The 72,089-nt window shown below is 31.5% G+C and overlaps 2 protein-coding genes and 3 long non-coding RNA genes across 7 annotated transcripts; all 5 read right to left on the bottom strand.

The window, feature by feature from the left end:
• Positions 1-14,219: 14,219 nt before the first annotated feature.
• On the bottom strand, positions 14,220-20,151 carry LOC136272460 (uncharacterized). Of its 2 annotated transcripts, XM_066074063.1 has the most exons (6): positions 19,487-20,151; positions 19,337-19,398; positions 19,039-19,176; positions 18,816-18,878; positions 18,212-18,310; positions 14,220-16,227 (listed from the first exon to the last, which is right to left on the bottom strand). In XM_066074063.1, the coding sequence occupies exons 1-6, from the start codon at positions 19,558-19,560 to the stop codon at positions 16,214-16,216; spliced, it is 450 nt and encodes a 149-aa protein (XP_065930135.1). In that variant the 5' UTR covers positions 19,561-20,151; the 3' UTR covers positions 14,220-16,213. The 2 variants fall into 2 exon arrangements, with proteins under 2 accessions (XP_065930135.1, XP_065930134.1); XM_066074062.1 differs by lacking the exon at positions 14,220-16,227 and having other exon boundaries at positions 16,668-18,310; positions 19,487-20,149.
• Positions 20,152-20,447: 296 nt separating this feature from the next.
• Positions 20,448-35,231, bottom strand: LOC136272435 (uncharacterized). Of its 2 annotated transcripts, none has more exons than XR_010710438.1 (3): positions 34,990-35,231; positions 34,576-34,713; positions 20,448-21,630 (listed from the first exon to the last, which is right to left on the bottom strand). It is a non-coding gene; the product is annotated as an uncharacterized lncRNA (long non-coding RNA). The 2 variants fall into 2 exon arrangements; XR_010710439.1 differs by lacking the exon at positions 34,990-35,231 and adding an exon at positions 34,842-34,925.
• Positions 35,232-39,547: 4,316 nt separating this feature from the next.
• LOC136272042 (multiple epidermal growth factor-like domains protein 11) lies at positions 39,548-42,206 on the bottom strand. The gene is made up of 5 exons (XM_066072787.1): positions 42,112-42,206; positions 41,963-42,027; positions 41,696-41,833; positions 41,360-41,431; positions 39,548-39,936 (listed from the first exon to the last, which is right to left on the bottom strand). The coding sequence occupies exons 1-5, from the start codon at positions 42,192-42,194 to the stop codon at positions 39,752-39,754; spliced, it is 543 nt and encodes a 180-aa protein (XP_065928859.1). The 5' UTR covers positions 42,195-42,206; the 3' UTR covers positions 39,548-39,751.
• A 6,684-nt stretch (positions 42,207-48,890) lies between these two features.
• LOC105323096 (uncharacterized) lies at positions 48,891-52,982 on the bottom strand. Its single transcript, XR_010710530.1, has 5 exons — positions 52,841-52,982; positions 52,690-52,745; positions 51,877-52,014; positions 51,648-51,707; positions 48,891-49,339 (listed from the first exon to the last, which is right to left on the bottom strand). It is a non-coding gene; the product is annotated as an uncharacterized lncRNA (long non-coding RNA).
• Positions 52,983-58,068: 5,086 nt separating this feature from the next.
• LOC136272318 (uncharacterized) lies at positions 58,069-58,890 on the bottom strand. The gene is made up of 3 exons (XR_010710300.1): positions 58,817-58,890; positions 58,444-58,584; positions 58,069-58,181 (listed from the first exon to the last, which is right to left on the bottom strand). It is a non-coding gene; the product is annotated as an uncharacterized lncRNA (long non-coding RNA).
• Between the last annotated feature and the right edge of the window lie 13,199 nt (positions 58,891-72,089).

The following is a 72,089-nucleotide window of genomic DNA, read 5'->3' as shown; positions in this document are numbered from 1 at the left end:
AGCACAGTACGTGTCTGTTTAAATGGAACGTCCGATTATGAATAAACACGCGAATTTGTATAGGAGGCTTTCACTGAAAAAATAAATAAATATTGGTTTGAATTGCTCATCGATAAAAAGACCAGCACCCCCTCCCCCCCCCCCCCCAAAAAAAAATACAATCCCCTCCACAAAAAGCGTGAATGTGGTTATACAGGCTATATATATATGCAAAACTTTTGAATCGAACAGCCTTATCTCGTCCCAATAGCAATTTATTTGTAGTGTGATTTCAAAACAAAATGTTATCACCAGTGTTAATTATTTTCTCTCATTTACATTCTGGTGAGGAAGAAATGGATCAGTAAATTCTTGAGATAAAACAAGGAAAGATAACCAACCCTAAGATAAATAAAAGCTTATCTTTTTACCAGAAACACATTGCATGTACATATATCTGATTGAAATACTTTGAAAGACTGAAAGAACATAGCACGAATTAAGGGGTTCAAGTAAATCCAAGATGATCGCGAGTGCAGTCTCTTCACTATTTACCTAACAATTCTTAACATGGCAAAAAAAAAAAATTATCTAATTTTTTTTTCTTTCTTGAAAATTTAATTATTGGAAACAAAAAGTACATTAACTTCAGTTCATCAGATACCGATACCTGCGGAGTAACGTGCAGGTAAAAAATATACTTAGTGATAGAAATTTGTCTGGAAAGAATATAAAGGTCTTTGTTTTCAATGTTTCTTATCACCCGACAGGTAAAACAAATATCCCATAGAAAAATGATAATTGCAAGAAAAGAGAGAAAATTTTTTCCCTACAAAAAATATTGAACTTCCTACCGGAAATTTTTTAATTCTTAAATTTCGAAAGGATAATTATAAACTAAATTGGTAATTACAATATAAACTAACAGTAATCATAAAATCATATGATGTTCGTATTACGATTTTTAAAAGTTTTCTTATCAATTGCGTGGTCACTTAAAATGATAATTCAATTATTATTTCTTCCTGCAAAATACCGAAGTAGCAATGAAAACTAAAAAAAAAAATTAATAAACATGCTATTATAGCGTTGTATCCAAGAGTTCAAATGTTATTCTTGTGTGGTAAATGCAATACTCTTGCTGTAACTGTTTAAGTGAGCACAACTCGTAATACCACAGAATGAAGCATGGCAGAGTCTGCTTTAAACAGGTGCCCGACTTTGAAATCTTGTTTCGTTTGACATCTTTACGATCGCATTGAAAACGAAAATGTGAAGTGCGTATTCGCCTTTGCATTTTGAGTACCTAATTTCATTTGGTTTTACATGAAAATCGTCGTAAAATTCTCATATATCTAGCGACAGACTTTAACTGTTCTGAAGTTTATGGTGTTGCTTATTCCAGAAGGGATTTTATGAGCAAAACAAAAATCTTCAAGAAATTCTTGTCCTACTCGAAGACAAGACGGAGAAACAATCAAATCTCTGATGTTTTCTTAAAATAACATGTATGTGTAATAAACAACACCAATCACTCAACATTACAAGCAATACCTATATTAAAAGAAAAATGTTTGTTATTTGCACAGTTTTATACACTATCTCATTATTAATTTGAATTGGCATCCTAAACTTAAAATGCAAAAGTTCAATCGGGAGGGGAAATAACCTATAAAAAATATATTTTATAGAAATTTTCATGCATGCCAAAAGATATAAATAGAACTTAACAACTATTAATACTCACAATATAATTCTCATCATTAAATAATGTATCATAGATTTTTAATATGGTTTCATTTACACATTATCACTAACTCACATTCAACTATTTTGATATTCCAAAATTCAAAAAGAAGAAAAGATTAATTTCAGGCCGAAAACAGTCCACCTAGAACAGAATCCCATAAAAATCAGTCCTCTATATGAAATTCCATTGTACGTGAACAGTCTCACTGGCATTAAATTGTCTGTCTATCACTTACTTTAGATATTTAAAAAAATACAATCAACGTCCATGCAAAGAAATAAGCATAAGATGTAAACCAAAGTATACAAAAGTATATACACTTCGCCTAAGTACCGGAAACAACATTAAAAAAATAACTAAATGACGATTCTCTTTGTAATAGATTTTTGTCTGGATTGCAGACAGGTCCTGCCATATTGGATGAAACTGTCGTCTCTTTTGATGCTATCGTGATAAAGTCATATACAATGTATGGAGAACTTCGCTTTTAAGGAGACGGGGTGGTCAACGAATTCACCATTAGATCTGCCTTGAAGGGTCATGGTCACGATTTTGGTCAAATTTTATTTTTCTGTTTTTATTATCTACAATGTTTTATGAAAGTATTCCTAATGATTAAATGAATCTTGAGAGTCAGTCGTAGAGATATGAGCAAGATACAGGGCTCACAACTCTTTGTCATGTAAACAAGGCTCATGCCCTGTTTTTGTTTACATAGGTTCAACTTACCAGTAAAACAATCTGTTTCAAACTGATCTGTATATCTTCTTATCCATTTTAAGCATAAATAAACATTTCCTAACGTTTAACACATTATTTTTGGTATAAAACTGGAATTTTCACTTCAACATTCAAAATGTAAACAAACGCTTTGTTTACATAGCGAAGAAATGTAAGCTCTGTAACTCGCTTATGATTCATCAAATGACACTCAAATTTTGGTCAACCAATACAAATGACTTACTAAAGCATTGTAAACATTAAAAACGGAAAAATAATTTTTGACCAAAATCGTGACCATGCCCCTTTAAGCTTTGTCCTATGATATTTTTGGCCATATATTATTATTAAGTAAAAGAAAAAATCCAAGTATTTCAGATATAACATTTCCGAATTTTACTATATATCTATACAGAACTCTTCATTTTTAGAAAATTAATACAGTCTAAAAATGGCCACGACCACTGAGCCTTTTCATTTTGTAAGGCTTTAAAAATAATTATGAGTGATATACATTTAAATTGAATATCAATTTATTTACAGGAACAGTGAAATATATATTGGATAAGAACTCAGATCTGCTTATATGCTTCTCTCATGTAAATTCGAATAACTCACACATACACCACACTTAAATAAATATCTGATAACTTGACAGTCTCCTATTAAAATATGAGTATTTGCAATATTGTCGTACTAAAATTATACTGAATATGATACTAAGCATTAGTCTTGTACCTTTGTACTTTTAACAAACCTATTGACTATCATATTGATACTATTTTCGTAAACTATAACCATTTGGCATTTGGTTGGTAAATCATTAAAATGGACTTTGTGAATCATTAAAAGAGATTGTGGCCAAGCTTTACTGTCATGTAGATGCAGTTGAGGCACTATGATATGTAATCTTAGATTTTAATTTTTCTGCGATTTCGCACTATATTAACTTTATTTGGATACGTGTTCTGTATACTTTTGTGCTAACCCCTCCCCCCAATTGGCCCGAAACCCCCCAACCCCCCAAATAAACACCCCTCCCCCAAAAAACTAGAAGCGTTTATATATATTATTAATCTTTTCAGAAGAAATATTTTGGTGATATCAAAGATAACAGATAATAATAAAAAAAAAAACAAGACCAAAAAAAAAAAAAAACAAGACAAAAAAACCCCCCAAAAAACAAACTGGACACATATGTAAAAACTACTCCAATATTCCATAATTTTGATTCAATTTACTGTTACTAAAAGTGTGATATATGAAAATTCTAACTTAATCTTTAAATATGCCGACTTGAATGGTGATCTTTGAATCAGCTAATCCAAAGGTTGAACGAGATCCGGTCATAGAGAAATCTCCAATATTCTACATGATGCAGTTTTCTGTTTCATACTTTTAATTGGTTTCATCTGATGTGGTCCATAAAATAAGGCTATCCCAGCGGATGAAACGGAAGCTTTTCATTATCAGGGACCCCATAAATCTGGTTGTCCACTGAAGTGGAAGAAGAAAAAGGAGAATCTTTAAGATATGTTATTTAATTTGTCAAGGGATTTTTAGTGAGAGAGAAGAGAGAGAGTGTGCATGCTTTCAAAGTTGCAGTGTTTTTTTTCCCAATTTGATCCTGGATATCATTTGATTTGCCAAGGGATTTTGACTGAAAGAGAGATGCAAGCGCGAGTGTGCTTTTAAACTTTTAAATTGTTTTAAATTTTAAAATCGATAGTTTTCAAAAAGTATCCCCAAGGTGTTTATTTGATTTACAATATGGGCTTCTGTCGCCATGTTGCTAAAGGAACAAAATATCAACCGTAATCAAAGAAGAAAAAAAACATCAGCTAATCCAAAACATGCGGATGAAAAATTCTATATGGGCGAAGCAATCATTGAATCTATAATGAAATCGCGAGATAACATCGGGCGTAAATACGACTCTTTTGCCTTTTTCTGGCAAATGTAATTTCCCCGTCTTACACTGCGCGGACTTCAAATTAACGAATCAGTAATTCTGTTTTGATAAAGACGACGAGATCGGCGACCGCAGGGCCAACAACTTAGTATTGGATTTGGGTTTGTTTTACTAGAAGACAAATGCATATACAACAAATATGCCACAGGAAAGTAACATATTAATTGATTTGCGTGTAAATTTATGGATGAAGATAGAAAATTCCATCGACGTTAACTTACAAGCAAATTCATTGGTAACATTGCGCTTTAAAAACTCATTCCAAATGGATTAAGAAAGCCAGCTAGCTGTAAAATGTTTATCAATACTTGTCATACTAAAACTTCGTTTGATATAGTCTTGGGTATTTTACTAACGGTTGTCTGAAAATAAGGGTGCGTATCGTTGTTTTTCAAAATGAATTCAACAGACCCCCACCCCACTTCCCAAACTATCTTGCATAGACTGTCAAAAGAAAAAAATAACTTTACCAACCCTAAAATTTTCAGTCCATTCGCTCCTGTCTTTAATTACATTTTCCCAGCTTAAATATATAATGCCAGCTCCCCCCAAATAAAAATTTTAAGTGGTCAGTTTTAATCTAATAGGTATTGTTTTTGAAAGAAGATGTTAATAGTGGAATCATCTAACCTCAAAAATGAAAACCAAAAATAAAATAAATTTTAAGATGTATATTATATTGTTGTATATCACTAGTAGAAAACCAATCCGTCAATGCAGCTCACAAAAAATGATTATCTATTTTCTTTACAAGATTATATACAAGAAGTCGTAAAAAGTCCTAGAAGAAAAAAAGTCACTGTCCTGATCAGAAATCAATCCAGTTTGTTCACGGCCCTACCACAGTCAGGGAAAGACGCAAATATGTGTAACACCAGTTTATCTCGAATTAAGAAGTGACCTTGGCGATTTAGAACATCCTTACCTTATTTGCACTAGCCTGTTTAATTGGCCAAAACCAATCTTAAGACTTGCTAATGACCACCATTAAAAAGATAAATCTCTTTTGAACGACGTTTTCATAGATCAAGGTGTTGCTTTTCATCAGAACACATCAATATGATGCGATTGTGATCGATAAAAACTATAAAAAGGATAGACAGGACGAAAAATAACTCAGAGTTAGGTCGAATTTTTTGATGATTGAAGATAGGTACTACGATCTGGTAATTGCATTTTGATCTGTATTGTGATAATGCAGCAGATTATCATGGTATAAAAATAAGTTTTATAATAAAATGTTAAAAATTGTTTAAGAAATCTGTTACCAACACGGTGTTTTCAGTTTTTTGCCTGAAACTGGTCCAGAAGGCAAGGGTTCGGGAATGTAAAAGAACGTGGTTTATGAATTAGTCATCAGATCTACCTTGGATTTATAGATACCAATTTTTAAATTTGTTAATAAACTATTATCCAGTTTTCAAAATATTTCAAATGTTTCAGCTTAAATAAGAATATTTTCCTATAACTTTAAAAAGAGCTCTTCGTATTAAGGAAAACTATACACCCCAAAAATGGCCATTGATCCTTTAAATACCAAGTTCAAGTGAAAAAAAATGAAGCCTTCCAATCAACAAGCTCGTCATAAACATAAATGAACCTCCCTATATATAGAATATAGACATTCTATGAAACTTTCTGCAGTTTATTGATTAAAGACTGCAAACAAATTATCTTGAGCAGATGCATTTTGAGAGTGCAACTAACAAATAAAAGAACTTTCCAGAGTTTGTAGAGTCTCTAAAGAAAACAATGATGACGAAAAATTAACAGTGTTTGAATTTGTCCCTAAAGATTAAAAAAAAATCAACAGAGGCACACTTGTCATTTACAGATGATACAAGAAAAGTTCAAGCTTGATAAGAAATTCATCATTCTAGAGAAAAAATATCGCATACGAAACTTTATCAAGCTTATTCATCTAAGATTAATATTCCATTGAGTAAAATACACTAAATCGTCCGAATTTTGATTGCAATGCAGTTGCTCTACTGCAAGAAAAATTCTTTATAATGCTTATATAATTAAATGGAATCAGCCAGGTGTTTTACGGCCATTATAAAAAAACCCAAACAGTTAAATGATTGCACAATAAATTTCACATATCACTCCCTAGCATTATGTTTGAGAATTGTCTATATAAAGTCAAATATTATTCAACAGGGTTGCTTTCGTCATAAACAAATGTTACAAAGAATGTTCAACATAATCAGAAATTCATTATCCAAGAGAAAAAAAAATAAAATACAAACTATCAAGATTTTTCATCTGAGATTCATGATCCTTCGACTGAAGTACATTTCGTCGTTAAACTTTTGTTTTCAAAGCCGTTGCTCTACTTCAGGAGAGGTTTTTATATTGCTTTAATGATCAAATGTAATCAGCCAGGTCTTTTAGAGTCACTGTTTAAGGACACCAGATGGTAAACAAACTAACGATCAAATCTGCCTTTAACTTTGATGTATGACATTTTTGACCATATAGTTACATGTAGTAAAAACCCCCCAAATATTTTAACTTTAAAATTTAATCATTTTTCTATAACTTTATATTTATACAGAGCTCTTCTTCCTAAGGAGATTGAATTAGTATAGAATGACCATGACCATTGAGTCCTCTTAAAAAGAAACCCTGTAATTACATATCTGCACAATAGATACATATGTTACGTATGTTGTGTTATCATTATAAATTACGACATACAAGTAAACGATTTCGATTTTAACCCTTTTGGAATAAGGAAGTCTTTTGTTTTTTCTTAGATGAATAGATTAGTAGGCGGTAAAAAAATAAAAGAAAAAAAGTTCCTTTGGAATTTTACCGACAGTGATCGGAGTAACATTGTAAATATCTGAATGAATCCTACGAGCCGATCTATTTTTGTAATTCTCTACGAAAATAGAAAACAAATTCGATATCTGTGTACATTGTCCAAATCAACCAAGCAGGCTTTCGTAATTCAGAAGCATAACTATTATACTTCAAATAATAGAACCATACATATAAAAGATATTACAGAATTCACAAACTGAGCTCGAGATTTCTGTATTTCAGAGGCATTCAAAGACTATTGGTATTCATTGGCAAATAATGACGAAAATAGAAAACAAATTCGATATCTGTGTACATTGTCCAAATCAACCAAGCAGGCTTTCGTAATTCAGAAGCATAACTATTATACTTCAAATAATAGAACCATACATATAAAAGATATTACAGAATTCACAAACTGAGATTTCTGTATTTCAGAGGCATTCAAAGACTATTGGTATTCATTGGCAAATAATGACAATTGATTTCGATTGCCTTTTAATTTCTAATAATATCTAAAGCCCTATAGTGGACCATGGTATCTTTGTCATAGAATCATCAGATTAGAACTGTACCTTTTATACATATTAATCAATTACTTGCATGTCAAGCAGAAGTCGGGAACACGAGAAGCTTTAAGTCTATGATCATTTGAATCCATCGATTACCCTTTCATCTTCCTTTGATAGAATTATGACAAGAAAGACGTGTAACCATGAAATTCATAAGTTTTGAGTTTTCGACGGATTGAAGAGGATTGGATGAGGTTTAAAGGCTGATACCGATTTCAATTAAGTTTTACTTGACATAACGTTCCAATTAAACTAAAACGATCAAGCTGGAAAATTCCACAAGGTTAAACAAGCGGTACACCGACTACCTTAATCATTTGACCAACAATGCCAAACATCACTGTATACTATATATGGCCTTACATGAGATGTCTAAGTGCAAAGATAGTCATGCATGACACATACATCCTATAAGTTACATGTAAAGAACAGACAAGTATTGCGAAGTAGGATTTTTTCCCACGTAATTTATCCTCAAAAGGTAAACCTTTATCTAAGTCCTTCTTACCTACAAGTTGTGTAAAGATGTAGATCCGTAATAACTCCTGCTTGTGAGGAATCACCATTTTTATCACTAATCCATCAACTATACTGCTGCATCTCCTAGATTCCTAGAACTTTTTCACCAACAGATTTCCTTTCCCCAATACAAGCATATTTTACAATGCTAAGCAGTAATACTGCATTGTAACCTTCGCTAACAATTTCGCTTGAAGATTTGTATGTAGGATTTGATATACACGTTGATTTAGTTTTACAAAAGATCGAAAAAATTACAACTGTTAACAAATGTTCAATTTTCTTCTTTTAGTAACAGACACAACATCTATATCTTTATCTTATCGGATTTCTATGAAATTACAGATTGATTTACTCTGCTCCCAAGGATCGACTCGGAAACCATAGAATTCAATAGAATTTCACCAAACGTGAAAGCTTGATGGTCAATACATAAAAAGAGACCAGGCATTTATTTTGTTCTTAATCAATATGATTTAATTTGTAGAAGTACAGAGCTGATTCATGATTCTCTATTGAACTTCTTCATAAATGAAATGAGACAGTCAGCAAAATTATTATGTATGTATCAATCGATAAAATTAATTTGGGCTTAAATCGCTAACAAACAGTAAAAAACACGAAAAGTCATTTGGAACCCAATTTTATAAGTGTAGGACATACAATTTTAGTGATTTGATGATTCTTCACAAAACGCTTTTTTACGTTAATGAGTGGAGTGGAGGTGGTCGCAATTTACAAAAACGTTTGATGCGGAGTGAATTATGACCGATATTCAAGTTAAGGAAAATTAAACCGGTAGGTATTATTAAAGATACGTCACAATCGCTATCATTTCTGTTCAAATATATTTGGATGTTTTGGTACACTTTACGTCCAAAGTATTTGAACGATACGTTTGAGTGTCGTTAGGATACGGCCTATCACATTCATGATTTAATTGGTAAATAAGATATAAATTGTAAAATTTTCTATTACGATTTCTTATTTCGTCTTCGTTTTCGTATATACATACTTCTAACACAATAATGCAAATTTTTAAGTTTATTAGGTACTGTAGAAGCAGAACTATTCGTTGAGGATTTAAGTTCGTTATTTTCGTTGGCAATATAAATCAACGAAATTAAATCCATGACGAATTTTTAACCCTGGTATTAATGAATACAAAAAGATTACGATATACGAAATTAAATGCCAACGAAATCTTGTTTGGTTTAAAAACAACGAAATTTTGACCCAACGAAAATATATGTTTCTACAGTAATACTTTTAAAATTAGTCTACGTAAGTAGTAAAGTCAATGTCAATTTCAGTAAATTAAATAAATAAGTAAATCTATTAATAAGTTAGAATACTCCCTTTATGAAATATATATGATGGTTATGAAAATTGTTGATTAAATTCTCATTAACTCAATTTTTTGAACAATTAAAGTTAACTAAATAGTTAGATGCATATGTATGCGGTAACAGGGGCTCGAAAAAGAGAGGGAAAAATCTAAACTGTACTCGTACCTTTTCGTCATCATTGAATTTTCAATTCCTACAGAAACAAAATAAAAAAATTGAAACATCTCCCACAATAACCTTATTTTAACAAGTTTACTTATTTTTGTTTCTCTTTGTGATACTCGTGGGCGTTCGTGCAATTCCATCGAACGAAATTTCTTTACACAAACATATTTTCACTGGGAGTTTGTTTTTTCATTCAGTTTATCTTTAAAAAGTCACTAGTAGTCATAATTGAATGTTCTTAAGCTTGAGAGTTGTTTGAAATCACCTTTAAGATTAAGTGAACTTAATCAAATAATTTACACTGAAAACACAAACTAGTTCTTCAATGTTAACAAGATGTACACAAAACAAAAAATAAATTACTGAGTGAACGATATTTGTCTGTTTTTTTACTTTCTAACAGATAAGTGAAGATTTCATTCTGCGCGTTTCTTGACTGTACCAATTTTTATACACCTACACATGAAAGTGTATTTGATTTTAGAAGTCTTTACTCCCTCATATCTTTTGAACAATAGTAGTAGGCAATGACACCGTTCTTCAATAAATATAAGCACAAAACACAAAAGATGAGCCGAGGTCAAAGTCTGAAGCTTTTTCATGTTAGCCTTCAAAATAATCAAACTGATACATGCTTGATAATTGACTTTAGTTGTCGTTTCTCGCTATGAGTTTCCGGAAATTGATAAATCAATAATCAAAATTTGCACAATGCAATGCACTTAATGATTTTTGTATCGATTTGACTTTTATAACCCTAGCTGGTGCAGGTGGCGACAAAGAACTGCTAGGCATTAATAAGCGTCTTGTTAACAACAACAAAAGATACTTAATCCTAAAAGGTTCCTGTTTAACAATAATGCAGAGTTTTTGGTTGTCTTTCGTTATCTTGTACAACTTAAGCACAGCTTTATTTACTGATTAACAATATTAATTAAATCAACACCCACGTGGTGATAAAACATGCCATTTACGAAAACCGACGGCAAAATGAAAACATATGTTTAGTATACTGTGGAATCATCATTGTTCTTGGAGAACCAATGTTCGTGGCTTTTGTGGGTAACTCTTGCCCAAGAATTTGCATCCCCACGAACGGATATACAAGCATTTGTTTACTATTTATTAAAATTATCCTGAACTTTCTACCAACGAAATTATGTCTCTACGAACCAGGAAAAATTTGGCTACCCAAGAACATTGACCCCTAATAATAAACATGATTCCACAGTAATAGAGATCTGATCAAAGAAAGTTATCATAATATATGAAAAACACATTTATATGTGAATTCAAGACAAACTAGTTAAACTCTTTTAACATGCATCAAATAAATTACTTTCAATATCTGTTTGTAACATGCTATCTTATTTGGTAAATCAGAAAAGTCTATTTTGTGCAAATCTTTCTGATAACGTCACAATCGCTCGCGCTGAAAACGGCATTGCGGGGAAATGTTGTAGATTTTATTTTTATTTTTTATGTAAATTTGTCTCAATTTCCGTTCTTGTTGATAAAGCATTGAATTATATGGAATAAAATCAATCTACAGATTTTATACGAGCATTAAGAGTTGTAAATGTGACATCTAATTTATTGAATTTTTTTTTAGGTATTCACACCTGAGTTTGCTTATGAACTCGTACAAGGCAGTTGATTATTTTTGTGTTTTTTTTTAAAATTACAGTCGTACACTCTTCCAACTCTGTTTTTATACTCGTATAAATTTTGTATCTATTGAATTTTTTGCGATGTATTAACATTCTCAAGTGTTTATGTCTGTAAAACACTGCGAATCGATTTTGTAAGATAGACACTGTACATGTAGTTCAATATAGTTATGTAGTTCATCAATGATTATTTTAATATATAATCGTAAAATTGATGACAACTATATAAATATAGGTAATAGGAAATCAATAATTTGATTAACCCGACCGTATTTGATCATCTCATAATACCCAAAGAATGATTCCTTATTTCTTTCGACATTGAGCTCAATGATACATAAATAAGTATATTAGACTGTAAGTATGCAATATAAAAGATGAATAAACAAATTATTCATAGCAGAATGCACCTCTTTGTTGCAGTCATTTTATAATTTATATATTTTTTTAGCTTTTAAACTGTTGAGAAAAAATTATACATTTATACATTTACGTGTATAAATTACAAGAATATTAATTTTGTTTATTTGTAAATCAGAAAAAAATATATTTGTTTGTTTTGATTTTAATTAAAAAAAACTCAACCAACAAGCAAACAAATAAATACACAGAAATTTACTGTGAACTTGTGGCATTCAGTTCATTAAACTCTCCATGAAAAATCTAGTAAATTGTAGAGCTATATCACTCGGTCAAATTTTGATCACCTTTGAGTTTGAAATCCATCACTAACATGATTAATGTGTATCCTGTGGAAGTATTTTTTATTGTCAGATGTATATGATTAAAAAACTTTAAGTGACTGCAGCCATCTTACTGATACATGTATCTGATCCTACTGGTTCCCCTGCCAAAACATCGTGTGAACATTTGAAACGTAAAATGATGATCTTGAGTTTATTAGCATTTTTTTTTTTAGAAAATATATGCATTTTAACATTGCTTTTAGTGATTTTTTAGTATTTTGCTGTGCTCAAAAACTAAAACTGGTCATCATATTATTAGAATTCATCGTCTGTTAAAGTACATTTCATGTTTATGAAAATTCATAATAAACACGGAATCACAAAGTTTACAATTTGATTAATTATAATTATTGTTGCATTTGTTACATGCTAGTTTACTATGCTAAATAAATCAGGATATTTTTTCTAATTCATTAGATATTCTTTAGATTTCTATCAATATCAGAATACTAATTCCTTCGAGAATATAAAGAAGGGTCCTTTCTCTTATGAACATGAAATGAAACACATAATACATGTATTTGCAATTTTCATTCAAAATATACAAAATAATCGGAAGATTAAAGGAAGTTTTTATATATTTTTGAAGTTTAATAAACATTTTTGAAGTTTCGTCTCACATTCTAAAGCTTGATTGATTTTCCTTTTTAATAAAAGGGAAGAAAATGAAATTACTAATGTAATCGCGCTTTTATCAAAACTCAAAGAAATTGAAAGCTATATAGTCATAAAATATACGGAATAATAGAGCTTGAAGGAAGGAATCTTAAAAAAAAAATCTGTATATTGATGCTCAGTATTTGCCACTTTTAAATGTACCTGATACTATAAACGGTAAGTATATTTTCTTCAATGAAAACTAACTATTAGTTTTTAAAAATCTATTTAATCTAACTTTAGATCAAGATGTAGTAAATGAAAGTAAATAATTTCTGAAATTAAGACACACTTCTTTCATGATGCCTCAGGAGTAACAGATGTATTGGGTCCGAATTTTAAGATTAACATGTACACAATGACAGGTCATGTTTGAAACTGTTTATTTCATTGAATTTAAAACAAAAGAACAAACGGAGGATTTTTAAAGATTTTTGACGAATGAAATTTATCTAAAACGCATTCAGTCTATCTAAAACCGGTATATAGAATGTTCTCAATCTGTTCTTTAAAGGGACTTGGACACGGTTTTAGATCAAAGTTTTATTTTTCATCTTTTATGCATAAAATGGTTTACTTGTGTATTTTGAATGATTGACCAAAATTTGAAAATTAGAAGTCAAGCTATCAGAATATTCAGGGGTAATAATTTATTGTTTTGTAAACACAGCTCGGATCTTACTTGTATATTTTTTTTTTTACAAATAATGTTAAGTATGGAAATGCCATTTCCTTGACAATTTGACTCGTGAGAAACAAAGTAAACTGATTAGATGCATTCCTAAATATTAGAGCTCGCAAAAAAACCCCAAACCATTTTTAACTTTAAGATTGAAAAATAAATTGTATTTCTGTTTAGCTCAAATGTGTTGAAGTCCCGTTAATGTGATAATGAATTGAACATAGGTATCTGTATTACTATTATATTTCAATTTGAAGTTAAGAAAATGTTTTTCTACATCATTTCTTTATAGTCTAAAATGTAGGAAAATTATGTATAATATTAAGCATGAAGTCCCAGTGGATCAAGTAATAAAACGGCAACCTGAAATCATTAACTAGATCTTGACCTTTATTAACAAAACATGGTGTATTGATTTAATAAATAAGACAAACAGAAATGAATTGCTAAACAAAATAGATTTTATTAATTACAAACAAAAAGTTTTGTAAAATGATTTTTTAAAATTAATCTGTTCTGTTTTTGTAATTGTACGCAGGATATAATTTTTCACTGATTTATCCTTAACAGGTCCGCACGAAAGTAATTTATATATATATATATATAAATTTTTTTTTTAGTTCCAAACATCGTATATATAGTATACAACATCGTCCCTCAACGACAGCGTTTCGGAAGCTTATAAATGGAGATAGAAGAAAAACTCATTCTTACCACCCTAGGAGTTTTGGCTACTGTCGAGAATCTTATGGTTGTACTGGCAGCCACTCGAAATAAAAGTCTCCGAGACAACACACATTACAATCTTGTAATCTCGTTATCAGTCTGTGATTTCATATTTGGGGTCATCCTCATAACGTATGGAACAGTGCTGATGCCGAACAATGACTCAAACGATGGAAACCTTCATTTATCGTGCACTATATTGAATATTGTCAGTGGTGCAACCTATCAAATGTCAATATTGCAGACAATATTCATCAGTTTAAATCGGTACCTAGTGATTACTGAAAATAGGTTAAATCATCTTTTATGGAACGGTAAAAGGAAGTACATTGTGTTCAGTGTCACGTGGGTTGTCTCTATTGTTTTGTACGTGCTTGTTTATTATTTCTTAATGCACGGATGTGATTTGAACTATCTATTACGAAAAACCATATACGCAGTTGTGTTTGGGTCATTCCAAACCCTAGTTCTAAGTATAGCTTTTTTCTTTTACCTTCTTACTTTATGGAAGATATATAAATTGCACAACATGACGATCATTGGTGTAAACTCGAACTCAAATAATCGAGTGAGAAAAAGAATGGTAAAATCAATGAAGGTTGTGACCTTGATACTCATCACCTTCATGATTTCTATCGTACCCTCTATCGTTATTGGGTTCAAGGGGGTCTCCTCGCGGTTAGATATGTTTTTGATTATCTGCTTTTCTGCCTCAAACTCAGCTGTCAACCCATTTATTTACTGTACACAGATCAAGAAACTTAACAAAGAAATGAAAGCAATGTTCAGAATACATTCATGAACAATTTGTTTCCAGACACAATGGGTGCATTTGTACCAACATATTTTAAGATTATTAAACAAATACAATGTTTGTCAATGTTATCAATGTAAAAAAGAATTATTTCAAAGTTGTGTCATGAGAAATGTACTAGTTAGTATATTCAAAAGCAACAAAGTTGAAGCCAAAGGAAGAAATAAATCTTGGAAGCTAATTGGTCAAATTATTTGGCTGTCAAAGTATCGAAATAATTTCAATACAAAACCAGTTCTCTTTGTTATATATATTCACCTTGCTATTACAGTAGAATAAAGTTTTTAAAATAGAAATATTCGAATAAAATAAAAAGATTTTGTGCGATTTGTTTTTATTTTTCTTTGAAATTTGGATTAGAACACTGTTCTTTACGTTATCGCCACATTTCATTCTAACAAATACATTAAGGCTCATACGTCATGAGCATGTTAACAAAAGAAAAGCCCCCTCATTATACATCAGTTGTAACAAAACGAACCTTCAAAAGATGTACATAGCTTTGGTTTGATTTGCACAATATTTTCAAAAGTTACCAAACGTAAATTTTGCAAAATCTTCATACTGATATGTCCGCATGGAATGATGATGCGAATCTTCATAAGGGGTGAAATGAAATCAAGCGTTACCGTTCCATTGACACATGATGTTTATGTTGTATTTTGTAGACCTTATTCATAATATTGTCCACCTATATTTGCCCTAACGATCCGTTAATTTATATAAACCTAATATTATACAAGTACATATGCTAACATAACCATAATTTTAAAGTGCATTAAAGTTGATAAGTAGATCTTTTTAAAGAATTAAACACGGTAGGAAGTAATCATTTTATTATATTTACTTCCGATCCTTGTTTGATGATTGAGTTAATTGTCAAGACTTATTGTTCAAATTGCAATGTGAACAAGAAATATCCCCATTAGCCGATATTAATAAGTCCGTGGGTTTATAACAAATTCATTTTGGTGAAAGCTGTGAAATTGCCATATGTTTAGCACACACGTGTACATATTCCTTTTACAGATGCTATCACTCGAAACCTGTGGAATTCACTTAGGACATTTATTCGTGATGTTCAGCAGTTTATGACTATAAACAATCAAAACATGTGTTTGAAATCAAGTGTCTATTTAAAGGCTATTGTCGAGAAGCTGCCATTATTTTTTGACTTTCCTAATTTTCAAAAATAAACAAACAGTTCAAAATCAAACAGATTAAAGAATTCATGTTTGAATACAGACAATAAATATTCAATGACGAAACTAATAAGTGTGTGCAGTTAAAACAACACGGGAATAATACTATATTTTAAGTACATGTGCTTGTCTTGTAGTAATTATGCACGTACAAATGAAGTTTTGTTTATGATAATTATTGAATCTAATAATGTCACATTTTGTTTCAAGTTTTGAATAGCTTAAACATATGTTACTCTACCAGTCAATGTTATTTATTATGTATATTAAGAAAAAAAAAAGAAATATAAGAAAACAACACCCCTCAAAACAACAACACAAGTGCAAATTAAATTTGATTATCAGATAAATTATGCTTTAATTATACATGTATAAACATATATCTTGTGTGCAAAATACTTCCTTCCCGATGACATGGTGTCTGAAATACCCCCTTAACTTTCTTCTTCGAAGACTAAGCATAACACAACACTGTCTGACCAGATAATAATACTTAGGCTTTTTGGAAAACTAATACAAAGTTCAAAGGTGACAACGTGGAAAGAATTTCAGCATTTTCCACTATAAATCATTTAGTTTGAAAAGTTTATGTTCGATGTTTAGTTTATGAAATAATGTTAGAGGTACAAAAGGCTATGTTGACAAAACATACATCAGACCTACCAAAACAAAAGATTTTACTTGGACATTGATATTCAAAGGGAAAATCAATTTCAAAAACTTTTCTTTAAAACAACTTTATCTCACATTAGTCGCGGTTGTTTGAAAAGTTTTAATGATAATATTGATGTAGCTATACTTTTGAATATGGTGTTACATTTTAAAGAATAACTTATTTTAGAGATAATGAAAGGTTTGTTGTTGACTGTTAACTTATCCAAAATCTTAAACAGAAGCCGAAATTACCCGTTTTACTTTCCTAAACTTGTGTGAATGTTATTTATTTACTAGATATTTAAAAAGGTAAATTTGAATATTAAAGTAGAACGAATAAGAAATCCGTTTCTAACCAACTAATGAAGTCAAACATCAACCTTTTGGGACAAGTGTTTTTATGACATATTATTGATGTCGGGGTTGTATTTGGATTAATCTTGTCAACAACAAATAGTGGTTTTTACATCGAAAATAAGGTCTAGATATAGTAAATAATTGCAGAGTGCCTTTTTGGTGATAGAATCATTATGACGTCAACATTGATTTGACAAATCTTTCCCCGTTCTTTCCAACCTTCAAGGAATTATAAAGAAATGAAAAATGTGTTTACCAAATTCGAACCTTTGGTTAATCCAATTAATCAAAGCTATTGTTATGAAGCATCATTGGAAAAATTAAATCTGGAATTTTATACACCTGTACGCACCTTTCATTTTCTAGATATTGTCCTTAAGGTGGAATAACACATCGTCACAAAATGGCTGACCTCTCATCGAAACGACATTATATTTTATTAAAAGGAGTTTATAGAAAGCAACATTTAACTTACTTCATAGCCCAGTGGAGAACGTGTCGGGCTTGTGATCCGTACATCCCGAGTTGGAATCCCCCAGGGGCTTTTGCTATTACTTATTGTATCGAATTTTTTAGATATTAATTTTTTATCCCTAAACTGCGAATGTTTCGCCTATTTTACATTTGTACAGTTTGTTTATTATCATATCTTTCATAATTAAATAATATACGGTTAATTGGATTGATTTTTTCCAGGTGTGTTATTCCGCCTTAAAAGAGATTATATGGTTGTGAATAGGATGAGATTTGTTATTCATCATTTCATCTAAACTATGAGACTGAATTCACAAGACGATTCTCTAATACTCGTGTGTAAAGATACATCATGTATATGATAAATGAAGCTGCTATCATTCCTATTATACCAAACATGAGGGTGTTGATCTTTTTAGATTCCGTTTCCATTGTTTTATAAACAGGGTTAGTTAAATTCGTTGTAGTGTCTGTCGTAACATTAGAAACATCTGTAATAAAACAACAACATGTGTTATTACGTTATATCAAGATAATTTTTTCCTGTTAATATACACCCGTCTGTAACTTTTAGATTGCTATTGTTTCATAATTTTATAATCACGATCTTTTTATTATTCTTAAACATAAGTTAACGGTAATCATTATAATCATACACGAATATAAGCAACACATGTAATCCCTCAAAATTGTCCTTTATATTGACTTAATTATTTCAGCAACAAAACAAATTTACCCCCCCCCCCCCCTAAAAAAAAAAGAAAAAGAGAAGAAAATGATAAAAAACAAATTAAAAAAGTAATCATGACGATTACATAATACAGACCTTTCTATCTTAAGGTTTAATATAAATTAAACCCACTTACTGATTAAACCAATGTAAACAAATTATTTAAAAATATATTTTTTGAACAAAACAATCTACACAAGCGGACACAGCAGACACATCTAAAAATAAATTATTATTGATTCAAGCAGGAACTTATTTTTAATTACCTCTATGACTGCTGGATATAACGGTCTTGTAGTTTGTGTGTATTGTAGATTGAACCATATATTCTGTAAAAAAAAAAACCCTCGTGATTAAATACAGGAAACTGCATCGTACGCCTTTAACTTAAATTATTTATCCATATTTTCTATGAAATAACAAAGTCCATATGAAATGGACTTCAACGATAACTTATGCTTATCATAAATAAATGAAAATGTATCTTACTTCTTGTAGGCTGTATACAGCCGTTAACATGATTGCAGTTTGCGACATCACAATTACACTTAGACTGACAGTCCTGTCCATACGTAGGATATTGACACATGATGTCACAATTTAATCCATGAAATCCCTTGTCACAGGCTAAGAAATTTTATGATATAAACAATGTGATAAATTTGTTATTATCTTAAAATAATCATTATAATGATAATTATTACCTAAAAATACATTTATCAAAATATACAAACTTAATATCAAATTTCTTTCAATAATTGCAGGTATTTAATAAAAGTATACATACGTATACACATATTATGTGAATGATCCCACTTATACCCATGACAACAATATCTTCCATTTATTCTGAAAAAATATGAATAATAATCATGTATAAATGTTTGCGTTAAAACGTTTCTAAAACATTCGTTTACAGAGAATCAATATCACTTACCCATTACAGATTCGCATAGAAACGTTTACCGACAAATGGAGGAGTATCAAAAGAGTAATAAACAAAGTCACCATATTTTGAACTTTATCTAAATTGCAATAAAAAAATATGCAATGATCTCACTAAATTAATAAATATAATTTGACTGGGTTTCCTCAATCAACGCGTTCGTTATCCTTGTTCCTTGTCCTGCAATGCGTACACGGTTTTAATGCAGACATAAACATTCAATTGCAAATAAATGCAGTGATGCTTTATCTGACAAGTACATGCAATGAACAAGTATTTCCTTTCCGTTAGAGCCATTCCTGTAACAGATAAACCGGAAGATACTTAATACATTTTAAAACATTGAACTTTAACGTACTAAATAAAGCACTCACATGTATAAAAAAGCTATAGTGAATCATTTGAGTAGTATAAAAGTAAAATAAAATGAGTCAAGGTATTATTTAAGTTTTTATTTTAGAACTTTTGCAAAACATTGATTGAAATCTGCTCCCATCTTACCGGGGCTCGATGGTTGTGGCCATTTTTTGTATTTATCTCATTAAGATGAGAACTCCTGAAGAAATTTATAGTTAAACATTTAAAGCTGAAATGTTCGGATTTTTCCATAATAGATAATAGCTTATAGCTTATAGCCAAATATATCATCTATGTAATTAAAAATTAAATAACTATTAATATTGTGAAATCTTTATCAAAACCGTCAAATGAAATTTTTTTTTGCAAATGCAATTATACATGTAAACATTTTTTCTAATTATGTTTTTCAGGCAAAGACTTATTTTACATGATGTTCATATTCCATTTTTTTCAGAACCATAGAAAAAACTAGAATTTAGCTCTTATTCTGAATAGGGAAAAGAAATCATTCTTTGGATAAATTAAACATAAAGTTATTCTAATGATCCAAAACAAAAAAAACACCATATTTGTTAAGTGCAATAGAGGTATTTATAAGTTTTTGTTTAGCTTAAATGTTTGTCACAGTAAATGAAATAAAGGAAGTTTATTTACCAGATTAAGGATTAATACTTCCTTTATCTTAACTAAAGAGGAAAGTGTGGAAAATGATATCCTTTGTATTATTTTTTCAAACATTGTCCCCCTTTGATTATACAGTGTAGTTTGTGTTCTAGTTACTTAACCCCCAATACAGCAACTTTTTCACGAGGCGAAGGAAACAATTATAATATTCTCTTAACAATATTTTATTACTTTGTACTATTTCACGAGGCAAAGCAAAAAATTATAATATTCTCCTAACAACACTTTATTATCCTGTATGAATTCTAGAAGAAGAATCTCAATCTGAAATTCATCAAAGCAATATTGAAACAAGATAAGATGTATTTGAAATATGGTCAAACAAAAATTAGAATTTTGACCTCTCAATTAAGTTAGTTTATTTGAACAATAAAATGCTTTCTTTGGTGATTCATGCGTTAGCGTGTTATGTAACTTTACTGAAATGTCGCTATCTTAATACCCATCATGAATTACCAAAGAAATCATTCTATTGTTTATGTTTACATTTTATTATAGTAACTTAATAAATTGATTGTAAAAAGTAAGTAAAATTAATAGTCACTGAATTGTCGTCAATGTACATCAGCACGTTAGCTAAGGAAACAGCCAAATCGTCTCCTATGAGAATTTGAGTCTGACATCATCTTAATTATTTCGTGCAGTCCATGATTTTTCTTAGGTCGCTGTAGATTTCGACTAATCGATAATCGGGTCGTGTAGATTTTAATCCTGTCAGTTTCAGTCGCTGTAGGTTTCGACCAATCGATAGACAGAGCGTGTAGGGTTCAGTTTTGCTGTTTGTATAGACCTATGAATTAACTATAAAATCCGCAAGAAAAAGAGGAAATCGTACTCTGTAGATGTAATTTATTCTTTTGAAGCGGACGAGGTTTGCCTTTTCATATCATTTTTGCTAAATAGGGGCTGCGTATACAATACCTTTTTCTAATGCTATAGTGTAAATGTATATCATATATATGATGAACGATACTGCCGCTAGTCCGATCATAGCAAACATTATAGAGTTAATCAATGTTTTGTTTCCTTTGTTTCACGAAGGAGATTTGTTAAATTCATTGTTGTGTCTGCTTCCATTACATTGGAAATACCTGTAATTAAACAATAAATGTAAAATTACGTTTAATTGAGATTACAATACTTTAACACATCGTTTAAAGACTATAGGAAAAAGTAATGGGTAAAAGGGACCAAAAGCTATTGTAATATTTTTGTAAATAATTTTTGTTAGATACAATTATTTTCTATACCCAGTGTATAGAACATCATGTGTCTTGTACCTTTTTAAAAAAAATGATAAAAATGTGTTTATGTAAAATGGTCTTGTAAAAAACGTAATATACATCAGCATTTAACTAAAAATGCGGTAGCAAATCATTGCGTCTCTATGGAACAAAATTGGTATTTAAGATTTTTTTCAGAGGCCCCGCTCAAGCTCGTATTTCGTCTTGTATATTCATGTAATAGAACAAGAAAAAACAAAAACGAAATAAATAATTATTATGTACTCAATGAGTATTTGTATGCATATGCTATAACATATGTGTAAGACATTTATCTATTATTGATTCAAAGATTTATTAAAACTGTGCCTTGGACATGTCCCTGCAAATAGTCAATGTGTGCGGATCCCCCCCCCCCCCCCGCGAAGTTTCTCTGCTCTCATTAGGCACTTAACACCCCTGAAACACCATTTTCGGCTTCGGCCGATCACAGTTCTGTCCATATGAGGCATCCGGAAAATTTTATAAAAATGCGCACGCATTGCATTTTGCACTTATTTTTTCACTACGCAATGACAACCTCATCTATATCTTTAATAACACGTTAATTACTAAAAACGTTATTTAATATGTTTGCTTAAAAAAAAAGCACAATTATACAGTTACATATACATTGTAAAATGATTGAAACCACGTTGCGTAAGAATATTTATCGGAAGTATAATTCGCCTACTAAAGGTGAAGCTTATTCATGCTTTGCTATTTCGGAAATCAACAAAACGGTGCTATATATAGTTTATTGCATGTAGCGTAAATGCTTCCGTGTTACATTATTGTTACAGAGCTGACAAACGATATTACATGCCTATCATTCCTTTAAAAGGAATGCTTGTTTAACCATTTGAATGTCCGCCATCGAAATGTTTGCAGAGTTGACCCTTACAATATGCACATTTACATGTCCGATATTTGCTGTTTTCTTTTTTTCCATATCATTTTCACAATTTTTTCTGTTATTTTGCATCTTTGAAATTAAGATTTATGTTTCATAAGAGTCACAGACATAAAAATGCGTCTCAAACAGGCCTCTAACGATTATCATTTGAACCATGAACGAACTTAAAACCCTAAAAAAAAGAATTTAATTTCTCTGATTACTTTACCCGTGAAATCCTTTTCTGTTTTAGGGTTGAATATTAAAACACAAATTGTTTATCACAAATATTGATATTTTTTTTAACAACATCTTCTTCAATAAAACGTAATGTACATAAACCAACACAATGTAGATACATTGAAAATAATTTTCTGATTGATATAAAGAAAATCAGATTTATTTTTATCAATGCTAACGTTTTTCATTTTTACAATCTTGTTATGAAATTATTTGTATTGTAGATTGAATCTTATATTCCTTAACAAAAGTCTCATTTGTAAATAAAAAAATAAATAAATTTTTACTCTCTGTAGTATATGAGTACCCCCCCCCTTTTCTTTGCATTATATTTTTGTGTTGAATGTTTGTATTGTTGTGACTAAACTATTCGCAGAATATAGAGAAGATTGTTAAATATGTATTGTGCATTTGTATTAAATGAGAGTGTACACATGTATAGTAATATACAAGTGAATATATACTTTGTTGAATGTGCAGAGAAAATTCGAGTTGAATGCATAAACGTGTATCATAACATACATGTACTGTCATCAAGCATCATTGTGATAATTCATTTTGTGAACATACCTATTTTCTTTTCATGGTTGTCTTATTAATTGATTGCACTATTTTTGAGTGTATATCACTGTATATGTGAAGAGCACATTGTTTTCCTTCCCGCATGTTCATTTCCGGTTGAAGATGAAAACGGTATAGTCGATAAATTTAGTTAAAGTTCCGCGGCGCGCATTTATGAATATGTACTATTTCTCGCAACCTTTATTAATGAAAAATGTTAATTACATCGATTTTATGAGTGTATATCTATATGTATGTGTTTGTTATTCAAAACATGTGTTTTCCATTGTTTTTGTATGTCTCAGAATAATTGATAATTATTGTCATAAGTAATATGCGTGATCGTGTGAATTAACCAATGAAATTGTAGGATTTTACATGTAAACCAATAATATTATATTACTGATCAATCTGTTAATATTCGATATTTTCATGTATTATCTGTTGTTTTCTGTGATTGGTTAATATATAAACGGAGACGCTGAGATTTCACGAGAGTCGCCTGCAACTTTTTGGCCTGGTAGGTCACGTAGGGTTTTTTCCGATTTTTTTATTTATTTATTTTATTTTATTTTACACTATCTTTTATTTGAAGTCTTAAAATATTTTATTTATTATTTTGATAGGAATTAACCGTTTATAGGACAAAATATAGTCCTTTACGGTATATTGAAAGAACTTTAGTCTATAGACTTTATAGTTCTTTTCTCTCTAGATAGGCCTAATTGTATTTTATATTTATTTAAATTTTCTCTTCAATTTTATTTTAATTTTTAGTTCATACAAGCAGCGTAGCTATGCTACAAGTTTGTACTCTTTCTCTCATTTTGAGTCCGATAGTTGAGAGATTCAACGAAAGGTCTCATTTATTATTTGGATTTTTTTAACGCTTTTTAAACGTAATTTTTTCATTGAAATTTTAAGATTAATATTCGTACTAAAATTATACCTGAAATTTACGGTCCCTTTGCATTTTTCTTAAACAAGTCAAGCCTGTAAATTTCATACAGCACAACTTGTTGTTAGGTTTAACAAGTCTCAAGTTATATATAACTATGACTTGTCCCCTATTAATATGCGTCATTAATTAAAATAATATATTTTTCGGGTTGGGATTTTTATTCAAAATTCGTAGTCTGTTTTATGGGATTTTTTTGAGTGTATTCAGCGACTCTATTAATTTTTTATTATTATTATTCATTATTTATTCATGTGTGTACGATGAGTGTAAGCTGCATATTTATTCTTTAATATAAATTGTCATTTGTTGAAATCGTTAATAAAATTGTTCGTTTAACTTTACAAAGGTCTTATATCTTATTCTGCGAATGGTTGAGTTATTTGGTCGTTATTTAATCCAATTATAAATACACCCGGTACTGCTACGTTACATTTTTGGCATCCACGGCGGGATACCCTCATTTTTTTAGGGGTATCCTGTGATACGAACTTTTTGCTGGGTGATTATTTTTGTGATTGGTTATTTTTTATCGACAATTGATTATTTTTATTGACAATAATTTTTGATGTGTGCATTTTCATAGGTAGTAGTACTCTTGAATAAAATGGGAAAGAAAGGGAGAAAGGGTCTGGTTGTTGTAGAAACAGATGTTTTATCAGACGGTGTGAAAGATACACAGAAGAACAATAGACATAGTGTAGGGGAAATTGGCTCAGAAATCAGTTTAAAAACTGGATCTGACATTAGTCCTTTGGGACCCAGAGGTGTCATGAATAGTAACTTAACTGTTCCAATCACCATGCGTACTTCATGTACAAATTTAACATCTGAATTGATGTCTAGTTCATGTCCAATGAACACTCAAAACACAGAAAATACAAGATCATTTACTATAAATGAGCAAGTTGAAACACCTAACAGGTGTAACGGACAGATGTTCGTATTGGGTAGGGGAGATAATCCCCAACAACAATATTCACTTCCAATCCATGATTCCACTGATAGCTCAGAGAATGATGACATGAGGAGAACTGGAAATGTCAGAATTCAGTCAGCAAAACCACATCCCTTATTCCCAAATTCAGGTCCACATCTAGCAAATGAAAACTTAAGTACAGTCTTAGAAGATATGAAGAAAGTATTGAGCTCAATTCAATCAAACATGTCTCTAAAATCAGAAAATCCTACAAAACGTCAGACTGATGTCATCCAGCCAAAAACCCAGTTTAGACAAAAGGGCAGTAGACGAGCAAAGCGAAGGAAAAATCGAAAACACGCAAGACACGCAGAGACAGATTCCACACTAACTGATGACTCTAGCTGTACCAGCACCTCATCTTCTTCTGATGAAGAAAGTATATCTACTTCAATTGTAACGCAAAATAAACGTCAAAGAAAATTCACTCAAAAATTGCCCCCCTTTACGGGCCAAGACAAAGAAAAATGGATTGTATGGAAAGGAAGATTTGAAGAAGTAGCTGAGAGAGGGAACTGGACAGATAATGATAAATTAGATGAACTGTTACCCAGAATGCAAGGCGGAGCAGGAGAATTTGTCTTCGAGCAACTACGAAAGGAAATTAGATCCGACTATAAAAAGGTTATTCAAGAGATGGACAACAGATACAGAGTAGTGGAAACCAAAAAGTCACTCGAAGCAAAGTTTAGTAATAGGAGACAGAAACCTAACGAACCTGTTGAAGTATATGCAGCAGACCTGAAGAAGATGTATGCAAAAGCATACCCTAGTCGAGATGAAAATACCAGAAGAGAGGATCTACTCAGAAAATTTTTCGATGGCCTGAATGATGAGAAAATCCAATTTCAAGTTGAATATATTAAAGAACCAGACAATATCGATGACGCTGTATTTCAAGTTGTTAATTTCTGCGATCTCAACAAAAGAAGTAATGCTAGAGCCGAAAAACGAACAGTTAGAGCAGTGACAGATAAGCAGACAAAACCAGAAATGAAAAGAAAATCAGGCGGTCAGGAACTACAGTCAAAGAAAACTCAGAATAACACAGAATCCATTACTACTGATGACTATCATGTACAAGATTCAGCATTGTCAACATTCCAAGATGACATGTTAAAAATGAAAGAACAAATACAAAATCTAGAGAAGATGATTGCTGAAATGAGTAGATGTTCCTCAACTGGTTTTCAACAGAGGCCCAAGTCAACTCCAAGCCAGAACACTATTTGTTACAACTGTAAGAATGTTGGACATTTTGCGCGTGACTGCCCAACCAAAATTCAACAGTACTACAGAAATCCTTCCCACATGTCCAGATCTCAGCCAAACATTCAGCCTGGAACGGTATCTCAGCAACCTGGAAATTTAAACTTCAGGGGATCGTAACTGTAGGTCAAGAGACGATCCAAGGACAAGCTCCAAAAGAAGACCTACCTGAAAAGAAAAGAAATGACATTTGTAAAGATACATATACTTATGATGTTAAAAGAAATTTTGAAACATGCCCTGGAATTTATGTCAAAGGCAAAATAGATGATGTCTCTGTTGTTTTTACAATCGATACTGGAGCTTCAAGAAGTATTATGTCTAACAAAATCTACAAACAAATGAAGAATAGACCTGAACTTGAACATACTACTGGTGTTATAAATGCTTGCGGTATGAATTTGAATTCCTTTGGCGAAGCAGAATTTACTCTGACCTTTGGAGATCTTGTTATACGCCAGAACATTATTGTAGCTAATATAGATGACGAATGTCTCTTGGGGTGGATGTCTTACAAAATAAACAAGGTGTCGCTGCAGATATCATCCTTAGTCAAGGAATTTTGAAATTACAAGGGGTAGATATACCCTGCATTCAAATAGAGTCCAATAATAAATGTAGAAGAGTTACTGCTGCAGATGACTATACTATTCCGCCTTATAGTGAAAAAATCATACAGGCCTTTGTTGAGAGAGAGGATGTCATCTCTGAACCTACAGAGTTTATTATAGAACCGAATGAAAATTTCAGTTCAAGATATGAGTTATTGATGGCAAGTACTTTAGTGGATACAGCCAAGAGTACATCAATACCTATACGAATACTTAACCCAACTTGCGACGAGAAACGAATTAGACAAGACGCTGTCCTTGGAATAGCTGATGAATTTCTTTACGAAACTGTTTTTGATGATGATTGTCAGAATGACACACCTCCCATATCAGTCAGATGTTCTGCTGAAAAAGAGAGTACAAAAAACATTAAAATACCTGAACATTTAGTGCAAATGTATGAGAATTCATTAAAGGACAACAATTTTGACCAGACTTCTCAGAAATTGCTTCTTGACTTGCTATTAGAATATCAAGATGCATTTTCAAAGAATGATCTAGATCTTGGTTTAACTCATGTGAGTGAGCATATCATAGATACTGGTGATGCAAAACCTATAAAACTTCCTCCAAGACGAGTCCCCATTGCATATGCTGAAGCAGAATTACAGACTATTAATGATATGGAAAAACAAGGAATAATTAGAAAATCTAATTCTCCTTGGGCATCCCCACTTAACTTGGTACTCAAGAAAAATGGTAAAATCCGACCATGTGTAGACTACAGAAGGGTCAATGATGTGACAATAAATGATGCTTTTCCTCTACCAAGAATACAAGACTGTTTAGATGCAGTATCTGGTGCGACAATATTTTCTACATTTGACCTTACATCTGGTTACCACCAAGTTCCTGTTCGAGAGTCTGATATACCAAAAACTGCTTTTATTACAAAATATGGATTGTGGGAATTCCTTGCTATGCCCATGGGAATGAAGGGGAGTGCACAAACTTTTCAACGTACCCTTCAAATGATTTTGAATGGCCTACAATGGCAGACCTGCCTAATTTATCTTGATGATATCATTGTATTTGGGTCCAATTTTCAAGAACATTTGAACAGAGTAAAGGAAGTACTGGAAAGAATTAGAAAAGCTGGCCTAAAGCTGAAACCTAACAAATGCCAATTATTTCAAAAGGAAGTCTCTTTCCTGGGACATGTCATTAACAAAAATGGTATTACACCAAACCCTGACAACATTGCGAAGATCATAGATTGGCCTATTCCTAAAACTCTGACCGAAGTGAGACAGATTATCGGCATGGCTTCATACTACAGAAAATTCATAAAAGATTTTGCCAGTATTGTAAGGCCTTTAGTAAATTTGACAAAGAAAGACATCACCTTTAATTGGACTACATATTGTCAAGATGCATTTCAAAAAATTAAAGAGCTACTAACAGGACCAGAAATTATGAGCTTTCCTATAATGGAAGGGGAATTTGTACTAGATACTGACGCCAGCAACTATAGTATTGGCGCTGTTTTAAGCCAAGTGCAGGATGGTCAAGGAAAAGTAATAGCTTATGCTAGCAGAGCATTAAACAAAGCTGAAATAAATTACTGTGTCACAGACAAAGAGTTACTGGCAGTACGATATTTTGTAGAGTATTTCCGACAATACCTTTTAGGAAGAAAATTTAAAATTCGAACTGATCATCAGGCATTAGTTTGGTTATTTAAAATAAAGGAACCCAAGGGCAGAATTGCAAGGTGGATTGAAATACTCTCGTCCTATGACTTTTCTATAGAATACCGCCAAGGAAATAAGCACGGAAATGCGGATGCATTATCTCGATGTCCTAATCCTAAAGATTGTCAATGTTCCAATTTTGATAGCCTAGAACCATTAAAGTGTGGACCATGTAAAAAATGTACTAAGCGTATGGAAGAAACTCCAGAGAGAAAACGATGGCCAGAAAACAAAAATACCGTAGAAATACGTGCAGTCACCAGAAATCAACTAAAAGCAGAAGCAACTACTTGGAATGATATTTATATACCCGTCAATATGGAACAGATACAAAAAGATGACCCGGATCTGAAAATTCTTCATGAAGCTAAAAGAGAACAGAAGAAACCTGATTTTCATCAAATACAGACTTTAAGTCCTGCTACTAGACATTATCTTTGTATATGGGATTCTATTGTACTAGAAGATGGTATATTAAAAAAGAAAAACTTATCTAAAGATGATTCTTCTGAGAGTCTACAAATACTTTTACCAAGAGTTTTAAAAGATGATGTTTTACACCAAATGCATGATTCTGTCATTTCTGGTCACCTTGGTTATAAGAAAACCACTGCAAAAGTACGCAGAAAATTCTATTGGTTTGAAATGAGACAAGATATTAAAATATGGGTCTCTAAATGCCAAATTTGTCAAATGAATAAGCCTCCTGTTAAGCCACCCAAGGCACCGTTGGGAGATATGAGAGTGGGCGCCCCATTAGATAGAGTAGCCACAGATATTTTGGGACCATTACCAAGAACACCTCGAGGAAATAAATACATTCTAGTAGTTATGGACTACTTCACCAAATGGGTCGAAATTTTAGCAGTACCTGACCAAACTGCCATTACCTGTGCAGATAAAATTTTAAATGAGTTTATTGCTCGTTTCGGATGTCCCTTGAGTTTACATAGCGACCAAGGCAGAAATTTTGAGAGCCAAATATTTAAAGAACTTTGTCAACTTTTAGAAATTAAAAAGACAAGAACAACCCCTAGGAATCCCAAAGCCAATGGGATGGTAGAAAGGTTTAACAGAACACTAGTAAGCATGATTAAATCCTATATCAAAGGAAAACAGACCAATTGGAACCTCAATTTGGGATGCTTAGCTATGGCCTATAGATGTACGCCGCAGGAGTCTACAAATTTTTCCCAAAATTTTATAATGTTAGGTAGAGAATTAAAACTACCTCTGGAGATTTTATTCTGTCCAAATGAAGATGATGATAACTCTTCTTACGGAGAGTATATCAACAATTTACGTGATAATTTGTATGAAGCCCATATAATTGTCAGAAGAAAACTACAAACGGCAGCAAAAGTACAGAAAGATAGATATGATACAAAAATGTCCTTAAACCTGTATAGTCCAGGAGATCTTGTTTTGATGTTACATGAGCAGCCCCAACTTGAGATGGAAAGCAGGAAACTACTGTTGAAATACCATGGACCATTCCTCATCCTACAAAAGTTGAATGATATATTATACAGAGTTCAAATAGATGAAAAGGGAACACAAAGAATAGTTCACCATGACAAAATTAAGCCATATCAAGGAAACAAATTGGCGTGGATGAAAACTGCTTTGAAGAAATTTCAGAAGTTTACTTAAACTTAATTTTAAAGACAAAATATTATGTACATGATGTATAACATTCTATGAACTATATACTATATATGTACAATGACATATTGTTACATAAAACAGACTACAACTATGGGTGTATAAGAACATTGGGGCTGGATTTATGATATTTATATATATAAGTATATTTATACTTACCTTTAATTACTATCTGTAAAATTTACAGAAAACCATGGATATTTCCAAGGCAGAGAAGAAAGGAAGGGTTTTCCAGTGCAGCATTTGTGACTATAAACAAATCAAGAAATATGCCATAAAACATTATTTAAAAACACATGTAACCAGAGACCAGGTCCCATTTTCATGTAGTAAATGTGACTATATGTCTCTTACCTTGAAAGATGTTGAAAACCATGGGAAATGGTATGGACCGCACAAGAACACAGATCTGCCTGTGGATATTGTCAGAGCCGCTGATCCATTTGTATGGAAGGATGACCACCTTAAACGTTGGGATCAACCTTCATCATTAGCACACTGGATGAACCAACAGAAGAAGAATGACGAAAAGAGCCTCCAGAATTTATTAGAAGTGGCTGCCAGTCTTCCCAATACTCTAAACATTGAGTCAACAGAGAGTACCGGCATTGTGACACCGGAATCTCTTGGTGATGTACCACCCTTTGAGGATATCCTACCAGATCTTCTAGGAGTTGGAGAAAGTGTAGAAATAGATAAGCCAGAGAAGGAAGACACACCCACAACAGTATTCGAACAGATTAAAGAGGAAATCAGGAAACAGGGAGAGAGACAGGTGCGTGCCCTGCAAGAGCAGACCAAGGCCATTCAAGAGCTCAACAAGACACTTACAGGGTATTTCTACAACAGTGGTCCACAGCGCGGGTTAACTCCTTTGCCCGACAGGCCTCCAACCCCAGTTATCAGCAGAAACCAGAGGAGATCCCCACGAAGGCCAACTAATCATTTCTACCGCCCACGAGTTGTCGTACGACCCCACCGACTAATGCCCCCCAGGAATAGGGATATCCAAAGAGATGACAGATGGAAAAGATCTAGGACATTATTCACGAGAGAAAGAAGCCGGTCCCGGTCAAGGTCCCCATCACCCCCTCCAAAGAAGATGAAGTCAGTCGTTAAGAAAAGTACTTAGTATGTATATAGAAATTTAAGGGTAAAGTATAGGTTGTAGTTGGGGATGGGGGTTGGATTTTAATATGTATGTATATACCATAAATTGTCCACTGATAGTGAAAGATGGACTTTTCATAGCACAGTGTATCATTGTTTACTTATATATATATTGTATCATGTTCTTGTGCCATATCCAATTATCTTGCCAGTTTCTGTTGTTCCTAAAATGAGAACTAGATGTATCTTATTATTCTTGTATGACATTACAGCTGACATTGTGAGCTAGATTTTCCTGTACAGTGATATTATAGTATTATGTCTATCACTTTCATAGTAGATAGAAATGTTTGAAGAAGATACCTATGAATATGACACATCTATAGTAATTGATTTTAATTGATTCGTTTATATTTGTCTAATCATTTTGAATTAAGAAGAATATTTCAGCTATATAGATGTTCAGTAGCGAATGATAGGTTTACTATTTTGTCCTTAAAAATTAGGTATACTTAAGTCGGTAGTACAGTGACGATTGGCTCCGCAATTTTAGGTGTTATCAATGACGATTGATCACCGAAGGTTCTTTGCTTATTGTATATAGTTTTTCTTTGGCATAATACAGAACCTCTTTAGAGACATGAAATTTCCTTTGTTAGCATGGTTATGTATTTTTGTTACCATGGGTATGGCTTTTGTTGCTGTTGGTACAGAATTTTTGAGCATTTTATTTGATGTAAATCAGTACAAGCATCACCATTTTATTGTCCTTGTCTTGTTTATTATTTTGTGAAGTTGTCATGGTACATGTGAGATGTTACATTTTTTTTTATTAATGGGATTTTATATTTAGTTGAATGAAAGTTGTGTGTATGACATATTTTTATCTTATGTTTATGTGTAATATTTTTGTGTGGGTGTAAAACTGTTTAAGATGGTATGCATATGATGTTCTTGTCTATGTTTTCTGTGTTTTTAGATTGATATTGTTCATGGGGACATGAACATTTAAAGAGGGGGCAGTGTAGTATATGAGTACCCCCCCCCCTTTTCTTTGCATTATATTTTTGTGTTGAATGTTTGTATTGTTGTGACTAAACTATTCGCAGAATATAGAGAAGATTGTTAAATATGTATTGTGCATTTGTATTAAATGAGAGTGTACACATGTATAGTAATATACAAGTGAATATATACTTTGTTGAATGTGCAGAGAAAATTCGAGTTGAATGCATAAACGTGTATCATAACATACATGTACTGTCATCAAGCATCATTGTGATAATTCATTTTGTGAACATACCTATTTTCTTTTCATGGTTGTCTTATTAATTGATTGCACTATTTTTGAGTGTATATCACTGTATATGTGAAGAGCACATTGTTTTCCTTCCCGCATGTTCATTTCCGGTTGAAGATGAAAACGGTATAGTCGATAAATTTAGTTAAAGTTCCGCGGCGCGCATTTATGAATATGTACTATTTCTCGCAACCTTTATTAATGAAAAATGTTAATTACATCGATTTTATGAGTGTATATCTATATGTATGTGTTTGTTATTCAAAACATGTGTTTTCCATTGTTTTTGTATGCCTCAGAATAATTGATAATTATTGTCATAAGTAATATGCGTGATCGTGTGAATTAACCAATGAAATTGTAGGATTTTACATGTAAACCAATAATATTATATTACTGATCAATCTGTTAATATTCGATATTTTCATGTATTATCTGTTGTTTTCTGTGATTGGTTAATATATAAACGGAGACGCTGAGATTTCACGAGAGTCGCCTGCAACTTTTTGGCCTGGTAGGTCACGTAGGGTTTTTTCCGATTTTTTTATTTATTTATTTTATTTTATTTTACACTATCTTTTATTTGAAGTCTTAAAATATTTTATTTATTATTTTGATAGGAATTAACCGTTTATAGGACAAAATATAGTCCTTTACGGTATATTGAAAGAACTTTAGTCTATAGACTTTATAGTTCTTTTCTCTCTAGATAGGCCTAATTGTATTTTATATTTATTTAAATTTTCTCTTCAATTTTATTTTAATTTTTAGTTCATACAAGCAGCGTAGCTATGCTACAAGTTTGTACTCTTTCTCTCATTTTGAGTCCGATAGTTGAGAGATTCAACGAAAGGTCTCATTTATTATTTGGATTTTTTTAACGCTTTTTAAACGTAATTTTTTCATTGAAATTTTAAGATTAATATTCGTACTAAAATTATACCTGAAATTTACGGTCCCTTTGCATTTTTCTTAAACAAGTCAAGCCTGTAAATTTCATACAGCACAACTTGTTGTTAGGTTTAACAAGTCTCAAGTTATATATAACTATGACTTGTCCCCTATTAATATGCGTCATTAATTAAAATAATATATTTTTCGGGTTGGGATTTTTATTCAAAATTCGTAGTCTGTTTTAAGGGATTTTTTTGAGTGTATTCAGCGACTCTATTAATTTTTTATTATTATTATTCATTATTTATTCATGTGTGTACGATGAGTGTAAGCTGCATATTTATTCTTTAATATAAATTGTCATTTGTTGAAATCGTTAATAAAATTGTTCGTTTAACTTTACAAAGGTCTTATATCTTATTCTGCGAATGGTTGAGTTATTTGGTCGTTATTTAATCCAATTATAAATACACCCGGTACTGCTACGTTACACTCTCTTTTCTTCGAATATTGATCGACCTTATTTGTAAAAGAATAGAAATGAACTTCAACGATAGCTTGTCGTTTTTACTGATAATATATAACTAAGGGATCTTACTTTTTGAGGGCTGTATACATCCATTGGCATGATCACAGTTTTGAAATTCACAGAGGCACAAAGACTGACACTCCTTTCCAAACCTGGGATATGGACACTTGAATGCACAGTTGTTTCCAAAAAATCCATCTTCACATGCTAGATAATTTTTTTAAAAATCTAATGAATTTAAGATAATCTTCAAATTCTATAAAATACGTTTATCAAATTATAATAAAATCTAATGTCCTCCAGTCACTGCAGGTATATGATGAAATCATACATACGTATACATTTATCATGTGCAAGATCCCACTTGTATCCATAACAGCAATATGTTCCATCTTTTCTACATGAAATAGGATTTAAACAACACATGAGTGCTGGCAAAAATTATTTTCAAAACAATCATTTTAAGAAAATTATTTTACTCACCCAGTACAGTTTTGCATTGATACATTCAAAGACAATTGAACCAGCATAAAAATAGTTATAAACAAAGTCATCTAATTTCCAATCCATCTGAATTGTAATATATGTTCAATGATATATCAGTTTTGAAGACATATACATGTATTAGTTCTCAATTCAACATGCTCGATATCCTTGTCTCTTGTTATGATATATGTTCCCGGCTTTATTGGAGATGTACGCAATGAAATCCAAAATGAATTCAATATTGCTTTCTCTTCCTATGACATTTGAAAAAAAAATTCTTTCCTGTTGGAGTTATTTAAGTGACAGATGTACTGGTAAATAATACAAAAAAATATTAAAAAAGCACATTGTGTTGATTCATTAGAAATGTATCATGAACCATGTTATATATTGTAACAGAAAACATATCCTCCAATCTCTGAACAATAAATAAGTATAATACATTCAATAAATATATTTAAAAATATAAAATTAAACTATATTATATGTTAAGAGGAGACTGAATATACTGAGAATGGTGGATGAATGGTACAGATCGAGAGATCTATGTTGATGTTGCAACTTTATCGTAGCCAATTTAAGTTTGTTTATCAAATAACTCGTTGTAGTTTGAGTCCTATGTGTCGTTATCTAAGTGGCCGGATTGCTTTTTTCGCACAGTTTGTTCGATACTTCGTCTGCTAACCTTAACAATAGCAATAGAAGCATTACACTTCAGACTCGCGGGCGACTTTCTTAAAACAGTCATTTCTATAAAAACTTAAAAGTCACCACACATATACCTTAATCTTGCTTACCTTGCATTCATATATAATGGTACATGTGTATGGTGCTCATAATCATGTTCATAATTTATTTTCTACGAACAGCAATCTTCGTTGACTGCTTGTGTGGGTAAAACAGTATGAACTAGCAGAATACTCTGAATATTTTCGAAAACATTCATATATGACTGGTAAATTTGGCTTATAGCGGAGGAGAAGATGAAGGTCTTTTCCACGCAGACGATAACTGTTTAATGTTTAATGCTGTCGCATTGGAAAAGACACCTTCCACTATTCGTAATGAATCTGTTGATAACAACATATACATCACGTGCTTTTGCATCTAAAAAATATCATTCTTAATGGAATACGCTTGATGTTATCATTTTAATACAACAATCTAGAAATCTACTTTGCCGAGACTCTGTCAGTGTTCATATGATCAGTTAAAATCGACCGTGGGTTTCTAACAATGTGCTTAACGCGACGGTTGCAGATATTTCCGATATTGTTTGACGTGATTCTCTCTCAATGACGCTTTGGAATCTTTCTTTCTCTTCCCGAATCGTCTTGCACAGAGGTTCTGCCATCTGAAAACCTCTTGTGTATGATAAATAAGAATCATTACACCCTGAAGATTGTTTACAGGTATTGATATGATGACAGTATGTAACATTACAATCATACACAGCAAGTAATATCCATAACCAGGTATTGGACACGTGGATTTACAATTTTGTCCATGATATCCATTTTCATACGCTATAAATATATTGTTTATTGTCTTATTAAATTTTTAATGATGGGAAAATTGCTCAAACACCAAATAATTATTTATACATTACAATTATTGCCGACACCCAAAAAACTATGAAAATACATAGACAATTATTTTATACAGGGTCCCGCATATATAATGTTTTACGGTGCTACCGTTCCGGCGAGCGCAACAAGAATTACGAATACCTTGCATCATTGTCAACCTAGTGTTATTTAGGTATCAACGAATGTCAAAGAATGTTTCAGAGAGTATTGCTGTTCAATAAGTATGCCAAAGGTACTAATTGTAATGGTTATGATACATACAGCGCAACCCCCTACCCAGAGAGAGAGAGAGAGAGAGAGAGAGAGAGAGAGAGAGAGAGAGAGAGAGACACGGTCCCTGTTGGTGTAATTTCCCACTTTCAAATTTAATGGTTTGACTATAAGCAATATCTACATACATTCTTTAACTGTTTATTTTTTCATTTTATTCCTTTTTATTTAGTTCAAAATGTACTATTGTTTATTTCATTCCTACTCATATACTTATCTGCCTACTGTACATGCATGCACAATTAGCTTAAAAATGGATCGATAGTACAGTAAAGTATTGCACTTGCTAGTATATATTTATATAATCTCTATATAAAAAAAATAAAAACAAATCATATGTCAATGCCGCAGGTATCGCGGTCTATACTGAAATAGCTAGTACACTCATTACAGATGTTTGATCCACCTCTAAATTTATCGCTCGAAATATAGCGCGAGAGCACTGTGACGTCATCCATGACTTTGTTTACGTTTCTCGACTCAATACGAAGGTATGGAAGCATGTAACATCTGTTGAGTCTCGCCAAAGCATATGCGGTACTCAAAACGTGTCTTCAAACTTTAAGACACCGTTAATTACGAGTTAAAGGTCGGCTATTTTTGGCATAGCACCACGGGTGAAAACATTAGAGAGCATTTTGGGACGTAGACAAAAAATTTTGTTTGATGAACTGTAGGTTTAGCTCGTTCTTTTTCCCGCGCACACTGGTTCTTATAGCTCGCTTCGCTCGCCGGTGCTGTACGCCGGCGAGCTGCGCTCGCTATTAATTTTCCATCTGTTCTACATAACATTGAAATTATATAATTGGGTGAATCAAAATCCGAAACGGTAATCAAACATTATGTTTGATTATTATCCATCACAGGTTTACACAGATACAGTTGCAAACACTTTGAAGCAATATCTACAGGTTATCATATTCTCCAGTGAATGTGAATTGCTATATATGAACAAAACCGGTGTTCTTTGTAAATGGATTTTTAATTTGACTGATTCTAATTACTTAATTAAAGATATCACCGTGTAGCTAGCAATGAACTACTATATGTATTACATTGCCATACAATATTTCAATGATATACGATATTATTTCCGTTTTTGCAAAAGCTAATCATTAGACAGATGAACCGGAAAATATCTGTTAAAAATGCCGCATTATAATACATAAGTAAAGTTGGGCATTTGCTTGATGCAACATCGAGCAAAACAAACCATTATAGTTTTAATGAAAAGCAAAAAAAAAAATGTTTTATCTAGAAAATGTGATGGTTTATAGTTTTAGAACTTTTTATCATGTGGGAACGATACACAGACATAACATTTTCGACTTCACAAATGACAAAAATGTCCTCATTGAAAATCTTGATAAACTTCCATTAACAGTCAAAAATATTTGCTTGAATAACAATAACAATGATAATGTGTTCAATTACAAGAACCGTTATGACTCCATAATTAAATTGACATCTTAACCCCTGTACTTTATGACTGAGATAGAAAAACAACATCTGCATTTGAAATCCTTTAAAAAGTAACCTTAACCTATACTTGACTTAATAACATTTTAAAGGGGCATGGTCGCAATATTTTTCAAAAATTATTCATTTTTGTTTTTAAAAGTTTATGATGCTTCAGTAAGGCATTTATATTAATCCACTAGAAATGGAACGTCAATAGTCTAGATATTAGCAAAATACAGAACTCGCATTTTTTTGTTTTGTAAACAATATTTTTGTTTACATTTCGAATGCTGATCAGAAAATTCGAGATTTAGACCTAAAATGAATGTGACAAACGCAAGGATCTATGTTCCGAACATACAAGTAGATGGAACAAATCAGCTTGAAGTAGAGAATTAACCGGTACATTGTACCACCAATGTAACCAAAAACATAGCAAGAACCTTGTTTACATAATAAAGAATTGTAGTTTTGTATCTTGCTAATAACTTAACGACTGACACTCAACTTTTGATTGATCATTAGAAATACATTGCTAAAGTATCGTAAACAATAAGAATAGAAAAAAAATTGACCAAAATTGAGACCATGCCTTGAAGAGCTGGAAGAATTTGTTTTGCCAATTTTACAGAGCAATTGACATATTGTTATAAATTGAAAAGAATTCCTAAGTTCCTAGCTTTTTTCAATCCTCAAAGTTATTGACAGTTTCAAGCATGGTTTTCCTCAAGTTTATCATAAAAACGCCATAATATACACGTTTTTTTAAGCTATTGTCGAAAAGCATCATTAAAGGATGCACATCCAATTTTTTCTTTTACTATTTCTTTCACTAAAACTTGATCTCAAGTATTATGTACATACTTGTAAGTAAGTAGTTAGCTTAACTTAAAAACAATCAAATTATACGCGATGATGTCCAATAGCAAACAAATCATTATAACAGTTTTAAGAGTGCATTGTTAATTAAACGTACATGTATATCAACCTTTTTTTTTTAGTTATTCAATGCTTCTGTAAAGAGAAATGTTCAATTTTGGAAAGTTTATAAAACGTTATCATTTGTCCTTCTAAAATGTTTTGCTTTGGTTCTTAAACAATACATACAAAATTAAAGACAACCGGTTTTGCTAACATTTTAATTATTGAAAACAACTGCAAAATATAGAATATAAGGAAGAAATAAAACAAATTGATATCAATAAATATGTCAACAATAGTTGTTAGTAAACTTGTTGAATTATGGGAAATAATTGGGATTTCTTTGTAAACTAAAAACACCTGTATGAAAATATATTAGTGCATATTTATGTTGATTAGTGTTTTATTGAAAAACAATTACTTGTATATTATCTTTAAATATAAACATAATCTGGTTATTCCATATATGTACAATTTTGACTTCAAAATGCAAATGAATAAGTTATTGTTTTTATTTTTTAAACTGTGTTTGTGTTCACAAGAAATTTTTCTAACAACCCTGTGAAAATATACATTATAATTACGATTAAAAATAAACCTGTTAATCCCATTATAACAAACATTAAAGTGGATCTCATTTTAGATTGTGTCTTTTTGGGGGAGTAGAAAATTGTCGCATTTTCTACTCCGGCACTGGGAGAACCTGTAATGAATGAATAACAATCAACATGGTTGTTTTGAATGAGTTAATTGATATTTTTAAGTATAAATCTTGAATAATGAGCATTTGAAATTTATTAAGCATTTATAAGACCGAATATACCTGTATGTATATTGTTAATATTTCTAGAATATTAAATCCTGGTTAAAAGTTATTAGAGGACAATACAATGTACATTGAGTGCAAAGACTATTACTTTCAAGTAACGAAACGCTCGGTGTTATCACTGATTTGATTATTTTTACAATGTAAAATAAATCATCACAATTGATCAAATTGTTAAACTAAAGAAAATACGGCATATACACCGAACCAAACGTCTAAGCGTTCGACTAATACAACGTTTTGGTTAAATGAAATAAACATATTCGTTTGTCTTGCCGCTAGAGTGCCTGATTTCCGTCCAACTATCAAGTGGTTAAGAACGATGTTACAGTCTTGAACTATGGTAGCGACATAAGATTATTAAACACTTCTGGTTTTGTTTAGTTTCTCCTACAGCTTTGGAATTCTTATTGGTTGTTAATGGAAATGAAGATACACTTATAGCATTGACAAATTATTTTAAAATAACAAAATAACGGTTCTTTTGGATTGCTAATATTTAAACAATATAATGGTCTAACTGTAGCCTAACTGAACAGTAGATTGACAGTGAGTAGAACCTGTGGTAATAAATATCTAGACAGAAACATTCCAACGGCTCTTCATTTTTCTTAAATAGCTATTTTATACGTTTTAAGTGTTTTTCAATTACGACCAATACTAAAGTCCTATGACAATCGCAACAAACGTTGCCAATAAAACGTATCAAGTGCTTTTAGGCTTCGTCACGTGAACCTTATTTCAACAAGGTTTTTTATGTTTGCTATTTTATAGCATATATTGGTCACAAAATGTTGAAAGTTTTACATCCTTTTTTTCTTTTTAAATTCAAGTTATTCTATTATCAGAGTGAACATGTAGAAGTTATGTCGAATATATTTGAAGGTAAGAGAATGTACGGGTTTATTTGCCATCAAAACAGCTTGGTGTCGCGGGAATGCAAGTGTTATTACTTAAGATTTGATTTGTTAATTTAAATACTGACTCTCACATTTTAAATTTAATGCGATTTAAATGGATCGCATATCTCGAATCTTGTTTTTTGAATATTTCAAATGAGACTCTAGGTTTTAGGACACAAATGCTTTCATTACATAGACTTCAAATTAAGCCAAAATATTATAATAATGGTTAACTAAAAATAAACTTTATACCAAGCTGTCCCTTGATACTTTTAGGTTTAACACTTAGATATATATTGCTTAACAAGTATAATATTTGGTTTTAAAAATGTTGCATTAACAATTGCAAACGGTCAATCAATAAATTTGAAACGATATATAACTAAACGATTACTTACTTTTAACAGTGATGATTTTATTTATTAGATCTTTTGTGACAGCCTTGTAGCTTAAGTGTTTTGAAAAGTCTTCTTTAAAAGAGAAAACCTTTCGTTTATAAACAGAAAACAATGCTTTAAGAATCTTGCACACACTGTTGCCTCTTATTAACAATTTAAAAAAATGAACTTCAAAAGAATAAGGAACAAAAAACAATGCAGGATTTACAAACATTATTTGATTTATATACTCATATCTTCTCAATTTAAATATATTGAAATATCTTGACATATTATCAATAATATACTTCAACTCTAGATTAACGATATATTGTTCCTTTTTGTAATGAATCTTACCTTCTGAAGACTCTGTACAGCCGCTGACATGATCACAGTATGTTACGTTACAGTTACACTCAGACTGACAGTCTTCTCCATACGTAGGATAAGGACACTTGATGTCACATTTCTCCCCCCGAAACCCTCTGTCACAAACTATAAATATACTACATGTGTATTTCTGAATAGACAATTGAAACTTTGTTATTTGAAATGCAGTTATTGAATTCTACAAATAAGAAAATGCTCTTAATTATTGCAGGTGAAAAATTGAAAGAAACATACGGGTGCAATTATTTCGTTCAGCATTCAACTTGTATCCTGTATAACATGTTAATTTTCCATCTTTCCTACAAAATTTTTCACAATACATGACTAATTTAGTAAAACCACATATTTAAAGCAGTTAAAACAAGACAGTGAGTTTAACTTACCCAGCACAAATCTGAAGAGATACAGGTACAAGGAGCCGGAACAGTATAAACAACCCATTGCAAAACTTCACTGTATTCTCCATTGTATCTGTTTCTAATCTACAAATCTTTTGAGTAATTAGCAAGGAAAAAGTTCTGCATGTTTTCAGATGGATTTTTGCAGTTGAATATTCACGCTCTGTATCCTTGTTCCGTGTATATGATGTTGACAGAAATGAATTGCTTTACATGAGACATAAATAAGGAAATATGTATTTATGATACTTGAACGCACCATTCATTTGTACATGTAAGATACATTGTGTAAGTCCATTCATTACCTATGATAGCCATCCCTCTGTTAAACAAACCAACTTCTCATAAGTATATATCTGCATTTATTCAGCACTTATATATATAACGTTTTAAAATCTTGCAGTCAGTCCCGATCAAAACAATCAACATGTTATCATTTATGTTTTTTAAATACAGTACTCATTTTGCTGATGATTTTCAAGTAATTAAATTCTAATTTCTAAAAAATGAACACAAATTGCTTTTTGTCTAACGTTTTTTCAAACAAAACATATTCGTGTTTTATATTTTGTCAACAAGTTCAATATTTGTGTGACTTAAGGTGATTTCCCAAATGCGCTATATGAAATCTGACGGTTTTTTTGGGCACAAAAAACGGGAGTTTGGAATTTTTTTGGCAAATACAACCCTTTATGGTGATACGTATTCATGATATATACTCACATACATACTCACTCGGGCTCTACATTTTGTATTCTTCTTCTTTGATATGAGATAAAAACTACCGTAACCGTTGTTGTATTCAAGGCTCGGAAGTAGCCATAAAGAAATGGAAGATGAGAAGAGAATAACCCGAAATAAACTTCGCAAATTGTGAATTCACATTGAAGAAATCGCACTAAGATAACATGCTACAATTTTAAAAATCTTTAAGGACTTGAAAAATATTATTTAGCTGAAAAAATAATTATAATATATCTACAAAAAGAATGTAAAAATTACTTAAAATAGCTCTTATACAAGACAACTTTAACAGATACATGTATGGAATTTTTGGCTGTTTCTCTTATGTGTACAACTCAATTTATAAAGATAGCTAGATTTGCATTAAAAATACATAGCTTCAATAACAAAAATCATAAAGAGTTAATGTGATTTGTGTATTATTCGATGCAATGCAATATACTATTATACCAAAAAGAAGCATACAAACTATTTTATTGTTCAAGTATATCGTAGTTTAGAACGAAATTTCTGATATAACTACATGTAATGCGTTTGAAGAAATAACGAAACCTAAATAACCTAGTTATATATGGGAAGTTAGTTTTTTGTGATTGGTTTTGTTGAAATGTGGCGTATAACTACTTTCACTATACACCAGTTTACGGAAAAAAAACACAGCAGGAAATTATTAAATTCTGTGTATGACAGGTTAGATTCAATGATATGTTGTGCTATGATATATTTCCTTTATCACGTTGAACAATCACTATTCGAAATTAATAACACAATCAAATAAAAACAGACAAGGTCAGACGGATTTAAAAATCAAACTCATCACGCAACTTTATTCTTGATACAAGGAATTAGAATATAATTTACTTTCAGTATTGCTTGGTTTTTCAATTAGTTCTGTCGTAACAGTCTTGTAGTTGAACTGAATTGTAGAATGAATCTGAAATTCTGAAAGAACGCATCATTTTACATTGAACTATTTTCTCACAACCCTATAAAACACTGATCTATTTTATCATTACTGGATTATTAAACAATAATCTGAACGATATAAATAGACATTAATTTTTACTATTTGTATATCGATTCCTTTTGTTTAATGATAAAATGGTATATAATATAATTAGATAATATGAAAAACACATCTGTTTAGTTTAAATAAGATGGTCCTTTCAAATGCCTAATTGGGTTTATACGAATTCGTACCTATTGAAGACTGCATACACCCGTTGACATGATCACAATAGTTAGGTTTACACCAACATAAAGACTGACAATCCTGTCCATACCAAGGTAATCGACATTTTATGTCACAATTTACTCCAAAGAATCCCTTGTCACAAGCTATGCATAAGATATTCATTAAAGAAATTAACATGAAAAGTTAATCAGAATATATTCTTGATTATTCACATGATTAAACAATGAGAATCCAGAGGTCTTCTCAGAAGACTTGATCACGTACAAACCAAGTTTATATCGCGGTGATCCTTTTACTATTGTTGTTTATTACATATATTCAAGTATGTGAAAAAAAACCAAATCAATCAGAACCACACATGGTATTGTTTTTAAGTTAACAATAATGTTAACACAGAAACTACCGTCTTTGCTATTCTAGTAGTACAAATAAGACATTGCTGCAAATATATGGATCAGGTTTTAAAATGTTAAAGTATTCTCAGTTAGAGCAGATATTAGAAAGAAATGAATGTACCTAGACATCTGTTTTGTACATGATCCCATTCACAGCATGATAATGTTCCATAAAATGATCTACAAATAAATCATATATATATATATATATATATATATATATATATATATATATATATATATATATATATATATATATATATATATATATATATATATATATATATATATATATATATTGGGAATGTCAACCTGACTCGGTTGGCTTAGTCGATTAATCGGAGCCTTTAGTCGAGCAATAGTCGAGTACTCGTTCATTTATATTACTTGAAACTGTGTGTCCTTACTCTACCGACACATTCACTGTAACTTGACCATAAAACACTTTCAAACCCATTTAAAAACTTGTGATAATACGCACTGTAGCTGTATTTGATTTCAAACAAATTATAAAAAAAACATTTTATCTATAGATATCCACACGCTAATGTTTTTGCTATTCCCTTTTCCTAAGACACTTACACATAATTGAGCTCCATATCATCTTAAGCAAACCAAATGTGACCTGTTTCATGTTAACTCATTGTGCAGTGTCGTGCCAAAACAACCATTAAAGTTAATAGTTATATAAAAACAAACGCCTTCAGTTGATATGATTATATTTTTGATTAATACAAACATAAAATTAAAAAATGGAACCGCAGATTGATCTCTTTAAGGACATGTTTACATAAGTACTTCTATTCAAAACAATAATTTGGCATACAAATTCAACAGAGATCAATGTGTAGCTGTTTAAAGATATACTATGGACACCCGTGTAACTTAATTATAAATACTGAGAAAAGAAAACATTTTTTTTTTCGAAGTCCCAAAACTGCCACGTTATTAAGAATTTTTTTTTGAATTTCTTCACTTTATAACAATTAATTGACTAAGAAAATTTTAGTCGATCATCGGCGTGACCAAGCGATAGTCGGGTACTCGAGTACTCGTTGACGTCCCAAATATATATATATCAACGTATCAGAGTTAGCTATTAAAAGTCTTTAGACCATTATATATACTCACCTATGACAGATTTTCGTGGAGACAGCTGCAAACATTAGAAGCAATGTATAAAAAACAATGCACACGTTTACCATGTTCTTCTGTTGATGTGAATTGCGATATTTATGCTAAAGTCTTTTATATAGTTCAACGGCAGATGCTAACGTACAATAAAACAAACTTTGCCGTGATACTTGATTATGCAATAATTTAAAAAAAACAATATTCGGTTATGCAACAGCCAGGTGACACATGTTCTGGAAATAACTTTAATCAATACTATCGAATACACATCTGTAAAATTAAGGATTAAATTGAACGTATTTAATCATACACAAAATATTACGTTGATTAGTCTATGCAAAACGTTTAACTTGCTAGATACAACATCGTCAAAAATTGCATTATGTTTTTCCGTAAAGCAAACATAGTACACGCATGTTTTTTTTTAATTGACCTATATTGATGTTTTAATGAAATATAATGTTTAAGAGAACACAAATCTTGCTACCATGTAATTACGAAACATAAAGTACGGTATTTCCTTCTTAACAAACATAAAAGGTGTTTTACCATAGATTGTTGATAAAGTTGTTCTAGTGTTTCTTTCACATATTGATGTGTCGTCTATATGTGGTCTTGATCCATTTGTCTAAGATTAAGTGAACCCGAATCAAGCTGAGGAGATTTATTAATTAATTTAGTCCATTAGCACTAATTGAAAACAAGATTTATCAATGAGTACATATGTATAATATAGAATCGCGTCAAAAAATTGGGAATTCATGTTTGTGAATATTGGTCGTATTCTTTTCACATGAATGTGCATTAGAGATAACAATTCTTTGGAGGTTCGGTAGTCAACAAATGACATATCATAATAATAATAATCATACATTAATGTAACAAAGAAACATTAATAATAGACGGATTTCAGGGTTTATAAATTAATTGGTGTGTTTAACTACCATGATCGGTATCCATATTTATTTGTGAACAAAATATGATATTGATTCGATTAGTTATACATGTATTGGCTCTTCTAGAGAGACTTGATATAAAACATGAATGCAATTTAGGCAAAGTTTCCTTAAATCCATTAAATTGGCTAGCAATTACTTGTAGTATTATTGTGATTGAAATATTTTCTATCTTATGTTGGAAATTGCCAAGGAAGTATTTCAACAGTTGTCCTCATAAAAAAAGTACACTGCATAATTAAAACGTATATAAACAAACATTAAATAACATTATATAAATAGTGCCTGTTTGGGAGGGTAACAGTTGAAATTGACACCCCGAGAAAACCATTGTCAACCGACGCGAAGCGGAGGTTGACAATGGTTTTCGAGGGGTGTCAATTTCAACTGTTATCCTCCCAAACAGGCACTATTTATTTTGTTATACTGAATGTCTTTTTTAAAATTTTTAAGAAAATTTTACTGCTTTTATATAGGAATAACGTGAATTCTACAGCGAACCGTACGCGCATAATTTTCGCGCATGTAATATTTTTTAATGTTACCCGTTGCCAAGTGCGTTGCTAACGCTGAGGGTAATAGTAAATATTATTAACTGCGTCTTAACCAATCAGATTTCAGTATTTAACATGAAAGTATAACAATATATAAATAGTGCCTGTTTGGGAGGGTAACAGTTGAAATTAACTGCCCGAGAAAACCATTGTCAACCGACGCTCCGCGTCGGTTGACAATGGTTTTCTCGGGCTGTCAATTTCAACTGTTATCCTACCAAACAGGCACTATTTATTTTGTTATACTGAATGTCTTAATTTTAAAGAAAAATTTACTGCTTTTACATAGGAATAACGTCAATTCTACGGTGAACCGTACGCGCATAATTTTCGCGCATGTAACAATTTTTAATGCTACCCGTTGCTAAGTGCGTTGCTAACGCTGAGGGTAATAGAACGGATTACGAATTGCGTCTAAACCAATCAGATTTCAGTATTTAACATGAAAGTATAACAATATGTGTTGTGTAGAGGATGAGAACTGCTTTGAGTAAAACCGTTTTCTCAAAATACGTATTTGTCAAATATATGTGTACTACAGTTTCGGTTTTCTGCATCCTAGCTGATGCCATGTATGATAGAAAATCCTACACTACATTGAATCCACCTCATTTACACAAATATATTGTAAGCCGTATTTCCAACTTTCAACCTTTAGCTCACCTGAGCTGAAAGCTCAGTTGAGCTTTTCTAATCATTTTTTGTCCGGCCACCATTTGTTTGTCTGTCTTTCCATCTGTCTTTCCGTCTGTATACCTATATATATTTTCAACTTCTTTGTCAGAAACTTCTCAGTCAATTTATATAAACTTGGCATAAAGCCACCTAATAAGAAAAATATAAGTTTATTAAAGATGTTAAAGATTTATTATTCTTTGTTTAGTTAATTTTTTTTTATAAAAAACAAATTCACGAATAAATCTGAAACTTATCGCGTGGAAGGATCTTTAAAGTCACCGAAGATATAGTTAAGTCGAAACGGGGGTTCAATTTTTACAAAGAAATAGAATATTCTTAAAAAGTCTTCTTTTCAAACATCGTTTGGCTAGGAAAGCTTTAGAATGAGTGAAAGCAACGTAAGATAGTGGAGAATTAAGTTTGTTCAAATCATGTTTCCCGGTATAGGATGGGCCACCATGAGTTGGATGGTAACTGCATCATGTGTATTCTAATTATCTTTTTTTTACATCACGGTTCATATGAGTCACAATAATTTCTCTTGTGCGAAAATGTTCACGTTCAGCCTAACACGGCTATCAGATACTTGTCCAAACCTTTCATGCTTCATTTAAAACATATATCTATTATCCTATTCCTTTCACTAACAGTTTTATGTTCCACTAGTCTAACCTCATGGAAATTAAATAACGTACAATATCACCAAGGTCTAAAGGATATTGCATTTTTAAAATAGTACTAATTTTTTATTTTAAAGTATGTATTATTAATGAAAAAAGATGTTTCAAAATACAAAAATAAAAAGTTCAGTGGGAAAAAACATTCACCAGACCGTAAACAACTCAAAGTTTGACATCGAATTGCGAAGGACGTGGCTTCTTAAAAAAAGTAACCAAGCGTGTATTTCTTTTCAAATGGTTTCAAATTTCGTATAAGATGAAGTAGTGTTGTGTGAATTTATATTTCCGTACTGCTATAAGCTTTGATAAGATTTTTCATAAATTACACAATTTAAAACACATTGAATTTTGTTAAATCATTTAACAAAAACTAAAAGACTCTTGCCAACAGTTTGATAACTAAATTTTCATAAGAAACAAAGCAGCCTAGTGTCAAAGTTTGTTAAAGTAAAATACAGTTATTTATGGTGATAACAAGGTTACAATAAAAAAAATCAACAGTTTTGTTTTCATTTTGGTGAACTGAGGAAAAAAATGAAGTTTAAAATTTATTTCGAAAATTTCACACCAACCCGTTTGAGATGTGGATTAAAAACATTTATATTGTAATTTGTGTTTGAAATAATGTGGTAAAATATACAATTACAGTTTTGATGTTGAGGTTCAAATATGAGAGTTTATTAAATACATTTTTTTAAAATTGTGTCTGTTTCCACTGGACGGTTATCTAAAGATCGTGTGTAAAGATACATCATACATATGATTAAAGATACTGCTGTTAGTCCGATTATTGGATACAGTAGATTAAGTGTTTTCTTTGCATCACATTCAGAAGTATTAGCACATGTTGAAGAGTCTTCAGAAAGGTTGAAAGGATCTGGAACCAAAGATAAAAAAATGTTTGAATAAGTAATCTGAGATAACCAAAACATCAATACAAATAAAAAGAAATAAGACATCACGCATTATTGATTTGTTTTGTTTGAATTATATTTATAATAATTGATATTTACATTTTCATTTACTGCGATAATCACGTTTTGTCAATAAAATCAATAACTGCTAAGAATATCGTTTAAAATGTGCTTATGTTACATACCATGTAAGGTAAAAACACTTGAAAAATAAATCTGCTATTTCTTCACAATCTTTTTTTTCAATGCTTTGTTATATATTGAATCTTCTTTATAGTATACAGTTGTTGATTGAAAATGAGGGCAGCACGTTGGACCCGAAGGTATATATATTGCCAAAGGCCAAATACATTTCTGTTTTAGGTCTAACAAATCACATGCCTTTTGAATCACAGTCAATAACTGCTTTGTTATACCCTTTGCTTCAAATGCAAATATTACTTCCTGTATCGGTCAGAAATTCATGTCGCATAACTGTTTGGCTATTTCTGTTCCGGCGGAATAAGACACGTACATGTAATAGTTAGCTATGATAAAACTGTCTAACAATTTTGATATTTGATTAAAAGGCCGGCTATCATTTGAATTGTTGGATCGGTTTCAATTTTATCAACTTATAAAATCTATAAACTCATTAGTCCCATATTATTTAGTATCAATAACATTATGAAAAGTCATCCATTTATGCATTTTACTAAAAAAAAGAAAAAAAAAGAAAAAGAAACGGAACTAAAGCTATTATTAAAATCAAAAAGAAATCCCAATTTATAATGCACTATTAGTTAATGTAGGACATTCCTTTATCTATTTAAATCCGATTAAACATGTATACAAATATAGTAATTGGTTAAAAGTAAGAATTGAAGAATACAATTGTTTCTTAAAATTGTGTAACAATACTTTTGTTACAGTAATAGCTACTGTAGTCAGAATGAATATATGTCTGCCAAACTATATCGCTAGAACTTTTAATTTCACATAAAATTACGTTTTTAAAACCCATTTTCACACTTTTTCGCCTGCTTGTTTTCCGTAACGAGTTTGTGATCCCTGATATTTGCGTCTAGCTAATTTTTATGATAATAAAATATCACCGGTGTATGTTACAGTATTTCCGAATCAACTTTGTCGCCCGACTGTAACTTGACAGTGCATATTAACATTGTTCACTTTTACTGAAACGTGAACTATAATAACATGTAATATCATTTATTTTAATATCTTATTTTTCCAAAGCATATGAATCGTCGATCTGTGTCATATGATTATGCTATAAATTCTGTTAAAACATACTGTATCAAAAATAAAAAAAATATAAACCCCATAATGCTAAAAATACATTTCAAGACAATAAATGTGATTTGGCATATGCTACATTGTAACGTTGAATGCCTCTTCATCATGAGCAAAATAAAATTACCGTGATACCATTGAATAGCATTATTTATATATCTATCATAATAAGATAATTTATCCTAATGGAGATCGGTAATTAAATGTTTTATTGATCTAATGAGAATATATTATTCTCGGACTTTGTCCTCGGTATACTTTCTCGATATACTTTCACAAGGTGTAAAAAAACCAACAAAATGTATTGAACTTAATGAAAGGATATACTTGTTAACTATTTTGTGCTTACTATTGATTCCGATATATACCATTTACGAATCAAAGTACTGAAGTACTGAGGGGAGTTGATTTGATCGATTATCATTTATTTTAAAATCAACTTATCTTGCATGGCAATTAGTTTTTAGTCTGTATTTGAATCATTCACTTTAAATCTTTATTATATGAATTTTCAGACTTTTCCGACAAGAATTTCGAGAAACCTCATATGAATCATGTTGTGTAATACTTAAAGATAGATTTCAAACTATGTATTAATAATCGGAAAAATTCTAAAAATCGTATGGATCCAAGCCCTATTGATATCGAACTCTTGTATTGTTCAACCAGACGCTCGGCTGTCTCCGTTAATCTCCGACAAGCAAGAGAGCCTCTCTGCTAGTCGGAAATTTACGGAGACAGTCGAGCGTCTGGTTGAACGAGACTTAATTACACTCTGGCGTAGGAACACATGGCACTACAAAAATATCTAAATTATTCGTATCACATTCGGTTTGCCACAGTAACTGCATAGGAGAGTTGATTAAAATCAACTCCCAAAAATCATTATTATAAAAAACTGGAGTGTTAGCTTATCAAAATCGAATGTGTTAAAATTTAAGCTGTATTCTGTTAACGTTATTTGATTATTAACATCACCTATTCGTTCCTCTGTGACAGTGTTGTAAATCAAGTGCTGTGTAGAATGAATCTGATAGTCTGTAACACAAAAACCTCGCTTTTATGCATATTATCAATCATTTTCAATTTAATATGTACATTTGCCACTGCAAAGATATAATGAGATATTCTAGAGAAAAATTGTGATTTTAAAAATTCAAAAATATTTTTGTTTAATTTCATAATTTATGAATACACGTGTACATACCCCTAATATACTGTTCACATCCTTTAGCATGATCACAGTAAGTGACAGTACAGTTGCACAAAGATTGACAGTCCTGTCCAAACGTGGGATAACGACACTTGGTGCCACAATCTTTTCCATATAATCCAATTTCACAGGCTATGCATTTAAGAAATAAACAACGTTATTTAGTGAATATGGCGTTATGAATAGCAATTGCTCTGTTGGCATATTCCATGATGCGCGCTAGCGCATCATGGAAAATATGCCAGCAGAGCAGTTGCTATTCATAACGCCATGTTCACTAAATAATCGTTGTTTATTACTTATATTTGCATTTTACCACTCGCAAATACCCTGTATTAGCCTAGACCTTGACATTTAGCTAAACATTAAAAGTAAACATTCAGACTGTAATGTATCTTTTTAATTCACATAGATTTGTTAACAGAATCAATGATATGTTATAACAGTAATTCCTTTAAAATGTTATCAAAAACATGTTTTAATATTACATGTAAATACGTCAATTTTAATGGAGTTAGAGAAAAACACATGATGTATCGTATAGTGGTTTAAATCTACCGGTATAACCTCATGGAAAAGTATATATAACGTTACACCTTTATGACGTCATAGTATACTGACAGAGCAATTGCGATTATAGAGAAATAATTGCAGCTCCTCCGTATTGGCTTACAGTGGGAAAGAACAATAGAAATGCAAATATATAAATATGAATATCAAATGTTTACACTTGTGTGACTACTGTTTGATGTTTTAACACATACAAGTTAAAATTTTCTTTCAATAAATTTCTAAGACAATATATACCTATACATTTATCTTGAACCCGTCTGTACCCGTCACAACAATATTGTCCATCTATTCTAAAAAATAAATAAATAAAAATTCATGACACATGATTTATTGAGATAAATAACATTTCTGAAACATTCATTCTAAATATTATTCTTATACTTACCCTTTACAGATATTCATTGATACAGGTACAAGCATTTGAAGCATAATCAACAAAGCGAAACAAAAAGTAATTGCATCGTCCATTGCATCTGCATTGTTATAAATATGCAAGGACAGCCAAATTTTTCTAATTATCATTGTATAAGTATGTTTTTATGTTCCGTGAAGTTCACTTAATGAAAATGACAAACTTTGAGATCATAGCAATGTAACATGTGCGATATTTTCATTTGCAAATGATTCCTCAATTAACGAGCAATGTTTTCCTGGTAATGCCAATTGGTGACAGATGTAGCGGAAACATATTTCAAACAATTGCATAAATTTGAAGTGCAATGATAATTATGGCATTTGTAAACAATATATGAATGATGAGTATGATAGTATACATGTGGGAGTAAACATACTGCATTGATATTTAGAGTTGTTCTCAAAATATCTGTGTGAATAACAACCAAAGTTCATGCTTTAGGGTTGTATTTAACCACTTTAACCACATCTTCAGTCTCTTTTTGTCCATACATATTCTTGTAAATATGAAGTTTAATATTTCAAATCAATGTTGTAGAACACAGAAAGGTTAACCTTATGTATAAAGATTTCAGAGTTTATTGAGCGTATTAAAATTTATGGAAATATATGCACACCGTACCACACCACACCGTACCACACCACACCACACCATACCGCACCACACCGTACCACACCTACCACACCACACCACACCACACCACACCATAACATATCAACTTTCTGATAACGAGAAACAGCAACCAAGTTAGACAAAAAGTCGTTAAAAATCATATCATGTTGATTGGTATATTAATAAAAAAAACAACCATATCATTAATTATATACAATCAGATTTATACAAATAAAACCATGCCAGTATTACGGTGGCACATGTACATGTAAATTGTAAAATGTTTGTGTTTTTTTCCTTACGTTATTTTTTATCAATTATTTGACCTAAACATTCTAGTCGTGCTATTAACAACATGTTATGTTAAGTGAAACATGTGTTTAATGATTTAAAGTATTGTGTATAATATCAGAGCTGAATGAAAGTGATTCCGACATTTTTTAAATTCAATATAAAAGAATTATATACTTCTTTATCAATATTAAATGCATTTATCATAAAACTATAAATCATAAAGTCTTGATGATATACCGAAAATTTATATTCATTACTTCAAATGGATTTTTTTTTTTATAAAAATGGAGTTGATTGTTAATAATAATAATTTTATGTATAGAATGGAAAAACAAAGTATGTATAATAAAGTTGTCGTTAAATGCCAATGAATAATTTCAATACTTTTGACTGTGAAATAATTCTTCTTTATGCAATCATCGGTGACAATTATTGATAATTAATTATCTTCATTAATAATTTCATGATATCTTTTTAACGTCTAAAAATGGATATTAAATGGCATTTAAATGCAATTTGGCCAGTTCTCTTTAATACAAGATATTCATTAAATGAGTCTCAATACCATATTACAATGATATGCACACAGAAAATAGAACAACAAAATACATTTGGATGAATTATTTATGTTAAAATCAAGTGCATTTCAAGATTGGCTTTCGAAAAAGTATGATGTTCAATTGGTAGCTAAAAATAAAATGATTGTTTCACACCCAGCAGAATATGAATATATATATGCTTTAGATAGATATCATTATGTTTATAAAATGCAATGAATTAGCTGTCCTTAAGATCTAGAGGAAGAAAACTCACGTCATATTACGCATAGAAATATTGATGATTGCCGTCGAGGATGTGACCTGCAACCTTTTAAGCATAACTTGGGGCCCAATAAGTAGAGATAAAGCGTATGTTTTTTCTGTTTCTAACATTTGTCAAGATGACTGATACTTACACGAATTAAAAATTTTTTTTACAACCACGGGAATTTTCAACTTAAAGGATCAAACGTTACAATCAATGAAATTAAATAAATGAATTCAGCTATAAAAGAGCGGTGGGATATATTTTCAACGTCTTTAGATTAAACCAAATTTCCAGAATAAATGACTGAGCTTAGTTGATTTTTCATGAAAAAGAAAATAAGAAATAAAAGTTAAGTCGTGATTTATTAGGAATCAAGATGTCAAAAAACTTTTAGTCATTATGCATATACGCTTGATGAATGTTATTGTATAACCGTTTTAATAATGCCGAAATTATGTAAGCATTTAAACAGACAAGATATATCAAATATGCGTTTTAAAAATAAAGTAAAGTAGATATCTATAAATGCATAACAGTAATAATATGTTTATCCAATTGTTCTTTGGTTGCAACAAAATAACGCGAGCTATTAATAATCCATCTCGCCTTGAAACTGTTTTAAATACTCCTGAAACCTTTAACATAAAACATTTAAACACACTCTTGTCACTGTGTACTGCAAACATATTCATCAGGCTCAATGGAAAGTTTATGAAGTCAGATTAGAAAATCAAAACAATGACTTTACTTCAATAAATATTGTAAAATATTTTAAATTTTCTAAACTGTACTGGAGTTAAAATGACGGCTCTCTAACACACGTGCGTACCAATACATCATATATATGATAAAAGACACCGCTGTAAGTCCAATTATAACAAACATGAATTTATTTATTCCTTTAGATTGTCTTTTCTTGGTATCACAAATCCTACTCTTGAAATCTGTTAAGTTGTCTGACATAATATTGAAAACACCTAAAATATAAAATATAAAAAATGTATAAACAAATCTTTAACAAATACGAGGGTTGTCCAAAATGTTCGTGTACACATGTACTCTTATTCAAAATAACAGCACCATTATCAGGAAAGTATTATAGTTTTATGATATAGAGTATATTAATGTATATGTATAAAAGTTAGAGCAATGTACATTTTTGTAATGGAGTTTTCAATGTATATACATTGCCAATACAGGCCGCACGGCCCAGTCTGATGTTGAGTTATAACGACGTTTCTATAACGTCGTAGTCCTGGGTCTACCTGAAAGTTATATGCCGCATTCACCGTTTAATCAGAGAGTACACGTACAATCGCATATTCAATCAGAATATCACTTGTGCCACGTGTGAAAGTAAACTCGAACTATTCTGATGTTATTCCCGTTCCCCCAATCGGTTGTTTTGTTTCTATCGGTGTTTTATACCTAAGCCGACACAATTTGATGATGGTGCACTGTTCCGTGCGGTCATATGACGTCGCATTTTTAAAGATATATTCTTGCCGTATTACTGTGGTTTCATTAATATGCAAGGGCATCAATTATCGTGGATAAAGTGAAAATCACAGTTTCAAGGATACGTAAATTCGTGGCCAATGACCATATTAATACAAAATGTTAATAAAAATTGCACTTCAATGAACATTTAATTTCGTGAATCAACTAAACAATGAAATCCACGAAAATTGGTATTCAACAGATATTAATGAAACCACAGTATCTTTTAAAAGTCCTTTGCTGGTTTAAAAAAAAAATTAAACGACGTATGGAAATGACGTTCACCATACAGACTACATCACAATAGAAGATTATGAAGTTTTGAGATGTTTTATAAATACTGTAAACATTCATATCTAAAAACTCAATTACAAAGATTGGACAATTTTTACGGTTGGCCGTGCGTTCTTTCCGCGACCCTTTAATGCATTAAAAATCTTCTTTATTTCTATGAAAAAATAAAAACCACTTTAGTTTGATTTGAAATTTAATGACAATTACTAATATATACAATTTGTATAAATAAGCCATTTAAACTGACAAAAACGCGATTGTTCACACGCTTTTTGGACAACCCTCGTATATACCAGAAGTATACTTTTAAACAAACCGCTGTGATAGAAGGTTTTAAACAAACATTCTCCACTTAATTCATTAAAGAGTTGTTTCTCGTGCTAAACGCAGAGTGAAAGTATACGTTTCCAAAAAATAACTAGTCTATCGTTTTTCTCCCATTGACACACGTTTTGTGTAAATATGATTCCGGTATAAACTGTATATATCTAAATACATAGAGCACTTACGGATCACAAGGATTATGTTTTTGATAAACTATGTAAGCGATCACATCATTGAGTAATTGGAGTTATCAATTTATTCTTATTATCCTGCTTACATTTAATTTTGATCGGATATTGAATAGAGGTTAATCAGTTTATATAAATATTCACTGAATGGTGCTACATGTATATGCAAGGAATGTCTATTTTGAAAATTACCAAGTGTGTATTTATATATTGATGTTTTATTCATATTCTGTTATATTATGTAAAGTAGCACACTAGACATAGCTGTAATTTCTCATGATTTATCTCATACCTGTGGTGTATATTACCTGTGTAAAAAACATTTGCTATATCAAACGGGTAATGCTCTATCAAATACAAATATGAAGGAAAACACTTAACTGCGTAGCATAGGCGTCGGAACCGGGGGGGGGGGGGGCTAAGCTTCTCCACACATAGCGCTCTGGTTGAGTTTATATACAAAAACTTACCGAAATAATGTTTCTTAAGACTTTTATTCCACCACCAGTAAGCATCCTGATTCACTTTTTTCAATTTAGAATCACTAGGCTAGTGTTTCGAGTTAATTCAAACTAACGTGCATTCGCAACTTTGAGTATGTCAACAAACTTGATTATTCAAGTCTTCTCATCAGTATTTCCATCTAATCAAGTGCATTAGCTCTAAGAAAAGTTATTCAGAGCTTAAAAAATATTTGAAGGGTTATTTCCTATAAACTTTACATTAAAACATTTAGATTTATCTCAGAAATAACGTACTAAATTGTATTGCACAAGGTCAAAATAACCGCATAACACAACGTTGCATTATCGTTTTTGATCTTTGAAAAAGAACTATTCGGGTCATTCAAGATTGTATGAGATAAATAGTACATCTATAATTGAGTAATTTTATATTTGCTTTATCCAACTCGTTGAAATGATTAAATTCGCTCGGCAAGGCTCGCGAATATATACACCATTTTAACTCGTTGGATAACGCAGATATAAAATCACACAATATAGATATTCTCTATAAATTACACATAAACATTTGGCGATGATTTTACATAAAAAGTATCCAACATTCTGTTTAATAATTCTATAAATATTGATTACATGATATAAAATGTATTGATTTATTTTGAAAGTTGGCGTACTCCAGGTATATAGGAAGATATAAATTACAATTTAAATGATAGTGGACTTAAGCAGAGTCGAATTTACCTTTATCAGTGATGTTGCTATCTAAGATCATCTGTTCCTTAGTGACAGTCCTTAAGTTCATATGAGTTGTAGATTGAATTTGATATTCTACAACAAACTCTCTTTATTTGTATATATTATCATAATATTGTATTTAACATCTTTTTAAAATTACAAATTACCTTCTAATTCAATTAAAGGAAATCAAGAAATAACAGATCGAAAAAAGAAACAAGAACGCGCAGAATTAGTTTTTATACGAAACAAAATTTGATAAAATACAAAGGTATATATCCCTGTATATTGTATACTAACACATATACATATATTATGAAATTGAGATCTATGATCTATCAATGAAGGATCTTACCGGAAAATCGCACACAACCGTAGGCATGATGACAGTACATTTGTGTTGCATTACAGTCACAAGAAGACTGGCAGTCTTGTCCATATGAAGGATGTAAACACTTGGTAACACAGTTTCTTCCAGTAAATCCAAGTTCACACGCTAAAAGTATTATATCTAAAGTTTTTTGAATTCATGAAAATGGTAAAATGTTCTGTGAAAGTCAAATTCAATAATATAAAAGATTTCCCTTTTTCATTGAGATTTTTAGCATGACGTTTCAGCGACTCTTGTTATCAGATGTTAGATAAATTTCGCTTTACCATTACTTTTCTCTTAGGTGTCTGATGGTATTCTCTTTACCATTTAGTATATAATATAAACAAAAACATACGTATACATGTATCTTGTGCAATATCCAACTTGTACCCTTGGCAACAATCATGTGTTCCATCTTTGCTACAAAGTTTCAAGAATACATCTCTTAGCAATTAAAGTAAAACAACAAATTCTAAAACAATAATTGAAAAGAGAAATGATTTTTACCTACTTGGCACATAAATTCATAGATCCAACTGCAACGATTTGATACAGTATTACATGAACCGTGTCAATGGTCATTATATCCATCACTGATTCTGACTCTTTTACAATCTGTTTTATGTGAAAGGAAACCGTTTTACAAATCATCACATAGATCAGTGATGTTTGATATTCACGTTCTGTATCCCTGTTCCTTGTACATGTATATTATATTGACTTGTTTTAATATAGATACTTTAATTTGAAAATAATTAATGATGATACTTAATCAGACAATTAATTTCACGCATGTGCTGAAATAGAAATCAATAGAGCTAACTCAGAACACTCTTCAGAATATGCTCATGTCATTTGATATAATGAGAAGTTCAGGATTACAATATGGTCATATTAATGTATTTTTTATGTTAAATACCTAATGCCATCTGCACTGGAAGAGTACACTTTGTGGTTAAAACTTATCTCGTCATGTTTAAAAATCTGTTTTCCATTTGTAAATTAAACGTGACAAAATACTTGTTCTTCAACTACGTGTTGAATGTGACAATTCTTCATAAAAAGATCGATTTCATCGTATAGGGACTGTTTTGCGTTTTTGTGGACTTTTTAATTTTAAGTTAAACTATCAAGGAACTTTTCACATAGAGATAAATTTAATAAAAAAACATCACTTATATTTTAACTCTTTTATAAAAACAATAAAAACTTTTCTGTAGCAATTGAGTAAAAGATAATGTAGTTTTAGGAATGGTGAAGAAATAAAAGTTATCTGACAAAAATATGCATATTTGTCTTTGATTTCCAAATTGAATTAATATTATTTCGAAGCAAATTGCAAATATAACTAAATGCACACATAGTATGTTTTCAAATTGTTTTAAATTCATTGAAAACGTAGTGTAAATTTCCATTTACGTGTTTTCTGTTAAGATACATATGTAATTACTTTGTTACATTACCTAATGAGGATCATATGATGTATAATATTCAACACACTAAGACATTATTATAATAATTCAACATCTACAACTAAATGTAAAAGATAAATAATATGTAACAATGTAAAAAGCAACAGTTGCCATTAAAGATAAGATTACTTTAGTCTGCAATGGCCGCATTAACAAAGAAAATTACCCAGCAAGTCCAATAGAACATGTATGTATGTATATATATATATATATATATATATATATATATATATATATATATATATATATATATATATATATATATATATATAAAGCACCTATATAATTCACCTTTGTTGGAGCTCCACCTTCTGCCCCGACCGAGGCTTGAGCTCACGACCTTTGGAACCCATTCTCCTAGCAGTGAGCAGCCACCGCGCTCCCCACCCGGCCATCTAGGCAATACACAAAATCTTGCTTTCGATGACAAACGGAACCTAGCGCACTGGCCGCGCACTACACAGTCGCTTGAGATCAGATACAGGTGGAATACAGTTAAACGACAATTTGAGAGGATCGGAACGATACACATTGCATAGATACATACATATATAATAGGCGCAAACATTGCAATAACTCTCTTATTGACATATACCTGCCCATAGTGAATGAGTGAGCGGCCACAACGCTCCCCACTCGGCCATCTAGGCAAGACACAAAATCTTGCTTTCGATGACGAACGGAACCTAGCACGCTGGCCAACTGTATCGTTCCGATCCTCTCAAATTTTCGTTTAACTGTATTCCACCTGTATCTCAAGCGACAGTGTAGTGTGCGGCCAGCATCACCAAAATCAATAACTATTTACTCGACGCCACACTTATTATCAAAACATCAAATGAATATATGAAAAATGTTGAATGCAAACCCTACAGAATAAAAAGTTATTATCATGATAGGCATCAATGTAAATAAAAACAATAATCAATTAAAAAACAGCTTCTTCAATTTTCTATTTAAGTTCATTGCTCATATTAATAGCATAGAATCTGAAACAAAAAAATTTAAAAAAATGTTTTCCCTTACTTGAATGGATTGGAGAACAGGCAAAACCTATGTAGAACTCCTCCAAGAACTTAAACAAGGATGCACATAGAAAATATATGATCATACATGTAGCAGCATACTGGGGTGACTTATTTCAATAAGAGATGATTTCCGAACTAACATTTCAATAAACAAAATTGTTTTCTCTTATATTTCGCAAGTTGTAAGATGAATTCATGTAATTGTTTTATTGCAATACAGCGTGAAAAAAGTTCTTTAATATAATTTACTGCTACATTCACTGTCACATTGATGTTTAAATGAAAGGAAGAACTTATATCTTATATAAAATAAAATATCAAGTCTCATCTTAATGTCCAGCTAGTATAGTTGGAATTACAAAAACGACAATAACAAACCGTGAACCATCTTAAACATCCATAAAATGAAATACAAATTCAAGGCAGAGCAGCACAGACCTCCAAATAGATAAAGGTAGGATCAGGTGCCTAGGAGGAGTGAGCATCTTCCGCTGACCGGTCACACCCGCCGTGTTCTCTTTGTCGTAATCGGGAAAGAAAATCGGAACTGTCCGTAGACAATTAGGTGATTAATTCTGTTCTAACAATTAGTATGAAAAACGTCAGTCAGCATGCGACCCAGTGGAAGATTGTATTTGCTGACAAGGTCGTTGTATGGACCATAGAACTTAAGAAAAGATGACTTCAAGCGAGACTGTTGATAGTCCTACTATATCAACTTGTTTGTCAGTGGCTTGCTTCGTCTTAGAAACTGTTCATACGAAGAGCATGCGCATGCGTATCGAATTTAACTGAGAGACAAAAACACCATATGCAGGTGATGAAGGTTTATTGCTACATAAGTAGAGAAAGTTGACTATAGAAAAATCGAAGTCATCATAATAACAGTCACCTTTTTCAACACAAAACGAGGAACTATATGTACATGAAAAGGTTTCTAATATTTAAAATACTTTTTTGAAAAAAGAGTTATTTTCAATAAAAAAAGTTCCGTATAATGATTTTCTTGTGAACAACACATAAAGTTGTCTGTACAAGTCGGTACTTCTAGTAATACTTGCAATCAAACATAATTGTATTGAATTGAACTAGATCTTTTAATTGATTAATTAGGCTCATGGTTGGTATTAAAGTCCTTTCATGTGCTTTATAAGTCAATATTTCAAATAAACTTCCCTATACGGGAAAGATGCACTTCCCCATAATGAATCGTTATGTGTCAGTGAATGTTAACCACAGGATAAAGTTCTGTCAGTCAGTGAACTGAAATGTAACTTATTTGTGCATATCTTTTAGATAGTTCCTATCTTGCAGAGTGTACATACAACTAAAAGCTTTAGTGTAAACAAATAATGCACCGAATATCATGTATATTGAATTGCGATTTATTATGTACAAGCTTTAATACATATCGTATATGTAAAACACATAATGGTTTACTGCACAAAGTTTACAGAATGCGCGAGTTTATTCAAAAATTAATATTCAAAAAGTATTAATACGTTAACGGATTCACATATAAGTCAAATGGATTAAGAAAGCAATATACTGTTCATAACTCCATATTAGAAAAAAACCTGAAACAACGTGGTTCGACAAATCCTTTGATGGAGTCCTGTAAAGCTCACGTGTTATTCTTCAAACCGGATGCATAACAAATAAAGCCGGATAATATCTGCGCACAACAAACAATTCCGGAATCATATAAATACGTCAAAAAAGAGGCCTTTTTGCAGTTAACATTTCTCTAGTATGTGTGTACAAAAATATAAAATTATAGCGAGTGCAGCTCGCCGGCGCGTAGCGCCGGCGCGAAGCGAGCTCTACCGGCAAGGCGTGTGTGAATAGAAAATTCGGACTATTTGCACATTCATTCAACGGATTTTTTTGGCGTCAGTTAATCGGACCAGTAATGCCTTGTTTTAATCGTCCCAGTAGTTCCCTGTAATTATGGTTTCCCATTTCACACTCTCACGAGAACAAGATAAAAGACTACGTACATGCATTGAAACAACGCCAATTTCCGGAGTTATCGTCCTTTCGAGTGACGTCAAAATGGATTTCTTACACATTGATCCGACAGAATTTTTCGGAGTCAGTAAATTTCGACCCACAATGCAATTCCTCAATGTCGGACGATCTCACTAGACTGGATACCATCTCGCGAGAATCAAAGTAAAACTTTTGAGAAACAGATAAATTGTGTAATTTCCAGAACATCATGCTTTTTAAGTAAACCAAACAGTATGTTTCGCGTAGTTTTTTCTAGTGTGTTTTCAAAGAGACAGACTACACTTGACTGACGTGAACTTTGACGTCACAATAAGGGGAAACTACTCTAAGTAGTTATTGTAAATCTGCTGAAATATAAATACCCAAATCTTCTCAAAATCTTGCAGAGCTAACGAATCGGGACATTTCTTCAGAGATAGGAAACAGCTGTAACTTGCTCTCATTGGATGAATGCTCACAATTATTTTATTCACTATATTTACGGTAATTTCCAGGAACGTTTTTTAAATGGGGCGTGGCAACACCATTCAAAAAATCTTCATAAGCAAAAAGAAAAATAAAATTCTCAAAATCAGAAAAATTCTAATCGGGGTGGGGAATGGGGAGTGCGTGATATGCCTTAAGCTCTTTAGCTGCTCAAAAGTGTCTTTATTTTCACTACTATTTACGATAATACATGCTCCCGGGGGATCCATTTTCCTTATGTGATCAACAATTTTTTTTTATACGTAAATTTGATTTTTTTTAAACGGGGGAGTGGGGAATCTGTGATGAGTCAATTTTTATTTGTAAGTTTAATAAAAATGTCAGGAGCAAGAAAAGAGGAAATAAACTGCAATGTAAATTATGTTAAAATCTTTATTATTCAACAACATTTTTCTATATTGGCGTGCGACCAGTATATAAACAATCTGATTAAAATCAGATCTTTGATCCGTTCCGACAAATTCTATATCGTCAGTCAAGGTGCCATCTGCTTTAAAATAAGTGTTAGGTATGATGTTACATATTTTTATAAACTGACAAGTAAACGACATAAATAATTCGTAAACAAACAGAAGGCGTTGTTTATCTAAATTATTGTAAACTTAAAGAATTCAGCTATAACTGAAAAAATGTTGAATTTTTGTGGATTGTTATCGATCAAAAATAAAGACAGGATAATACAATTGTTATAGGCTTTGCAGACATAAAAGACTGAACCTAAAATTGCCAGTAGTCGTAGATATTATGGTGTTTATCATATTTATATAAAAAATGTATTTGTTTTCCTCTGTGATGATGATCAACCATATTGACAAATGCACTTGTCTTTTATGGATGCTTGTATTTGACCAATTGATTTTTAAATCCTAAGTTATACTTATAAAAAGGAAAGTGCTTTCTTTTGTGTTTTTTTACGGTGTAAGAACGCAACAATCATTGCAAAAATACACACCACACTAAGTAATCTCGTTTTAATTTTCAGCGAAGAACGCCAAAGCGTTATCACACGCAGATATATTAAACACTGATGTTAGTGTTTTTTGTTTTAAAACGTAGGACAAAGAAAATTATGATGTTTTATAAAGTAAAATGTTAACACGTGGGGTAAATTTAAGTAAAATTTAAAGATTTAAATCCTGTACGAAATAAGAAAAGTAAATACGGAATATATAACTTCATGAGACATTGATTAAACAACCGTACACACGATCACAGTCGTTCTCAGAGCAGTTACAGTTTGACATACAGTTCATTCCATACAGAGGAAAGCTGCACTACGAGCTACTGTTAATTCCATAATATCCGCTAACACATGCTGGTAATGTAATAAAAAGATTACATAAAACATCATTGTAATAATAATAAATGAATGAAACACTCATTCGTTAAATATAACTCTTAACCAAAACAAATATAAGTTAAAGAAAAAAACCAGAGAAATTTACGAAAGCCAAGAAGGATCATTCGAGATTCGAGATTCGAAATACGAGATTCGAAATACGAGATTCGCGATTCAAAAATCGAGATTCAATATCTAAATTAACCAATCAAATCAAGGATCTGAAAATATGTATCCTAGCGACATCAAACTGTTCTAAATAAAAATCATACGTACATGCTCTTATATACAAATAAATGCTATGTTCACTTCTCCCTACCTAACTAAATAATTATTTGTATTTACTTTTACACAGAATATCTAAGTAGACTAGTAATAATGCAGTGTGCTTTGCGGATCTAAGTGATTTTGTTTGCCCTGGTGCATTTCCACCTGATGCGTTTGAACCCTAAGGTATTTCACCACCAGTAATAGTTTAAAACCCGGGTTTATTCACCCCTTTTGTGTAAAAATGCGGTTATGGTAGAGAACTTCATAAGCTGAGCTAATTTTTTCTGTAGGGGGTCCTAGGCCAATTTTAAAAAAATTTACTATGCAAATTTAATAAGCTCCAAATTTCCCGAGAAGGGGGTCCAGATCCCCTGACCCCCTCCTTTCTAGATCCCCGCATGAAGATTAGTACATGTATCTAAATAATCTAAATATAAATAATCTGTCCTGTTTCACTAATAAATATAAGCATTTCTAATAGTTTTTATGTATGCATACAGTGATACACTAGTACTATGATTATAAACAAATCATTGAGATATTATCACATCATACGGAATTATTAATAAATACAATTTTTTTCCTTTTCCTCAGTAAACAACTTATTATGAGTCTTACTTTTGGAATTGTTTTCAATATAGAAAAATACCTACTCTCTACAATTAAAGGTAGGGATGATAGGGTGCCAATTTGTTCACATTGCCGATTTCTTGTGCAGAGAACAGTAAAACCTTTTTTTTTTGATTGTGCATGAATATTTCAAAATTAATTGTTGTACATATATTTTGTTATAATTCATTCATTGATATATCAACAAGAAAGAATAAAAGCATATGTTTCACAGCCAAGTTAAGTTTCTCTGTAGTTTCCTACCCCCCCCCCCCTACCCCCACCGCACCAAAATTGACAATAATTACATATAAGTCATACAAATGTTTACTTTTTTTGTAAGTAAATCTCTAAAGGTGTAAATAAGCACTGCAAACAAAGATGTGTGTATTTAATATACTACTACAGTACACTTAGCCAGATAAAATGTAATCAGGATGAAGCTACAAGGGGTGAGTGGTGCAAATTTACCAATTTGTCGCCATACACACAGAACACCAAATAAAGAAACCGTGAGTGGTGTGTGGAATGCATAAAAGATGGCGGCAAATTATCTCAAATAATCAGTGCAAAAACCCACGAATAGGCTGTTATTTGTTACATATCCTGCAAAAACATTGATAAAAAATGTTATCGTCCCATAACATAGCCGATTAAGTTAAGGTGTACATATGGTCAACGTACATGTAATTCTAATATACAAGAAGGCGGACGTATCAGGCGGGGATCCAGAAAATTAAATTTTAAAAATGATCGGTTGAATTACATTAAATGCTTTGAAAATTGTTTTAAACTATCGCACGGGTCAAAATGCGTGATAGAAGCTATGTACAGTGTAATTGGAAACTTTTATTTTATATCAATATGTAGTATTACCTATCATAACAAATGAGAGTATAGCACAACTGCCACAAGCAATACATGTCCTTTACCGGCACCACCTCCCTCCCCATAAAAAAATGAAACAATTGTCGTTTTATTTGCTAAAATGTGTGTGGTTCAAGATTTTTCTAAAGGACATACCCGATTAGAATTGAAAAAGAGTCGTACGTTTAAAACTAATTTTGTCAAAATTTTTAGATTCATTTGGTTATATTTTGGTCCATTTGGGTAAATATATGCACCAGCGCAGCTCTAATTTATATATAATCAGGCCATAAATTCAAAATATTTTCAAAAATTAATAGCTTTAAATCCAGTGGATGAAAGAAAAGGAAAGCAAGTCGAACTCGATGAGTGCTAATACCTGTGTTGAATGAATGGTACAGTAGGATATGCGCAAAAAAGTCCCGTCTACTCTTTCCTACCCTATAATTATTGGAATATTAAATCCGATTATAAGAGTCAAATTAAAAATCAAGTACGGATATGTACCTGTTTATCAAAAGTAAAATTACTCATTATTTATCTACAGTGCATCGTTATGGAGCTACACAGAAAGTTTTATATTAATTTGCCGAGCCAAATAAAAAAAAACCTGGAAAACGAAGAGAAAACAAAGTGGGGACAGAATAACTGACAAATTAATTAGGACTATATAGCTCCCCCCCTCTTGAAATGTATATACTGAAAACAGATTATTGGCGTACAACATCCACACACAATTTAAAGAAAATTTCATGTTTTTTTATCATTTTCGCTTGCTAATGTAAGACATCACAAATACCCCAAATCCCCTCACGGAAAAGGAAATACTAGGTGATGAGAGAGAGAGAGAGAGAGAGAGAGAGAGAGAGAGAGAGAGGGGGGGGGGGGAGAGAGTCGATGTAAATCACAGGTGCGCTAACACCGTTAAAATTAAAGCTTGCTAGTTGGTCTGCCCTACCCTAGCTACCTCCTCTCTCTCGTTTTAGAGGCTTAATTATTGTCTATATATGCTTGTAACAAATCAAATCAATTTCGAATTCTAAATCAAACTGAATTTGACACTACAAAACTCTCTCTGTGTCTGTCTGTCTGTCTGTCTGTCTGTCTGTCTGTCTGTCTCTGTCTGTCTGTCTCTGTCTCTCTCTCTCTCTCTCTCTCTCTCTCTCTCTCTCTCTCTCATATCGACAATGGCATTGCCATACCCTACAATACACTATTCTTATCTGGATTTTGGTCTTTGAGGTTGTAAATCATTATATCTTCTATGGTTTAAAACTTTATCATAACCTATATTTTGACATGTCGATTATTTCATTGAGTTTCGTTTCATTGCTAAAACATTTAGATTAAACAGATCATTCTTCGCGAGCCGATTTTTACACAGTTGGGGCGAATACACTTCGGGTTAAAATTGTTCGGGGGGAAATACATACAGGGCAAACAAAACCACTTAGATTCGCAAAGCCAACAGTGTTATTTCTAATTTAATTGTTTATACTGTGTGGGGTTAATTCATCAATGTTGATTTAACCATTTTATAACCACTATATAAGAGCTATTAAGACATGTATTTGTAGGAAAGAGCATGTACGAATGATCTTTATTTACAACAGTTTGATGTTGCTAGGATACAGGTTTCAGATCCATAATTTGATTGGTTAATTTAGATATTGAATCTCGAATCTCGAATCTCGTATTTCGAATCTCGTATTTCGAATCTCGAATCTCGAATGATCCTTCTCGGCTTTCGTAGAAATTATCATACTTACGTAAATATTTCTTTTGTTCATCGTTCCATCTAAATCCAACACAGCAATGTTTTCCGGATTCACTTTAATATTGAACGTATAAGTAAAACAAGCCGTTTAATTATAAAAGACAATAAACTATTACAATAAAAAAGAAAAATCTTACCCAAGACAAATTTCAGATTGAAAGAGAGAAATCTGAACCAGCAAAACAAAGCAAATCAATCGGTTTGTCATTATTTCAACGCAAACGATGGCAAAGACAATACACGACTTGTTCTTATTTTGAATGAAATTAAGAATGTTTGTATTATTTAACTTCATACTTATAATTGAGTGCAGTTGTTAATAAAATATAAACTATCGAGATAAGGAAAACATAATACCCATTAAATGCCTTTCAAACATGTTGATCCATTAATATTGATATTTTAGGGTTTCCCTTCAATTTTTAATATTTGAAACCCAACTACATTTCCCCGTTTAAAATCTTTCATCTTTTCAAATAAAACAACCCCCCCCCCCCCCGCACACACAAAAAAATGACGTTCGGTTAAATTTTAATGACTTGAAGGTTGACCGTTATACTAAGATTGCTTCTTGTTTTACAACTACAACTATTATATCAATATTTACATTTTGTTCATCTTGATTACATCCAAAATGCATCCACCTACATCCACTTATCTCAGGCGTTAAAGCCAGTGCGCGGGATAAAAGAATGAGATTAACCTATAGATTCTTCAAGAAAAAAAATGATAGCTGCATGGTAGCATTCCTACAAGCTCTTGTAGTGCTAAACCCCAAAAGACTGGCCTTTTCATCATACAGCATAAGTTGATCACTCCTCCATGGCACATGATCCTACCTCTAAATTAGAGGTCCGTGTTTTCTCTGCTCTTATTTTGTATTTCTTCTTTGGACTTCTGATGTTGAACTCTGTTCGTTTTTACCACCTGTCCTTCACATTTAATTAACGGCTATGTAAACTTTGAAGACTCAACTTGAGTACAAGTTTTGGCAAGAACCAAATGATCTACTACGCCCCAGTGCCATTCTCCTTTCTTAAACTTCAAAGTTATCTGGGGCTATATTTTCTGCGATAAATTTAGATGTTAGTCGTCCAACATGTGTTCTACGTGATACGTGTAAAAACTACTCGCTTGATATAATGATATTTTTAAAGATGTATAATTTCTTCTTGCTATAGTGTGCATATCTTACAAGTGTAAAAATATGCATGATGTCCTTTATTCCATAACTTTACTATATCTTGTATAAGAAGACTTACTTTACTGACAATATTCATTGGGTAATTCGTGTTGTGTATGCAATGATATTTTTGAAGGCAAGTGCATTACACAATATAAGACTTGATTTGTAATATTCATATACACAATGTATACTATATATGTAATATTAGACCAAAATAAAATAATCAGAATAGTTTTCCTTCATATATTTCATATCATAAAGTGCTAGTTTTTATAGAATAAGCGTATACATGTTCTTGTATGTTATCTTTGATAAAGTCTTTAAAGAAAGATATGTATTTGATTGATAAAAATTATAAAGTCAGCAAAAGGTTACGACCAATCTCATAAATTGGATATAATTATCTGTTTTGGATATACATTACCGATCAGACCCAACCTAACAGAAAGTAAACCCCAAGTAAACCCTGGGTTTACTTTCTGGGTTTACTCTAGGTTTACTCCGCGTTTACTAGAGTTGACCTAGAGTAAACCCAGAAATTACAGGCAGTAGGGTGATTACATAAAAGACGGGTCTGCTTCACACCTCAATGCGTACAGTTGACCTCAAAAGCAATATCCTAGTTAACCCAAAGTAAACCCCGACTAAACCCAAAGTAAACCCTGAGAGGACCCAAATGTTCAAAAAATAAACCCAGAGTAAACCCAAAGTAAACCCCAGAAGTAAACCCGGGGTTTAGTTGGGGTTTACTCTAGTGTAAGGTTGGGTCTGATCGGTACTATACATGTTATACCCTTTATGAAATATAAATGCAAACAAATGAAATTTTTGATCGTCTTATTTCCAGAATAAATATGCATGAACTTGAATCAAATGCACCGACAATTGGTTAGTTTTTTTTTAATCCAATAGTTTGTCAAATTGATCACCAAGAAATTTAAGATATACATGTACTTAGGTATCAATCTACGGATAGTGAGCTACAACAACAAGTCTTATTTTCTTAAAGTTGTGACATTTCATTTAATCATAGACAGAATTGACTTCTCTTGGAAAACTAAAAAAAATGTTGCATGTAATTTCACTTTTTATCCAATTTGGAATTTTATATCCATAACAAGTGACTGTGGTATCCTTGTAGTATCCTTGTAGTTTGAGAGAGATAAATTCGTGGATTTTGGATTCTTTTGTTATTTGTTAGGATGTTGTTTCGTGGATGCGTTGGTTTTTGGTTTCAGTAAGATAACTAAAAACTCGATTAAAGTTTGATTTCCTCGGAGATGTAAGTTCGCTGAGGAGGGCTACCCACAAACACAACAAAAACTGAGCCACCATGAATTCTTACGATTCCACAGTAATATAATCCATGGTTAATGATCACTTACAAGTCTACGTGCCATTTTTTCTCGATTATCTCTCCTCCCTTCAAAAAATACTTTAAGTTGGGTAGGACAATATTGAAGTTAAGTAAGTTAAAAATACGAAATAGCTTGACTATAAAGATAGAAATAGTGTAGTTGGTCACAAATTAGCGACAACTCGTCGCTTTTCAAACAGCTGAGTGTAAAGGAAAATAACAAATATGATGATTAGCACTGCAATAACTACAATCATTGAAAATAAAAAGGAACGATTGTTGGCAGATGGTTCACGTTTTGGAGTAATGTTTGGAATATTGGAGACTGATTTGTTGAATCTTGATGATTTTTCTGTTGTATGATTTAACACATCTACAAAAATGAAAGGAAAATGTATTTTATTTAGTTTTTGTTATCATTATAAACATTGTTTTATAAAGAACATGACTGTTTTAATAAATTACAATCCAGCGTTACATCACATTATTTGCGCCTCTTTCATACTTTGTCACAGTGTTTGGAATTAAAGAAAAGCAGCATGTGTTATTTAAGACAGTTTGATTGTTAAGTTTAACTACAAAACTTTGCAAAATGCTGATCTCTTTTTCCTTTCAATCGTAACTGTAAAAATGTAAAAAGTCAAAGTGTATTTTACATGTAACTATTACAACTGGTATCTGTATATTATATGCGATTAATAAACCATGATTTCATACATGATGAAAATGTATTGTAAAAATTTAAGATTTTCTTTTAACATTTCTTCAAAATTTTTCCTTATGTGAATTATTTCCGATCGAATAATGCGTTGAATTTTAAGAAAACATTCTTTGTAATCTTCATTTCAGATCGAGTATCTAGTATGTTTACGTACTTTATAATAGACTCATTATTTAAATTTCAAATTAAGTTTAATTACATGATTTTAATAAGTGTTCAATGACTTCATTTTCTCTCTCTCTCTCTCTCTCTCTCTCTCTCTCTCTCTCTCTCTCTCTCTCTCTCTCTCTCTCTCTCTCTGATAGTGTTTTGAATTATTACAAAGTATGATAAGGGTTGTAACATCAATTGTGATATCCTTATTCTACGAATATTAACTGAGTACGGGGATGACATTTGTTGGATTTTTAGACAGATATGTTGGCTTCAGCCTTTGATCATCGGTAAAAATTTTACAGCATTGATGTAGGAAGGTCCCATACATCATATAATGTCGTAACCCC

This window comes from Magallana gigas, chromosome 10 (genome assembly GCF_963853765.1).
Source record: "Magallana gigas chromosome 10, xbMagGiga1.1, whole genome shotgun sequence".
Lineage (NCBI taxonomy): Eukaryota > Metazoa > Mollusca > Bivalvia > Ostreida > Ostreidae > Magallana > Magallana gigas.
Note: the sequence above shows the minus strand (reverse complement) of the source record. Positions and strands in the feature narration are given on the sequence as shown.

Coding starts and splice junctions, on each gene's coding strand:
- LOC136272460 (XM_066074062.1), bottom strand. CDS start 19,560: ATGGTGACTTTGTTTATTACTCTTTTGATACTCCTCCATTTGTCGGTA. Junction 19,177..19,336: donor TTCACATAATATGTGTATAC/GTATGTATACTT, acceptor AAAATTTCTTAG/CCTGTGACAAGGGATTTCAT. Junction 18,311..18,815: donor TATATCCAGCAGTCATAGAG/GTAATTAAAAAT, acceptor GTTTTATTACAG/ATGTTTCTAATGTTACGACA.
- LOC136272042 (XM_066072787.1), bottom strand. CDS start 42,194: ATGGAGAATACAGTGAAGTTTTGCAATGGGTTGTTTATACTGTTCCGG. Junction 42,028..42,111: donor TCTCTTCAGATTTGTGCTGG/GTAAGTTAAACT, acceptor AAAATTTTGTAG/GAAAGATGGAAAATTAACAT. Junction 41,834..41,962: donor TGAACGAAATAATTGCACCC/GTATGTTTCTTT, acceptor GTATATTTATAG/TTTGTGACAGAGGGTTTCGG.